We start from the raw sequence: 72089 nt of genomic DNA, 5'->3' as shown, positions 1-72089 counted from the left end.
TAACAAATATGAAAAAATTAACCGTAAATGCATGTAATTTAGATGTTACTTTTCTCTTAATATATATTCATTCTCATATACTAAAATAAATAATCATAGAGCCTTAGAGCTAGGTGGAATATTAAAGAAAATATTTATTAGATACTATATTAATATCCATGCCCTATTATTTCATAAAATTTAAGCAAGATAATTATTATGTCATAAACAATTAATATACCATGTAACTTTATGTTTTTTACTTTCAACTTCAGTTGCTTCCCAGTTTATATCTATAAGAGCTCCATACGCGTGCTCTGTGTATCCTAAATTTGAAAAAGAAGAAAACGTAATGTATTTTCATATTAAATGACTTTTTTTCTCATGGGAAGATAGCTTATCCAATAGTAGAAATCTTATATGATTAAATCGTAGAGAAAAATAGGGATACATTTCTAAACAAATTACTTGTTAGAAGTTTTTACCTATCATTGATTGATTGAGTTAAAAAAATGGCAAAGTTAAAATACTATCATTATGTCTACTTGGCAGATAAGAAAGCTAAGTCTCAAAGACAGAAAGTAATATGCCCAAGATCATACAGGAAGTGACAGGTCTCTCTTGTTGCTGTTAGGTGCCATCCAGTTGGTTCCAACTCATAGTGACCCAGTGAACAACAGAATGAAACACTGTTCAGTCCTTTGCCATCCTCACAGTCATTGCTATGCTTGAGCCCATTGTTGCAGCCAGTCTATCAGTCCATCTTGTGGAGAGTTGTCCTCTCTTTTGCTGACTCTCTACCAAGAATGATGTCCTTTTCCAGGGACTGGTCCCTCCTGATAACTTGTCCAAAGTAAGGGAGACCAAGTTTCTCCATTCTCAGTTCTAAAGAGTATTCTGGCTGTACTTCTTCCAAGACAGATTTGTTTGTTCTTCTAGCAGTCCATGGTATATTCAATATTCTTCGCCAACACATAATTCAAAAGCAGCAGTTCTTCTTTGGTCTTCATTGTTCATTGTCCAGCTTTCGCATGCATATGAAGCGATTGAAAATACCATGGCTTGGGGCAGGTGCACCTTAATCCTCAAAGTGACATTTTTGCTTTTTAAAACTTTCCAAAAGGTCTTTTGCAGCAGATTTGCCCTATGCAATATGTTGTTTGATTTCTTGACTGCTGCTTGGGTGTTGATTGTGGACTCAAGTAAAATGAAATCCTTGACAACTACAATATTTTCTCTATTATGATGTTGCTTATTGGTCCAGTTGTGAGGATTTTTGTTTTCGTTATGTTGAGGTACAGTTCATACTGAAGGCTGTGGTCTTTGATCTTTATTAATAAGTGCTTCAAGCCCTCTTCACTTTCAGCAAGCAAGGTTGTGTGATCATATCGCAGATTGTTAATGTGTCTTCCTTTAATCCTGATGCTGCGTTCTTCATATAGATCAGTGTCTCCAACTCTGTTAATATCTTAAATAAACACCTTTCTTAAAGTTGCAGCATTTTGCAGACTGGCTGAAACCTTGTTTTCTATCTCACTGAGAAATTGAAGAAATTAGAATAGAACTTCAATAGACTCTTACTAATGCACTAAATAGCAAAAACTCTACTTAAGGATACCTCTCCAGTAATCCTTACTCTCTGTTCCACATCCCCAGTTTCTACTGGTTCATTTTCATTAGCACAGGACAACAAAAACAACAAAACATTCTTTTGACCATACATCCCTGGCCAAAATTATGTCCCATTTCCTTCTTCCCTTTGAAATAATACTACTCAAAAAAATCGCTATACCTGTTTCCAATTATCTTCACTCCATTCTCTCTTAAACCTATACCAATCAGACTTTCACCACCATTACACCTTAAAACCTGCTCTTCTCAATCTCACCCATGACCTGATTTGTTCCTATTTCTAATGGAAAATGTCTCATTTTACGCATCTTACTTGACTGAGCAGCAGCATTTGAGACAACTGATCACTTCCTTCTCCTAGATAAAATTACTTCATTTAAATACCATAATACAGCACAATCTTAGTGTTTTTCCTGTCTCACTGGTCACTGTGTCTCTATTCAGAACTATGTCCTAAACTCCATTCTCCGTCTAACTGCTGATTTTACGTTTTCACTCGAATTTCTAATAACGATTTTCTAAACTCAACCCTGGATTTTCCTCCACTGCAGATCTGCTCTGTCCGCCACCTTCTGTATCTTAGTTGATATTAACCCATCCTTTCTGTTGCTCGGGGCAGAATTTTTCATTTTATCCTTCATTTCCCTCAAACCATGTCACCAGTCATTCATGAATTTCTCTTAACTCTATGTTAAACTTGTGTAAAGAATGTAGATAACCTCCTTGTATATGTAGAATATCCAAAGAATCAATAGACAAGTTATTAGAATCCTAGCAAATTCACTTGATATGAAGTCAATATAAAAAAAGAAATCAATGGTATTTTTATATACCAACAAATCAATAGAAAATGAAATTTAAAAATTGATACCATACATAAAAAAATCCATTGCCATCAAGTCGATTTCAACTCCTAGCGACCCTATAGGGCAGAACAGAATTGCCCAATATAGTTTCCAAGGAGCGCCTGGTGGATTCAAACTGCTGACCTTTTGGTTAGCAGCCATAGCTCTTAACTACTATGCCACAGGGTTTCCAATACCATACATAATAATATAAAAAAAATACATCAAACACTCGTGAATAAATCTGATGATAGAGATGCAAGTACCTTTCACTGAAAATTACAGAATATTATCTAGAGGAAGAAAAGGAAATATAAATAAATTGAAATATATGCCATATTCATAGACTGGAAAATGACCATTCTCCCCAAATTGATCTATTACCAATTACCATTTGGCGTTGAGTCAATTATGACTCATGATGACCCCATGTGTGTGTCAGGGTAGAACTGGGCTCCATAGGGTTTTCAGTGGCTGATTTTTCAGAAGTAGATGGCCATGACTTTATTTTGAGGTGCCTCTGGGTGGTCTGGAACCTCCAACCTTTTGATTAGCACCCAAGTGTGTTAGCCATTTGCACTTTATAGAATTCCGATCCAAAGCGCAGCGTTAATATGTGTGTGTGTGTGTGTAAATTGACAAGGCGATTCTAACATTTATGTGGAAATACAAAAGGGCAAAATATAGCCAAGATAGTCCTGATGAAAGACAGTGAAGCTGGAGGACTTTTGCTAACTAATATCAAGATTTATTTTAAAGCTATAGTGTTTAAGACCATGTGGTATTGGTGGAAGGATAGACAAATAGACAAATGGAACAGAATAGAGTTTTCACTGACAGACTCACACACAGCCACCTGATTTATGACAGAAGTGGCACTCTACTGCACAGTAGTTTTGTCAATAAATAGTTTGGCCAATTGGCTATCCAAATGGGGTACAAAAGAGAATTTTGACATGTACTCAACTTCATACTCAAAAATCCATTCAGATGGATTGTAAATCTAAATGGAAAGATATAAAAATAAAGTTTTGTAAGAAGAGAATATCTCCTTGTGCTTGGAGTAGGCAAACTTTTTCTTAAGCAGGACAAAAATAGTGCCCGCTATAAAGGGAAAAAATTATAAAGCTAAGCTTATTGTTTGTAAAAAGATATCACTAAGAGAGTGAAAGAAGAAGCTGCAGTATGGGGCAGATTTTCCTATCTCCTCCCTTGCTCCTCAACCCCTAAGCACCCAGAGCAATCCTTCAAAATGTAGGTTAGATAATTTTACTCCTCTGCTCCAAACCCTGCATAGACTTTCTGTTTCACTCAGACTTAAAGCCAAAGTCATTACGTTGGCGTTTGTTGGCCCCCACCCAAACGCCAACCTCATCTCCAAATTCTGTTCTCCCTCCTTCACTGTGGTTCAGCTATCTTGCCTTTTTGCTGTCTCTTGAATATACCAGAGACGCTTTTTTAATTAGGGCATTTTTATTAACTTTCCTGTACTTGGAATGCTCCTTATCATTTGACTAATTCCCTCACCTCCTTCACGTCTTTCCTATAGGCTTCTCCATGAGGTTCACTGTGAACACCCTTTCTAGTCTGGGAACCTGCCCTGACTCCCACATCAAGGACACCCATTCCGCTTACCGTGTTCTGTTTTTTCTTTTTCCATTGCACTTATCACATACTAACACACTAAAAAAAAAAAACTAAATACTTTAAATATTTATAATGTTTATTGCTATCGTCTATCTCCTTTTGGAAACCCTGGTGGCATAGTGGTTAAGTGCTACGGCTGCTAACCAAGAGGTCGGCAGTTCGAATCCACCAGGCGCTCCTTGGAAACTCTTATCGGGCAGTTCTACTCTGTCCTACAGGGTCGCTATGAGTTGGAATCGACTCAATGGCAGTGGGTTTTTTGGTTATCTCCTCTTACTAGAAAGAAATTTTCCAAAGGTAGAAAAATTTGTTTTGTTCATTGATATATCTTGATTATTCTTAGATCAGAGTCTGGCATACAGTTGTTGTTGCTAGCTGCCATCCAGTTGGCCATTGAGTTGGTCCCTGACTCATGGCAATCCCATGCATAACAGGATCAGACTATTGTGATTCACAAAGTTTCCATTAGCTGATTTTTTTGGAAGTAGGTCACCAAGCCTTTTTTCCTAGTCTGTCTTAGTCTGGGAGCTCTGTTGAAACCTTTTCAGCATCATAGCAACATGCAAGCCCCCACTGACAGATGGTACGTTGGCCAGACACTCAAAGAATATTTGTATAGTGAATGAATGAATTCATAGTTTAACACATAGTTACAAAGAATGTAGTACATAAACATTTTAGGCACCGTGGATGATATGAAAATGTATAGGGCACATTAGAATTTATAAATTTGGCTTTGATTATAATTTATCCCACTACCGTTCTTTACAAACAAGGACCATGTATTATTTTGTTGTCTTTAGCACAAAGCCTGAAAACACGTGAATAAATTAACAAAGAGCCTTTCAGTGTTCACAACTACATTTTGTCTGATCTGAAAATTTTGCTCAAAATAATGAACATTCATTTTTTATAAATGCTCAGTAATCTTTTTTCCTAACAGTTGCAATTATTTAGAAACATTAAAAAATGAGGATTTTTTATCTGTGGAAATGAGAGTTTCAAAATGAGAGTTTATGGGACTTGCTCACAGTTGTTTGAGTAGGAAGCAGCAAAGCTAAGGCTGAACATAGGTTCTCTAGCTCCAATTTCACCCCGTTGTTTCTGGAAGCATGTTTTTGCCTCTTTGCATCTCAAGGTTAGGTGAGTGATAATTTAAGAAATAAGGCAAAGAATAAGGTAGAAACCCGTAGAGGGAAGCCAAAAATTTCACATTTGTTGGTGATAAAATAAAAGTTGGGCAATACAGATTTCTGTGAGAACAAAATTGGCCCATTTCTGAGCTTTGCTTATGACTGGATGGTAAGTCTAATGGTAGATTCTGCGACAAGGCCTTCATGGCTAAACTTATAGCATGACCAAAAGCAATTTAGATCACACTGTCTGTGAGCAGGCTCATTTTCCAGACGAAAAAGTGGGTAGAATTAATACCCAATTATCCCTCCCATAGCAAAAGCATCTCATTAGATAAACATGTCACTCTCCCTGAGGTGGATGAGTAAAATATAGAGAGAGAGGGGCCACTTTTTTTTTTTAAATAATTTTTATTGTGCTTTAAGTGAAAGTTTACAAATCAAGTCAGTCTCTCACACAAAAACCCATATACACCTAGCTACACACTCCCAGTTACTCTCCTCCTAATGAGACAGCCCGTTCTCTCCCTCCACTCTCTCTTTTTGTGTCCGTTTTGCCAGCTTCTAACCCCTTCTACCCTCTCATCTGCCCTCCCGGTAGGAGATGCCAACACAGTCTCAAGCGTCCACCTGATCCAAGAAGCTCACTCCTCACCAGCATCCCTCTCCAACCCATTGTCCAGTCCAATCCATGTCTGAAAAGTTGGCTTCGGGAATGGTTCCCGTCCTGGGCCAGCAGAAGGTCTGGGGGCCATGAACACCAGGGTCCTTCCAGTCTCAGTCAGACCATTAAGTCTGGCTTTATGAGAATTTGCTCTCCTGCTCCCTCAGGGGTTCTCTGTTGTGTTCCCTGTCAGGGCAGTCATCGGTTGTAGCCGGCCACCATCTAGTTCTACTGGTCTCAGGCCGATGTGGTCTCTGGTTCATGTGGCTGTTTCTGTCTCTTGGGCTCATAATCACCTTGTGTCCTTGGTGTTCTTCATTCTCCTTTGATCCAGGTGGGTTGAGACCAATTGATGCATCTTAGATGGCTGCTTGCTAGCGTTTAAGACCCCAGATGCCACTCTTCAAAGTGGGATGCAGAATGTTTTCGTAATAGATTTTATTATGGCAATTGACTTAGGTGTCCCCTGAAACCATTGTCCCCAGACCCCTGCCCCTGCCATGCTGGCCTTTGAGGCATTCAGTTTATTCAGGAAACTGCTTTTGGTTTAGTCCAACTGTGCTGACCTTGAGAGGAGCCATTTTTGAATATCTATTCTGTCAAAGAAAACATCAGGAGTGTCTTAGTTTCCTAGCTTTGTCATAACACAAATACCCCAAAGTTGGTGACTTTAAAGAACAGAAATTTATTTTCTCACAGTTCTGGGGGCTGGAAGTCCAAATCAGGGTCTTAGACATGTTGGTTTTTTCTGGGGACTTTGAGAGAGAAATATTCCATACCTCTCTTCCAGTTTCTGGTGGCTGCCAGCAATATTTGGCGTTCCTTTGCTTTTAGGTGCATCTTTTCATGGCACTTCCCCCCATGCGTGTCTCCCTACCCCCATGTCTGTTCTTCCCTTTTATAAGACATAGGTCAGAGGGATTGGGACTAGGAGCCACCCTATGACTTAACTGATAATATCTTCAAAGAAAGACCCCATTTCTTCAAACGTGGTCGTGGTCACAGATACAAGGATTAGAACTTCAGCATATCTTTTTAGGGGACACAATTCAATATATAACAACGAGAAGGAAAGAAAGTATTATCTTAACTTGCCATTCCTGTTTTTGTATTCAATTCGCTTTACCTGGCTATCTTGAATTTTACTGTGTCTAGGTAGTGTTCAGGAGCCCTGGTGGTGAAATGATTAAGAGCTTGGCTGCTAACCTAAAGGTCAACAGTTTGAATCCACCGCCACTCTTTGGAAATCCTATGGGGCAGTCCTACTCTGTCCTATAGGGTTGCTGTGAGTCAGAATCTTGACTCTGGGCAGTGTTTTGTTCTGTTGTACACAGGATCACTATGAGTCAGAACTGACTTAACAGCACCTAGCAACAAGGGCAAGGTAGCTCATACAACATATTTTGTATTTAATTTATGGTTTCCTTATGGAAGATTGATCATGTTTTAGAATGCTGCTGTTGATATGTTGTTCAATCAGTGATAACACTGTTCAAGAGACTTAGTAATATATTTATGGCATGTCTCATAGTAGTATAGAAATCAAGAAAACCATTTTTTATTGTCATAAAACGTGTATAACTCTAAAATTCACCATTTCAACCATTTTTAAGTGTATGATTCAGTAACAAGACACTGTTTTAAACAGAGTTTTATTTTAGTCTGGGGGTTGGTATAAGGTTGATATTGGACTTTGCAAACCTTTTTTGTTGATCAGAATATTTTACAATATGTTGCAAAACTCAGTGATGATAGAAAAGTGACTAAAACTGTACTTGTACAATAAACTTTGCTTTATTTCCTGGATGATAAACAAAGGGTCTGACAGGGTGTATTACAATCTTACAAGTATTGCATGCCCTGGCTATATGCCTTTAAATTGGACTAACCCAGTAATATAACTCACAACACTAGCTAGTCGTGGAATCTTTTAGTTCAGCTCTCCAGGTCTCTCTTATGTTACCCATTATATTCTGGTATTTACATGGCTCTGTACCTTCTGGCCTTCTCTCTCTTTGCTTGCCTTATATTTACCCTTTGGATTAGATGATGAAATTTGCTTCTCTTGGGTATACTTGGTATTAACCCTCTGTATTGTCCCAATTCTGGTCACTGCTCATCACTGTGATCACATCACCTGATCCTTCTTCCAGCTTCTGAGACTGCTTCTCCTCCACCACTGCTATTTTGATATCTTCCTTCCTGGTTGAGACCACTCGATCAGTCACCTGCCATAGAGAGGCTGAACACAGTGATTGAGCAAAGTAGGAGCTCACCAAATATCTTTTGAATAGATGAGCAACCTTGGAGGATGATGTTGACTTTCTCAGGCAACAAGATTTGTTTCATAGAAGAGTAAACATAGTTTTGTTAATTTCTGAAATTAGATTGATGTTTTTCTGAAAATATATTGAATATCTTTCTAAATATATATTGAAGCTAGTCCATATACTTTTGCTGGTATAATATTAGTGAATATCATGCATGTTTTATAACCTTATAAATAGCTACATTGACATTCCAGGAGTATTTAACAATGTCAGCGGTTGAAAAGGGAGAATGCTGGCCAGCTTCTTACCAGCTCAGAAGAGAGTGTATGGTAGATTGTTGCTTCTGTCAGTATTGCCATAATGCTCCTCAAGATGGTGTATCTCTTATCGTGGCTACATGGTTCCATAAAATTATATGCTATACTTACAAGCATTCATGTAAAAATATTTTCCTCTTCACATTCCCTTTCTCTACTTTATCATATACTTCAGTATACCCTCTACTTCTGGATTTGAAATCAGAGGACCCAATTTAGAATCTTGCCTCTGTCATTTACTGTGGGAACTTAAGCAAATCTCTGAACTTTTAAACACTGTGGTCTCTTCATCTATAAAATGGGAATGATAATATCTTACTAGCACAATTTATGTGAGGGTTAAGTGAGATAACGTAAGTGAAGAAGTGACGTTAAACAGGTCTGGCACAGAGTAAGTTTTCAGTAAATAATAGATAGAACTAATACATTCAGGAGATGGCATATGATCAAGAGCAGATGGTATAGCAGGAAGAAGTCCAAGCTCCACTGAAGGCATTGGCAAAAAACAAGGCTCCAGGAACTGACAGAATACCAGTTGAGATGTTTCAACAAATGGATGAAACAGTGGAAGCACTCATTCATCTATGCCAAGAAATTTGGAAGATAGCCATCTGGCCAACCAACTGGAAGATATCCGTATTTGTGCCTATTCCAAAAAAAGGTGATCTAACAGAATGCAGAAATTATCGAACAATATCATTAATATCACACACAAGTAAAATTTTTTGAAGATAATTCAAAAGCGGCTGCAGCAGTACATCGACTAGGAACTGACAGAAATTCAAGATGAATTTAGTAGAGGATGTGGAATGAGAGATATCATGGCTGAAAGCAGAGTGTACCAGAAAGAAATTTACCTGTATTTTATCGACTATGCAACGGTATTTGACTGTGTGGATCGCAACAAATTATGGATAACATTGCAAAGAATAGGAATTCCAGAACATTTAATTGTGCTCATGAGGAACCTGTACATAGACCAAGAGGCAGTCATTTGAACAGAACAAGGGGATACTGCATGGTTTAAAATCAGGAAAAGTGTGTGTCAGGGTTGTATCTTTTTACCATACTTACTCTGTATGCTGAGGAAATAATGCCAGAAGATGGACTATATAAAGAAGAAGGTAGCATCAGGATTACACCTCAACATAAAGAAAACAAGAATCCTCACAACTGGACCAATAAGCAACATCATGATAAACAGAGAAAATATTGAAGTGAAGGATTTCATTTTACTTGGATCCACAATCAACACCCATGGAAGGAGCAGTCGAGAAATAAAACTACATAGTGTTTTGGGCAAATCTTCTGCGAAAGACTTCTTTAAAGTGCTGAAAAGCAAAGATGTCACTTTGAGGGCTAAGGTGCGCCTGACCCAAGCCATGATATTTTCAGTCACCTCATTTGCATGCAAAAGCTGGACAATGAATAATGAAGACCAAAGAAGAATTGGTGCCTTTGAATTACGTGTTGGTGAAGAGCACTGGCCTGCCAGAAGAACGAACAAATCTGTCTTGGAGGAAATACAGCCAAAATGCTCCTTAGAAATGAGGATGGTGAGACCGCGTCTCACTTACTTTGGGCAAGTTATCAAGAGGGACCAGTCCTTGGAGAAGGACATCATGCTTGGTAGAGTAGAGGGTCAGCGAAAAAGAGGAAGACCTTCAAGGAGATGGATTGACACAGTGGCTGCAACAGTGGTCTCAAACATAGCAAAGATTGTGAGGATAGCACAAGACCAGGCAGTGTTTCGTTTTGTTGCACATAGGGTCGCTATGAGCCAAAACCAAGTCAATGATACCTAACAACATGACTAATACCTTTCCAGCATCATTACATCATTCATTCTAGTGAGCTGAATGGTGGCCTCCAAAAAGATATGCCCGTGTCCTAATCTCTGGAACGTGTGACTATTATCTTATATGGCAAAGAGTGAATATTACCTTATATGGCAAAAGATGTGATTAAATTAAAGACCTTGAGAAGAGGAGTTTATTCAGGATTATCTGGGTGGGCCCTAAATGTAATCAGAGAGAGGCAGAGGGAGTTTTAAGACAGAGGAGAAGATACTCAGAGAAGATGATGTGATCACAGAGGCAAAGACTGGAGTTATGCAGCCACAAGGCAAGAAATGAAGTCACCAGAAGCTGGAAGTGGCAAGGAACGGATTCTTCTCTAGAGCCTTCAGAGCCAGCATGGCCCTAATGACAAATTTATTTTGAACTTCTGGCCTCCAGAAGTGTAAGATTACAAATTTCTGTTTTAAACCACCTAGTTTGTTACTATTACCTGGATAATTTGTTACAGCAGCCTTGGAAAACTAATGCATATAAAAAAAAAATTTTTTTTTTTTTTTTTTTACCACCTCTAAAATGCCCATATACCAGCTAGTTCTAGACTTGAAATGAGTGGGCCTATTTTAGTATCCTGTCTTGACTCTTGCACTTACTTTATCATCTTAGGAAGTCTATTTCCTTCTCTATACCCTAAATCAAGACCAAAGCTCTCAGGTTGATTCTCATTCATGGTGACCCCATGTGTTACAGAATAGAACTGATCCATAAGATTTTCTTGGATGTAATCTTCACAGAAACAGATCACCAGGCCTTTCTTCCATGGCACAGCTGAGTGGGTTTGAACTGCTAATCTTTAGGTTAGGAGTCCAGTGTGAACCATTTGTGCCATCCAGGGACCCTTTCCTCCTCTATAAAACAGTAATAATGCCTTCACTTCTGCCTTTCCTCTTCCTCAAAGAAAAAAAAAAGGCATTGCTGTCAAGTCTATATCAACTCATAGTGACCCTATAGGATGGAGTAGAAGTGCTCCATAGGGTTTCCAAGGCTGTAAATCTTTACGGAAGCAGACTGCCACATATTTCTCTGGAGGAGTGGCTGATGGATCCCAACTGCCCAACTTTCAGTTAGCAGCTGAGCACTTAACCACTGTGCCACCAAGGCTCCTAGTATTAAAGTTAGGGTCTTGTTATTGTTGCAGGAAAAAATTTGTTTCTTTTTCCCCTCTTTTTGCTCTCATCGCCTGTGTCTTCTCTCTGAAGTTCTATTCCTCCAGACTGCTGAACTTCAGTTATACAAGAGCAGTGATTCTCAAACTATAGGATCTCAGGATTCCTTTGCAGTCTTAAAAATTATTGAAGACTCCAAAAAGTTTTTGTTTATGAAGGTTATATCTGTGGATCTTTTTATCATATTAGAAATGAAAACTGAGACATTTAAAAATACTAATTTTTATATAAAAAGCAATGAAAACTCATACATGAAACAGATTTTGTGAAAAATAACTCTATTTTCCAAAACAACAAAGATACAGTGAGAAGAGTGGCACTGATTCATGTTTTGTTCATCTCTGTAATGTCTGGCTTAATAGAAGACAGTTAAGTTCTCTCAGGATCCCTGGGTAGCACAAATGGTTAAGAGCTCGGCTACTAACTGAAAGGTTGGCCGTTCAAATCCATCCAGAGGCACTTTGGAAAAAATGCTTGACAACCTACTTCCTAAAGCTCGCAGTCATTGAAAACCCTATAGAGCACAGTTCTGCTCTACAACACATGGGATCACCTTAAGTAGGAAGCAGCTCATGGCAATTTTTTTTTAAGCTTCTCTTTTCTGTATCTGCATTCAATCTGCTACTGTTACGTTGTTTTGGTTGAAGTGCTTGAAGAAAATCTGGCTTCACACAGATGTGTAGTTAGTAGCTTTTTCAGATAATTTGGATAATCTTTTTGGATATTATACCAAAATATTTATTTAATTTGTATAAAAGAAGCAATGAAAACTCATACATAATATAGTTTTTATGAAAACTACCTCTGTTTTCCAAAACAACAAAGACACAGTGAGAAGAGGTTGGTATAAACACCAAAACTTATGTTTGTTGCAGTTTGCTAAAAATTAGTTGAGATGTGAGATATGAAACCATGTTAATGAAATTTTTATACTCTAACCTGATCTGTCTCTCAAGGAATATTTATAAAAGGATTGCCACTTCTTGTTTTTTAAGTTTTAATATTTTAGTTTGAATCTCATCTAAGTTGTTTTCTAAAATGTTGAAACACTGCTCAAATCTCTGGACTTGATTTCATAATTTTTATTTTTTTATTGTTATTTTTTAATTTCATAATTTTTAGAAAAATCCACTTAAAATTTATTATTTGTGTGTGCTAGCTCTTAAAGGGCTTTGCTTTTTTTTTTTAAAATAATTTTTATTGTGCTTTAAGTGAAAGTATACAAATCAAGTCAGTCTCTCACATACAAACTTATATACACCTTACTACATACTCCCATTTACTCTCCCCGTAATGAGTCAGCCCGCTCCCTCCTTCCAGTCTCTCCTTTCGCGAGTTTTGCCAGTTTCTAACCCTCTCTACCCTCCTATCTCCCCTCCAGACAGGAGATGCCAACACAGTCTCAAGTGTCCACCTGATGCAAGTAGCTCACTCCTCCTCAGCATCTCTCTCCAACCCAGTGTCCATACCATTCCATGTCTGATGAATTGTCTTCAGGAATGGTTCCTATCCTGGGCCAACAGAAGGTTTGGAGACCATGACCGCCGGGATTCTTCTAGTCTCAGTCAGACCATTAAATCTGGTCTTTTTATGAGAATTTGGAGTCTGCATCCCACTGTTCTCCTGCTCCCTCAGGGGTTCTCAGCTGTGCTTCCTGTCAGGGCAGTCATCGGTTGTGGCTGGGCACCATCTAGTTCTTCTGGTCTCAGGATGACGTAAGTCTCCAGTTCTTGTGGCCCTTCTGTCTCTTGGGCTCATAATTATCTTGTGACCTTGGTGTTCTTCATTCTCCTTTGATCCAGGTGGGTTGAGACCAATTGATGCATCTTAGATGGCCGCTTATTAGCATTTAAGACCCCGGACGTCACACTTCAAAGTGGGATGCAGAATGTTTTCTTAATGGAATTTATTTTGCCAGTTGACTTAGGTGTCCCCTGAAGCCATAGCCCCCAAACCCCTGCCCTTGCTCCGCTGACCTTTGAAGCATTCAGTTTATCCCGGAAACTTCTTTGCTTTTGGTCCAGCCCAGTTGAGCTGACCTTCCCTGTATTGAGTATTGTTCTTCCCTTCACCTAAAGTAGTTCTTATCTACTATCTAATCAGTAAATAACCCTCTCCCACCCTCCCTCCCTCTCCCCTCTCGTAACCACAAAAGAATGTGTTCTTCTCAGTTTAAACTGTTTCTCAAGATCTTATAATAGTGGTCTTATACAATATTTGTCCTTTTGCATCTGAATAATTTCACTCAGCATAATGCCTTCCAGGTTCCTCCATGTTATGAAATGTTTCACAGATTCATCACTGTTCTTTATCAATGCATAATATTCCATTGTGTGAATATACCATAATTTATTTATCCATTCATCCCGTTGACGGACACCTTGGTTGCTTCCAGCTTTTTGCTATTGTAAACAGTGCATCAATAAACATGGGCGTGCATACATCTGTTCGTGTAAAGGCTCTTATTTCTCTAGGATGTATTCCGAGGAGTGGGATTTCTGGGTTGTATGGTAGTTCTATTTCTAACTTTTTAAGGAAACGCCAGATAGATTTCCAAAGTGGTTGTACCGTTTTACATTCCCACCAGCAGTGTATAAGAGTTCCAGTCTCTCCTCAGCTTCTCCAGCATTTCTTATTTTGTGTTTTTTGGATTAATGCCAGCCTTGTTGGAGTGAGATGGAATCTCATTGTACTTTTAATTTGCGTTTCTCTAATTTTTTAATGGCTAATGATCGAGAGCATTTTCTTATGTATCTGTTAGCCGCCTGAATATCTTCTTTAGTGAAGTGTGTGTTCATATCCTTTGCCCTATTTTTAATTGGGTTGTTTGTCTTTTTGTGGTTGAGTTTTAACAGAATCACATAGATTTTAGAGATCAGGCGCTGGTCGGAGATGTCATAGCTGAAAATTTTTTCCCAATCTGTAGGTGGTCTTTTTATTCTTTTGGTGAAGTCTTTAGATGAGCGTAAGTGTTTGATTTTTAGGAGCTCCCAGTTATGAGTCGGAATCGACTCGATAGCAGTGGGTAGTGGTACCCAGTTATCTGGTTTCTCTTCGTCATTTTTAGTAATGTTTTGTATTCTGTTCATGCCGTGTATTAGGGCTCCTTAAGTTGTCTCTATTTTTTTTCCCATTATCTTTATCGTTTTAGTCTTTATGGTTAGGTCTTTGATCCACTTGGAGTTAGTTTTTGTGCGTGGCGTGAGGTATGGGTCCTGTTTCAATCTTTTGCAAATGGATATCCAGTTACGCCGGCACCATTTGTTAAAAAGACTATCTTTTCCCCAATTAACTGACACTAGGCCTTTGTCAAATATCAGCCGCTCATATGTAGATGGATTTATATCTGGGTTCTCAATTCTGTTCCATTGGTCTGTGTGCCTGTTGTTGTACCAGTACCAGGCTGTTTTGACTACTGTGGCTGTACAATAGGTTCTAAGATCAGGTAGAGTGAGGCCTCCCACTTTGTTCTTCTTTTTCAGTAATGCTTTACTTATCCAGGGCTTCTTTCCCTTCCATATGAAGTTGGTGATTTGTTTCTCCATCACATTAAAAAATGTCATTGGAATTTGGATCGGAAGTGCATTGTATGTATAGATGGCTTTTGGTAGAATAGACATTTTTACTATGTTAAGTCTTCCTATCCATGAGCAAGGTATGTTTTTCCACTTATGTAAGCCCTTTTTAGTTTCTTGCAGTAGTACTTTGTAGTTTTCTTTGTATAGGTCTTTTACATCTTTGGTAAGATTTATTCCTAAGTATTTTATCTTCTTGGGGGCTACTGTGAATGGTATTGATTTGGTGAGTTCCTCTTCGGTGTTCTTTTTGTTGATGTAGATGTTTATCTTGTAACCTGAAACTCTGCCGAACTCTTTTATTAGTTTCAGTAGTTTTCTGGAGGATTCCTTAGGGTTTTCTGTGTATAAGATCATGTCATCTGCAAATAGAGATAATTTTATTTCTTCCTTGCCAATACAGATGCCCTTTATTTCTTTGTCTAGCCTAATTGCTCTGGCTAGGACTTCTAGCACAATGTTGAATAAGAGCGGTGATAAAGGGCATCCTTGTCTGGTTCCAGTTCTCAAGGGAAATGCTTTTAGGCTCTCTCCATTTAGAATGATGTTGGCTGTTGTCTTTGTATAGATGCCCTTTATTATGTTGAGGAATTTTCCTTCTATTCCTATTTTGCTGAGAGTTTTTATCATGAATGGGTGTTGGACTTTGCCAAATGCCTTTTCTGCATCAATTGATAAGATCATGTGGTTTTTGTCTTTTGTTTTATTTATATGGTGGATTACATTAACAGTTTTTCTAATGTTGAACCAACCTTGCATACCTGGTATAAATCCCAGTTGGTCGTGGTGGATTATTTTTTTTGATATATTGTTGAATTCTATTGGCTAGAATTTTGTTGAGGATTTTTGCATCTATGTTCATGAGGGATATAGGACTGTAATTTTCTTTTTTTTGGTGTCTTTACCTGGTTTTGGTATCAGGGATATGCTGGCTTCATAGAATGAGTTCGGTGGTATTCCATCATTTTCTATGGTTTGAAATACCTTTAGTAGTACTGACGTTAACTTTTCTCTGCAGTGAAGCCGTCCGGGCCAGGGTTTTTTTTGGGGGGGGAGTTTTTTGATTACCTTTTCAATGTCTTTTTTTGTTACGGGTCTATTTAGTTGTTCTACTTCTGATTGAGTTAATTTAGGTAGGTAGTGTTTTTCTAGGAATTCATCCATTTCTTCTAGTTTTGCAGATTTGTTAGAGTACAATTTTTTGTAATAATCTGATATGATTCTTTTAATTTCAGTTGGGTCTGTTGTGATATGGCCCATCTCATTTCTTATTCTGGTTAGTTCTTTCCTTTCCTGTATTTCTTTAGTCAGTCTGGCCAATGGTTTATCAATTTCGTTAATTTTTTCAAAGAATCAGCTTTTGGCTTAGTTAATTCTTTCAATTGTTTTTCTGTTCTCTAATTCATTTAGTTCAGGTTTAATTTTTATTATTTGTTTTCTTCTGGTGCCTGATGGCATCTTTTGTTGCTCGCTTCCTATTTGTTCAAATTGTAGGGACAGTTCTCTGATTTTGGCTCTTTTTTATGTATGTGTGCATTTATTGATATAAATTGACCTCTGAGCACTGCTTTTGCTGTGTCCCAGAGGTTTTGATAGGAAATGTTTTCATTCTCATTGCATTCTATGAATTTCTTTATTCCCTCCTTTATGTCTTCTATAACCCAGTCTTTTTTGAGCAGGGTATTGTTCAGTTTCCAAGTATTTGATTTCTTTTCCCTGATTTTTCTCTTACTGATTTCTACTTTTATGGCCTTGTGGTCTGAGAAGATGCTTTGTAATATTTCAATGTTTTGGATTCTGCAAAGGTTTGTTTTATGACCTAATATGTGATCTATTCTAGAGAGTGTTCCATGTGCACTGGAAAAAAAAGTATACTTTGCAGCTGTTGGGTGGAGTGTTCTGTATGAGTCTATGAGGTCAAGTTGGTTGATTGTAGCAATTAGGTCTTCCATGTCTCTATTGAGCTTCTTACTGGAAGTCCTATCCTTCTCTGAAAGTGGTGTGTTGAAGTCTCCTACTATAATTGTGGAGGTGTCTATCTCACTTTTCAGTTCTGTTAGTTTGTTTTATGTATCTTGCAGCCCTGTCATTGGGTGCATAAATATTTAATATGGTTATATCTTCCTGGTCAATTGTCCCTTTGTAGTGTCCTTCTTTATCCTTTGTTGTGGATTTAACTTTAAAGTCTGTGTTGTCAGAAATTAATATTGCCACTCCTGCTCATTTTTGATTGTTTGCTTGATATATTTTTTTCCATCCTTTGAGTTTTAGTTTGTTTGTGTGTCTAAGTCTAAGCTGTGTCTCTTGTAGGCAGCATATAGACAGATCGTGTTTCTTTATCCAGCCTGAGACTCTCTGTCTCTTTATGGGTGCATTTAGTCCATTTACATTCAGCGTAATTATAGGCAAGTATAAGTTTAGTGCTGCCATTTTGATGCCTTTTTGTATGTGTTGTTGACATTTTCATTTTTCCACTTTCTTTTTTGTGCTGAGACGTTTTTCTTTGTAAATTGTGTGTTCCTCATTTTCATAGAAGTTGAATTTATGTTTGCTTAGTCGTTATGTTTTTCTTGGTTTTTATTTTGAATTATGGAATTGTTAGACCTCTTTGTGGTTACCTTAACATTTACCCCTATTTTTCTAAGTAAAAACCTAACTTGTATCATCCTATATCACCTTGTTTTCCTCTCCATATGGAAGATCTGTGCCTCCTGTATTTAGTCCCTCTTTTTGATTATTGTGATCTTTTACGTAATGACTTCAATGATTCCCTGTTTTGAGCATTTTTTTCTTTTTAAAATTAATCTTAATTTGTTTTTGTGATTTCCCTATTTGAGTTGATATCAGGATGTTCTGTTCTGTGACCTTGTGTTGTGCTGGTATCTGATATTACTGATTTTCTGACCAAACAATTTCCTTTAGTATTTCTTGTAGCTTTGGTTTGGTTTTTGCAAATTCTCTAAGCTTGTGTTTATCTGTAAATGTTTTAATTTCACCTTCATTTTTGAGAGAGAGTTTTGCTGGATATATGATCCTTAGCTGGCAGTTTTTCTCCTTCAGTGCTCTATATATGTTATCCTATTGCCTTCTTGCCTGCATGGTTTCTGCTGAGTAGTCTGGACTTATTCTTATTGATTCTCCTTTGTAGGCGACTTCTCTTTTATCCCTGGCTGCTTTTAAAATTTTCTCTTTATCTTTGGTTTTGGCATTTTTGATGATAATATGCCTTGGTGATTTTCTTTTTGGATCAATCTTATATGGGGTTCGATGAGCATCTTGGATAGATATCGTTTTGTCTTTCATGATGCCTGGGAAGTTTTCTGCCAACAGATCTTCCACTATTCTGTCTGTATTTTCTGTTATCCCTCCCTGTTCTGGAACTCCAGTAACACGCAAGTTATTCTTCTTGATACAGTCCTACTTGATTCTTAGGGTTTCTCCATTTTTATAAATTCTTTTATCTGTTTTTTCTTCAACTATATTGGTATAAATTGCCTAATCCTCCAACTCCCCCACTCTACATTCCAATTGCTCGATTCTGCTCCTCTGACTTCCTATTGAGTTGTCTAATTCTATAATTTTACTGTTAATTTTTTGGATTTCTGAATGCTGTCTCTCTGTGGATTCTTGGTGCTTAATAATTTTTCCACTATGTTCTTGAATAATCTTTTTTATTTCTTCAACTGCTTTATCAGTGTGTTCCTTATTTTTTTCTGTAGATTGCCTTATTTCATTTCTGAGGTCATCCCTTATGTCTTGAAGCATTCTATAAATTAGTTTTTTATATTCTGCATCTTGTAATTCCAGGATTGTATCTTCATTTGGGAAAGATTTTGATTCTTTAATTTGGGGAGTTGTAGAAGCAATCATGGTCTGCTTCTTTATGTGGTTTGATATTGACTGTGGTCTCCGAGCCATCTATAAGATATTGTAATGATTTATATTTGCTCACTGAGTCTATCTTGTTTTGTTTTCTTTCAATATACATAGATGGGCTACTAGATTGTGCTGTCTTGATTGTTGTAGCCTTTGAATCACTTATGTCCTATTACCAGCTGGTTTGGGCTATCACCAGATATATAAGCCTAAGAGTCCATTCACTATTCTTGAATAGAATCAGCTTACGTGTTCTGATTTTGGGTCACCAAGTGTGTGGTGTGGACTGTCACCTATTAACTTACAGGAGTAGTGGTGATAGTTGTGTGCACCAGATTCTAGTAGCAGCAGGGGGTCACACTCTGGGGGGGACAGGATGGTGACATCCTTCCCCCACGTGCCAGTGAGATAGGTGTTTCCCTATTCCGAAAGCACTTTGGTGGGTGGGCTGTGCAGCTGTACCTTAGGCACCCAGTGCATGTACCTCTAAAGATTGTTAGGTGTCAGTATCCTCAGACCCCTTTGGCAGGTGGCTAGGTGTTTTGGGTGGAGCTTTAGCCCTCAGTTCCCCGTTGTGGATCAGTGAGGGCTCTGTTTAATAGGTAGAGATAGTAGACCTGGAAAACTTGTCTTTCCTGTGATCCACTAAAACAGTTACAGTCAGATTTCTATCAGAATTGCCTTTGCATTATAATAGCCACCTTGTTGCCTGTAGGGATGAAAGCCAAAGACTGTGGATCTCATATTCTTGGCTGGAGCTGGTTCTGTATTTTTATTCCAATTTAGGGAAGTCAGGGAAGGATTTTTCATCCCTGGGTTTTTAGTAGCTGCTTCTCTCAGGCCAGGAGAATTGGTTAGGAAAAGAAAAAATAAAAAGAATAATGGCAGAGCACTTCACTCCCTGGCCCAGGAAATTCCAATGTTAATGAAGCTGTCTGGGGCAGGGAGGGGAGGGATCAGATAGATAGGAGAGAGTAGCACCCAGCAATATAGACAAAGTTACTTATCTTGCTTGGTGATGACTGTTTTATCTGAGATTCCCGAGGGGCGAGGGGCATGTAGCCTGTGTGCGCTGGCTGGGTCAAGATTGCCCCCGAGGGTCAGGCCCGTGTCCTGTGCTTGTGGTGTCTCAGAATCCATGGTCAGCTCCTCCGCTCCCAGTCCATAGCCCAGCACCACGGTTCCCCGGCTAGGATGCTGCACTGCACTCCAGGCTCCAAGACCAGTCGCTGCCTCCCCGTGACTTCTCCTCCTGTCAACCGGGTCCTTGCGCTGCCAGCATGTGCTGGCTGGGCTTCCCCCACGGTCACTTTAGAGGGCTAGGGCTGTGTCCAGTGCTTGCACCATCTCAGGAAGCCATGCTCAGCTACCCTGCACCCAGTCCAAAGCCCAGCGCCAATGTTTTCTGATTGGGACACTGGCTCCAGTCTCCGAAAACAGTCGCTGCTTCCCTGTGGTTGCTTGTTCTCTTGTTAGCCGTGTCAGTGTGCAGTCTGCTTGCCCTGGCTGAGTCTTTACCGAGGTTACCCCAGAGGACTAGGGGTTAGGGCTGTGTCCCGTGCCTGCCCCACCTCAGCAGGCTGCAATCAGCCCCGCCACTTGGCACCAGGGTACCACCAGGGCTCAAGGCTGTGGTGCTGGACGCCGGTTCCAGAGGCGGTCACTGCTTCAGGGTGCAGCTTTTTGCTCCCCTGTAACTCAGGTCAACTCTTTAGATCTGTGTTTGGTGGTAAGGGTTCGTAGTCATGTATGTGATCGATTCACTTGTTTTTCCGAGTCTTTGTTGCAAGAGGGATCCGAGGTAGCTTCTACCTAGTCAGCCATCTTGGCCCCCGCTTTGCTTTTTTGGTAGTAATTTTATGTACGTAAATGAAGCAAATATGGGCAGCTGCAGAATAAAATAAAGATCGATCAATGGTTTTTGTCCTGGTGCCCTACTATGGTACATTTCTGCCCTTTCTAACTATAAAAGAAAATATTTTCCAAGCAAAATATTGGCTTTAGCTCTGAGAATCAAAATATTGATTTCCAAAAGAAATGTTTCCTTCAATAGTAAATGTTTAGCTCAAAAATTGAAGCCAAAATACACATTTCCTTTAAGGACATTCATATAATACATCAGACATTAATCGAAATAATTTATTGTGTTTCCACACACTGCTTTTGATGATGTCTCCTTCTCTGTAAACATTTGTACAAAATGCCTCGACAAGTAACTTATTAAAAAAAAGAAACCTCTTTAAAGTCCCTTTCTTTTCAAAACTGAGTTTTGATTATTTTTACTAGGAACTGTGGATGATATGTTTTCCTTTTCTGAATGACAGAAATAGTGATGTCACTCTCTACTTGAAAGTCATATAGCTGTGCCTGAGGACCAGTGCTGATGTGGCCACCACCTGTGTGAAGGTTCCTGGGCAACAATACCTCACCCTCCCTTACTCTCACAGAACAGGTCATCTGGACTTTTCCTCATTGCAGTTTATGATTATTTATTTGCATAATCAGTTAATATTTGCCTCCCTCACTGTACTCCTGTTGTGTAGACTAAAAGTATTTTTAAGAATCACCTTTGAAGGTCTGAGTGATTCTTTCAGGTGTGGCAGGTAGACGTAGTCACCAACACTCCCTACTTCCTCTTTTTGTTCAATTTGCTCATAGTTCATTTTCTGGGTTGGCAACAGAACCCTCTGGGGTGCCGACTCAGGTGCTGCTGAAGATCTCTTTGGCTCTGGTGGACCAGATGAGACGACATAGTTTTCTTCTCTATAAAGGGCTTTCTTTCCCATGCCATGGCCGTGTGGGGCTCACCTAATAAGAGAGCCGACCACATACCTGAGGGTTCCGGAGCAGGGGCCATAGTATATACCTCAGGGGCAGACAAGGCCCAGCTTGTGGCCACATCTTTAGGCCCTGCCACATGCCTGCATTTGGATTTTAAAGTGCAGGCCTAAGGACTTGACTCAGAAATGCAATAAAAGCTGCAACAGTGCCTAAAAACTCTGAGCCATCCGTGTAAGGTAAGTCAAATGAGCCAAAAGGGTCTTTGTCCCTCCCACCTGGATTGGAAAATCTACATAACCAACACACTGAAGTTCCCAGCCCTGGGTTAGAAAATTTTGATTCCCCATGCTGTTTTTGCTCCCCCCACCCTTAAATACTTCTCAAGATTCCCTGCTTATTTAGCATGATGTTGGGGTTTTGAGGGATCAATAAGTAATATCCTGTTTCCCCATCCTAACTCTGGAATCAACCCAGAGACAGATGTAAGATATCAATAGAAGAAAATTGCTGTAGTTGTTGTTAGGTGCCCTTGCGTCGGCCATAGCGACCCTAGGTACAACAGAACGAAACACTGCCTTGTCCTGCACCATCCTCACAATCGTTGTTATGCTTGAGCCCATTGTTGCAGCCACTGTGTCAGTCCAGCTTGTTGATGGCCTTCCTCTTTTTTGTTGACCCTGTACTTTACTAAGCATGATGAAAATTATCATTTAATGTATCACTGTGTTAAAAAGAAAGCTAATTTCTGGAATTAGAATGTTCCAGACATAAGCCTTTTTAATTGACTTATTAGCCTCTGAATTCCGTATGTTCATTGAGTGGTATTTCTGCTTTAACTCAAAAGCAACTTATTCTTTGTGTAGTAAGAACCTCCACTAATTGTTATTTGTTCACTAATAAATATACTACTTTTACCTAGGTGAAATCACAATTTGGATTTCTTAAGATTGATGGCAAAGTAGATGGACGCCCCCAAATTAGACAGGGTTACCCATTTTGCCACTGGAACTGGACAAGCAGATTTCTTTCTCCATCACAGAGCGATGACCGCAATTCATGCCTTCAAGCCTCAAGGTGTCACTGACAGAGGAATGGCTTATGTTGAACTTGCCAAGTTAATTATCCCAAACTTTCAACAAGGTGAGTCATTCCCCATCTATACGGACAGACGTCAGAAAGGTTACTCCAGAGGATATACCTTCACAAGGAAACCTGAACCCAGGTAAATGGAGCTCCTCTCCCAATAACTACATTCTTAGTGTAACTATAAATAAGTGAAAGATACTTCGAGCCCCCAAAAGTCTCAAGTCTGAGGTAGTTGGCATAGAAGCAGCTAACCGAAGATTGAGCATTCCTCAGAGTAAAGTAACACGATCACATCTAGTCTCAGTCCTGAACAAAAAATCATAATTGATACTGTTATACAGATAATCTATTAGTTAGTGAAAAGTTTCCAATTTAGATAACAGAAGGTTTGGTTAGAAAGGTCAAATCAAATTTCCTGTCCATTTGACTTTCGTGTTCTTTTTCTCTAGTTTGAATTACAAAAAAGGAAACTGGAACAACCAGTTGTTAGCATTCCTAGTAGTACTAAAGACTGTTCCTGCTGGATTGTCTGGATGCTAGATATTTTATTTTATTACTTGTTGCCATATGTCTTGTATTTTTTTATGTTCTATAAAGAACAATTTGAGAATTAAGTCATACAACAAAAGGAAAAGGATCTCTAATTAGATTTGCAATCAAATATATTTTAAAATATAATTTAGTACATAAGAAAGTGTATTGATTTATATTTCTTAATAACTGAATGTGACTTCTGAATTCATTATATCAAGTGAGAGAAAAAATTATATTATTGTAAATATAAGTCACTGCACTAAGAAGAAGAAATACTGTGAAATTCCAAAATTAATTTTGGTTATATCAGATATATGCATTTTTCCTTACTGGACAGAATGGATAATATATGAATATATCATTGTATTTCTAGAGTGGATTTCAGAGAGATCAGAAAAATCAGTTTTGTAGATGGCTGGTATAGACAGGTCTTTGGAGGAGTTCTTCAAAATGTAATAAAGAAATGTCATCTTATCTGGAGAGAAGTGGGCTCCTGAGAAGGCTTTTTTTTTTTTTTTTTAAATATAAGGGGAATAACAGAATGTTTGTATGGTGATGAGAATAACCCGGTAGAGAATTTTGCTGGGCCCCTGCTTAATTCATAGGGTCAATGTGTAATCAAATAAGAAAAAAGGAATATAAGCTGGTTTTAAGTCACAGAATGCATGCAAAGAAGACTTATGAATTTAGTGCACATTCTTCTTGATCATTCATCCTTGACTAAAGCTGTACTAAAAGATTTCTGAGTGGTGTTCAGTCAAAAACGGCTTCACTCTTCGCTGGCAAGGTAAAAAAAAAGCTGTCAGGTAACCATTGGTCTTCAGGTTTCTTTCAAACTGAGGGTTATTATAGTTGAGGGTGAAGATGTTTTTACGTACATCATTTCTGTCTCTTCTTTCCCCACTCACTCTCCCACCACTGGATATTTTGTTTCTAGAGCGGGAAATAAAAAATTATGCTGATAATGTTACTACATTGTGAAAATAGTCACTGAATTGAGCCATCATGAAACTCTAGCAGCCTTAGAGGAAAAGGGAGAGCCTCAGCAGGAGGTATGCCAACAGTCATTTGGGGGGGGGATGGAATATGAGATGAGCCCTGCAGGCTGAGAACAACAGATTAACTTGGGTTTGGAGCCAGCCATGTGCAATGATCTGGCAGAAGAGGGATCCAGGTTCAAAGCCTGGATAAGGGCAAAACCTAGGTTAGTGTTATTCAGTGTACATTGTGACAGAATACAGTGATGGGGGGGTGTTGTCTTAGTTGTCTAGGGCTGCCATAACAGAACTACCACAAGTGGATGGCTTTAGCAAACAGAAAATTATTTTTTCACATTTTAGGAGGCTATAAATCTGAATTCAAGGTGCCGACTCTGGGGAAGGCTTCCTCTCTCTGCCTGCTCAGGAGGAAGGTCTTTGTCTCTTCTGAGCCTCTGCTCCTGGGAAATCCTCATGTGGCTTGGCATCTCTCTTTCCCACCTCTGCTTCTTAGCTGCCTTGTTTAAACTCTTTTGTATCTTAAAAGAGATTGACTAAAGATACATCCTACGCTAATTCTGCCGTATTAGCATAACAAAGACAGTCCATTCCCAAATAGGGTTATAACCATAGGTACAGAGTTTAGGCATTACAGCACATGTTTTGGGGGGGACACAATTCAATCCATAACAGGTATGTTACGAGATGAGATTTCAGACGTATGCAGAGGCCAAATTATTAGGGATTTATATCTGTCTACCACCAGCCTGTCAGTTTGTCACACCGTGGTGGTTTGCACATTGTTGTGATGCTAGAAGTTACGCCACCAGTATTTCAAATACCAGCAAGGTCATCCAAGGTCACTCAAGTACAATTTTAGCAGAACAGCCAGACTAAGATAGACTAGTGATCTACTTCCAAAAATTAGCCAACAAAATCTTATCATTGGGATAAGAGCATATCACCAAGAGGGTTCAATTGTTGGAGGCAGACATCATATACGGTGAAGCAGAGGGCCAGTGAAGGCAAGGGAGACCCGAGGTAGGATGGGTTGGCGCAATAGCTGCAGTAATGGACTCAAGCATGCCAGTGATCACGAGGATGACACAGGACAGGGCAGCGTTTCATTTTATTGTTTTTAAGGAGTCAACCTGATGGCAGCTGTCTGTATATCATCTATCTATCTATCTATCTATCTATCTATCTATCTATCTATCTATCTATCTATCTATCTATCTATCTATCTATCTATCTATCTATCTATCTATCTATCTATCTATCTATCTATCATCTGTCTATCTCTGAGGGCTATGGTTAAAAATACTAGATTTTATTCTATGTTTGATGCTGAATAGTTAGGGGGCATATGTTTTTAAAAGATCATTTGGGTTGCTGTGTGAAAATGGATTGTAGCAAGCAAGAGTGGAAGCTGATAGGAGGCTGTTGAGGTAGTTTAGGAAATGGTGGTTTCATGGACTTGGGAGGAAATAAAACAGATGGATTTGTGTTGTATTTTGGAGGTAAAGTTCCAGGTATGAAATTATAGTTGGTTTAGCAGTTTTCTGCAGCTTGCATATCATCTGACTTTGGATGAATTTTTTAACCTTTCCTACCTTTCTTCTCATCTGCAAAACGGGAATTATGGGAAGATTTAAAATAACACCTCTAAAAATAAGATTTATACCACAATGTCTGGCATGTAGTAGGCACTCAATAAATACCAGTACCAGTTGCCATTGAATTGATTCCTACTCATAGTGACCCCATGTGTGTCAGAATAGAACTGTGCTCCATAGGGTTTTCAGTTGCTGATTTCTCAGAAATAGATTACCAGGCCTTTCTTCTAAGGTGCCACTGGATGGACTCGAACCTCCAACCTTTCAATTAGTAGCTGAGCTTGTTAACTGTTTGCACCACCCAGGGTCTCCACTCAATGAAGAATACCTGCCATTCTTATCATGTTATTATAGTTTCATAATTGACCTTGCTATGTCCAGTTCTCTCCCCACATCAAACATATCTGTCTACCACCACTAGAGCTATCTTTATAAGGCACAGATCATATCATTCCTTTGATTAATAAAACCCTTAATTCCCTCTGATCAGTCTCACTTCATGGAACATGTCAGGGACTTCCATCTATCTTTGCATCCTCATCTCTTACATCAGTCTTCCTTCATACACTATAGGTTCTGGACTAATTCTACTCAAACTTTAATGTGCCGCTGGCTCTGGTTCAGTCGGTGTGGGAGAGGCCTGGGATCCCACAGCATCACTAGAGGAGTGCAGGGGGTGTGGATCACACAAGGTGACACTGTCAGAGTGTGTGATGCCAAAAATGACTGCCTATAAAATTTTTGTGCAGTGTTTCAACTGAAATTTATTTTTTATAAAAATATTCCTGCAGTTATAACAGGAAATTTTTTTTTTTTTGTAAGCCCAGTTTACGTGTATCAACATATCTACAAGGCTAAAGCTCTATGCTAATTTACTTTTTGAACCTTCTAATGCACTCTGGTGAGGTAGTACTGAAGAGCTCGGCTATAACCAAAAGGTTGGGGTTTTGAATCCTACAGCCGCTCCTTGGAAATCCTGCGGGGCAGTTCTGCTCTGTCCTGTAGGATCACTATGATTTTGAACCAACTCAAAGGCAAGGGGTTTGGTTTTCTGGAAGGCACTCTGGTCAGAGCTGTCATTATCACCCAATTACAATGACGCTTCAAATCACGTGGTTTCATCTGCAGGCACTGTAAACTCTCTATTGTTTTCTTTGCTGCCACTGCTTTTACAGTCATTGATTTTGTCAAGTTTTCTGAAGTTTTAGCCACAATATTGTGGTAATTAGCATGGGGGAGTGACACCATGAGTTACCACACTGGGTGACACCAACCCTAGTGGTACCACGGCAGAGGTTGCTGTTTCTGTCTGCTGGTCTTTAGACCACACCTTAGAAGCATTACACTAGCTCCTTAAAGTCCCTGCTAGGTTCTCTAATGTGCCTGTAACTGTGGCTCTTCTCATCAGTCTGATCTCACTGTCTACATTGTCCTTTCCTCATTTTTTTGCTCATTGTCAACGTCTGTTAGCTCAAATGTCACTTTGTCTATGAAACTTTCCTCAAACATGGTTTTTACTTCCTAGCCTTGCTTCCCAAATATTTACCTTCTTTCTTCTCCACAGCATTTTGTGAACAGCTTTTATTGTGGCACGTATCAATTTGCACTACAGCTGGTCTTTAGATTGTTCATCTTCCTTGTTGGACAGTACTCCTTGAGGGCAAGCATTGTGTCTTATTACTCTTTGTTTCTTCAGTGATTTCCACAGCTTCTGCCAAATAGGACACCAAGTAGATCCTCAATAAGTAGTTCTTGAATAAATGAAGCTGTGATGTGTACTTCTGAAAAGGAGTGGATCACTCTGTAAAGCAAATATTACTTCAAGTAAATAAAGTTTTTTTTTTTTTTCTTTTTAGCTTTAACCATCAATTTTTGCATTTCTTTGTACAAGGCACTCTTATTATTTTTTTTCCATGGTACTAGCTGGTCACCTAAAGCAATTATGCAGTTATACATCCATTCACAAGTCAATTTATTGAGCTTATTGATTCCTAACATAGCAATATTTCTCCAGATTGAAAAGCCTCAGACTTTCTCTTAGCTAATGCCATGCTAAAATTTATAAAGATTATATACTCTGTGAATAATGGTTTCTTTCAATCATGCTACCAGAGGTTAAAAAAAAAAAAACAGAGGTTAACATGATTAAAAAGTTTTGCCTGAAGCAGGCAAGGAAGGAGAAAAAGAATGAGAATATAGCTGCCTTTTTAAAATATTTAAGTAATAAGAATATGTATGTTGCTTAACTTGTGTTTTAATATCTATACCAAATTAAAATTTAAAAAAACCTTATTTTAAGCCTTTATTAAATCATATTTGTCTAATGGAGAAATTTAAGAATCTCATTGCATGTGAAGTTTCTTCGCAATGCTCACGTCCTGCTACTTCCTTTTCTCAGGGATCATTTAGCTTTTATGAAATTGTCTAAATGGGAGAAATCAGATTATTTTTTCCTGGATTTCAGTCAGGAAACTCTCTTTGAAGTCAATTAGAACGCCTTACTTACGTTTTAACGTAAATCAAGAGGCTGTTCTAAAATGGCCTTAGCTAGGGATGCATATGACTCTCGGTGGGCTGGACCGCTCCATTCTCAGCGCTGATAAATTGTGGTTATCCTTGTGCGCAACTCTTGGTGTTGCTGATTCCAGTTAAGTAGACTTTCCAATTTTAATTTACATAGCATTAACACTTTCCCCTGAGAAGTGACAGTTTTATGGAGACATTTCCTTGTCTGTTCCCATGCAATTAAAAAAAAAAAAAAACCACAGGGCTTTCATTTGCACTTCTAAAAGTGATGGGCTGTGTTTTTGTGCCATTTTCATTTGCACTGTTCCTGATCTTGCCATCACTAATTAAAAAGGGAACTTAGGGTAACATAAAAACAATGCTCTTTGGCTAGAGAAGTTTATTTATTTATTTAGTCTGATTTTAAAGGAGTGAGGACTACAAGGCCTCTTGGACAAAAGATAATATGCTGTGTATGGTTGGCTAGCAAGAGGCCTCATAACCTATTATTGTATTTTTATCTAAATAACACACACCTTCTGCATTTGTGGAAACCCTGGTGGCGTAGTGGTTAATTGCTACAGCTGCTAACCAAGAGGTTGGCAGTTCAAATCCGCCAGGTGCTCCTTGGAAACTCTATGGGGCAGTTCTACTCTGTCCTACAGGGTCGCTATGAGTCGGAATTGATGGCGGTGGGTTTTGGTTTTTTTGGTTGTCTGCATTTGTTTGTCAGCCATGTCCCCCACCCTCACCCCCCCGCCCCCATAGAGGCACCTCACAAACAGCCCAATATCAATCTTCTTCTACATGATACTGTTGAAAAAAAAAAATTAACATAGCGTGCTTACAAAAATATCTCATGGGGGCGGGGTCATGGGTGGCAAACAAATACAGAAGGTGCACATTCTTTGTGTAAAAATATGGTATGTTTGACAGTTCCTTCCTTTGTGCAATTTTCTTCTAGTTTAGCTTCTCTATCTACCACTATTTCTCTCTGTCCTGCTAGTTCAGCACAGTGAGGACACCCTTAAAGCCATCGCTTTGGAGGAAGGGGGCATTTTAATTAGCTATAGAATAGGAACATGATTTTAGTATATATTTTAGGAATATGATTTAGTATATATTTTAGTATATGAGTCGGAATCGACTTGACAGCAGTGGGTTTGGTTTTTTTTTTGTTTATATGGAGTGGAAATAGTTTGTTACGTCTAGTTGAGAAAGAATTGTGAGCAGAAGTTCAGCTATAGTGAGAATGTCAGGAATATTCTGAGGGCAGTGCAGTAGCCATCCTTGTTCGAGAGTAACAGACCATTGAAAAAGGAAACTTAAGACTAGCTTGTTGAGAAGCTTAAATTTGGAGCAAGTTGTTTCAGCTTTATTCTGTACATATTGGTAAGTCATTGAAAGAGCTCTTTGGAAGACAGGTGTCCATTCCATGTTAAATTTGGTACAGTTATATGCAACAAGTGAAGAAAGGAAGAAAGATGCAATAGATGACATAGAATCTTGGCAGACTGACCTATATGTATAAATTGGCCCATGGCTAGCTCAGGATGTAAATGAACAATCAGAGTAACAAGTTTCAATTTTTTTTTTTTTTTTCTGCTGGGGAATAGCAATAAAGAATATTAAATATCTATTTTGGAAGTAAGGGAGGCACAATGCATGTGACAGTATCTTCTTCTGAAATTGTCCCCACATTACCAAAGGGGGACAAGTTTGGGGTTCAGTAAACAGGTGAAGAAAAAGAGGTTATCAGGATTGAAGCAAGGGCTAGGCTGTCCCAGTTACTTGATGAGGTTCAGGACAGGATCCCAGAACTAAAATTTTGGTATTAGGTAATGTGGGATAGGGTGAATGTTAGAGCTGGGGTTTTAGGCAATGTGGCCTGGCAGAAATAAAGTCAGAAACTCAGTCTGATGAGTTAGGTCAACAGGACATGGCTACACGATCTTCTTCCAGGTTTATTCCTAGTTCACTGGATCCTGGGCTTGGTTGGTGTCAGACTTTAGGCTCGAGGTACTCTAGCTATCAGTGTAGATCATAAGATTTGGAGAGGCCAGTGTGCCAGTGGCATTGAGATTGCAAGCTGCTGTGGGGCTAAGCCTGCAGTAGTGGATTGATTCAGCTTTGGGACAGAAGCAGAGAAGAAGAACCAGGGCATAGCGGAACTTTCAAATAACGATTGCCCCCCTCTTACGAATTCTTTAGTGGTCTTTATGATGACGTTCAAATGTAGTAGGCTGCTATTTAAGTCCCTACACAATATTAACCAAATGACTCTGTACTGTATTATCTCTTATGACTGACTCCATGGACCTTCTATTGCAAGCAAGTTGAATTACACATGATCCTCACATACCTCATGGTTTACAGTTTTTCCTTCTTACAATTCTTCTTCCTGGAACACCTTTTCTTACTACTTTTTACCTCTCAAAATTCTGTAAGATTTGGGACAACCACTCACATCTTTTTTGTTTATTTCATCATGAAGTAACCTCTTTCCCATTATCAGACTTATACCAAAAAAACCCAAAAAACAAAAAACCCAAACTTGTTGCTATCCAGTCAATTCTGACTCACAGCGACCCTATAGGACAGAGTAGAACTGCCCCATAGGGTTTCCAGTGAGTGGCTGGTGAATTCGAACTCCTGATCTTTTGGTTAGCAGCTGAGCTCTTAACCGCTACACCACCAGAGCTCCATCAGACTTATGCTTATCCATAAAACATTTCGTAGTCCTACCATCCTAAGATAATTCTTCTTGGTTCACATTTATTCAATAAGATCTTTATTGAGAGCCTGTTATATGCCAGGCATATTGTTAGGTGCTAGGGAAGACTCCATCCTTTGTAGCAAGCTCCAGTCTCTAAATTTCCAAAACGTGTCACTGGAACACAGCAATTCTAAATGTTGATGTACCCAATAACAGAACATCCAGATACATGAAGCAAAAACTGACAGGATTTTAAGGAGAAATAGATAAATCCATAATTATAATTGGAGATTTCAACTGCCTGCTCTCAATGTTAATAAAATAAGAAAACAGAAAATTAGGAAGGTCATAGAAGATTTGAACAACACATTCAATCAACTTGGCCTAATTAATATTTGTAGAATAGAGCTAACAACACTAGTGTACATATTCTTCTTTATTGTACAAAGAATATTTATCAAGATGGATCATATGTTGAGCCGTAAAACAAGTCTTGGTAAAATAAAAAGATTCAAATCACATGAACTTTATTCTCCGATCACAAATGAATTGAATTAGGTTTCAGTAACAGAAGGATACCTGTTTAAGGAGTTGTGCATGGGTGCCAAGTTGACTAGAAGTGGACTGTGGTGGTGAGTTCTAATGTGTCAACCTGGCTATGCTATGGTGCCCAGTTGTTTGATCAAACACTAGTCTAGTTGTCACTATGAAGGTATTTACATATGATTAGCATTTAAATCAGTTGACCTTAATTAAACCAGTTCACCCTTTAAAATGTGGGTGGGCCACATTTAATCAGTTGAAGGCTTTAAGAGCAAAAACTGAGGATTCTCCAGAAAGAAGGATTCTGCCTCCAGACTGTAACATAGACATCCTGTTGGAGCTTCCAGCCTGCTGTCCCACCCACTGATTTCAGACACAAGATTGTCAGATTTTCCAACTTGTTGCCTGACCTACGGATTTGGACTTGCCAACACCCACAATTATATGAGCCAATTTCTTAAAATAAATCTCTCTTTCTCTCTCTGTAAGATATATATATATATATATGTATATATATAAAACTTCCTGATTTTGTTTCTTGAGAAGCCTGACTAATATACCAGCGCAATAACAGGAGAAAAAGAAATAAAGAACTGTCTTTATTCACAGATGGCAAGCTTGTCTCTTTAGAAAATCCCATGGAATCTACAAAAAAACTGCTAAAACTAATAGATGAGTTTTGCAAGGTTGAAGGATACAAAATCAATATACAAGAAAAGTTATATGCTAACAATGAACAATTGGAAATTGAAATAAAAAATACCATTTGTAATAGAATTTAAAAAATAAAGAAATAAAGAATAAACTTGACAAAAGATGTGTAAGACCTGAACACTGAAAACTACAAAATACTTTTGAGATAAATAATAATAAAATAAAAAATCTAAAGAAAATGAACCTTCACAGAGCAGAAGACTCAATATTGTTAATATTGTACTTCTCCCCAAATTTAACACAATCCCAATCAAGATAACAACTAGAATTTTTTGTAAAAGTTCACCAGTGGTTCTAAAATTTATATGGAAATGGAAAGATCTTACAATAGTTAAAATAACTTTGAAAAAGAAGAAAAAGACCTAACTGTCTGATTTCAGTGCTTATTACATAGCTGTGTTAATCAAGGCAGTGAGGCATTGTTCTAAAGACAGACAAATAGATCAGTGGAGCATACTAGATACCTAGACGTAGACTCATATGTATGTTCTAGCTTATTTTTTAGAAAGTGCCAAGTCAATTCAATAGGAAAAGAGAATAATTATTTCAACAAATGATGCTGAAACAATAAATGCCTATATGCAAAAAGTGAACTTCAATGCTTAAAAAAATGAAAAAACTAACTCAAAATGGATGATAGACTTGATTGTTCAATCTAAAACTATAACACTTCTTGAGGAAAACATAAGAGAAAATCTTTGTGACCTTGTGTTTGGAAAAGATTTCTCAAATATGACACAAAAAGCAAAAACTATAAAAGAAAAATTCAAAAAATTAAATTTCATCAAAATTAAAATTTTGCTTTTAAAAGGAAGTTGCTAAGAAAACAAAGGGTAGCCACAAATTAGAGGAAAGCATTTGTCAAATATATACCTGATGAAGGAGATGTATCTTGAATACATAAAGAATTCTTAAGATTCAATAAGAGGACAACTCCATTTAATAAAAATTGACGAATATTTCAACAAACACTTCATCAAAGAAGATTATACGGCTAGAAAGTAAGCACATGCAAAGATACTCAACATTGTTAGTCATTAGGGAAACTGAAAATCAAAACCATAATGAGATCCCACAACATACCCTCTAGAGGAGCTAGAATTAAAAGGAATAACAATGCTGAGGGTTGGCAAGGATGTGGAACAATTGTAACTCTCATACACTGCTAGTGGGAATGTAAAATGGTGTAATGACTTTGGAAAACAGTTTGTCATCTCTAAAAAAGTTAAACCTGCCATCTATCCCAGTCATTCCATGGCTACGTATATACACAGGAGAAATGAAAGCGTATGTTCACCCATAGACTTACACATGAATGTTCATAACAACTTTGCTTATAATAGCCCCAAACTAGAAACAACCCAAACGTCCATCAACAGATGAACGGATAAACAAGTTGTAGCGTAACCATTCAATGGAACACTACTCAACAATAAAAAGGAACGGTGATACACACAGGAATAAATTTCAAGATAATTTTGCTGAGTGAAAAAATACAGCCAAAAAGTACATTCTATATTATTTCATTCCTGTAAATTTCTAGAAGTTGCCAACTGGCCTATTGTGACAGAAAGCCGTTGCCTGGATCAGTGTTGGGGGAGAGTCTGTGTGGAGGGCTGGGAGAAAGGGATTACCTAGGAGCGGAGGAAACTTGTAGGGCTGATGAGTACTATCATCAGCTTGATTATGATGATGGTTTCATGTGTGCATTCAAATGTAAGATTTCATTAAATTGCATGCTTTAAATACTCACAGTTTATTGTATCTCATGCCTCCAAAAACCTGCTTCAAAATGTTATTGAATTGTATTTGATTTTTTGTTTCGATTATAAAATTGAGGAAAGAGAGGTCCCTGTTTTGTTCAGAGGTATGCTTCAAAGATTAAAAAAATTCTGACACATAAATAAATATTTAACTGTTGGAAGAATAAATGACTAAAGAATAAGCTGTTTTAGGAAGAAGTAAGTTAGCTGCTCAATGATAGTCTTACTCGTTAGTTAACTATTCATGCTGGCATTATTTTACATTCTTAGTTAGATTGTAATTGCCTAATTAAATTAAAAGTGCTCTTTTAATTTACCCGTAAGGGCTTGGCGTGTAATAAGAGCTCAGCAAAAGCTTGATTTTTAGATATTTCGTATAAGGGGAGTACTACAATATTTGCTCTTTTGTTACTGATGTCTTTCACTCAGCGTGATGTTTTCATGATTTACCTGTGAAGAGTGTTGAAGTGCAAATGTTTTATTACACACGTATCTATCACAATAAAGAAAACCTGACCTTTACTGTGGGCTATGAGTGACTACATCCCTCCTTTAAATTGCCTGTTTCTGCTTATAATTAACTTTAGGTCTTTGCCAATTATTGGCTGTTTTATTAATATTTAAGTCCTGTGTGAAGTTTCCTTTCACTTAATTGGAATTTTAATGAAAGGTTATGCACTTATTCTACAAGAGAGGCTGAGACCCTATGTAATTACTGATAGTTTGTATTTGCAGTTTGTTGTTACTGGTAGTTTTTTCCTTTAATGAAAACAATATGCCATTTCATAACCTTCAAAAACATTTAAATGGAGATCACGTAAGTTTGATCACTAATTTTGAATTTGATTTTATTATTACCTAATATTAGTTATCGTAAATAGTATGACAGATTTCAAATATTTCTTTAAAATAAATTGAAAGAACAGTTACTTTTTGTTCATGGCTTTAGCTTTTTAAGCCTCACATTCTTCATCTTAAGTGCTTTTTTAAACTGTAAAGCCTTATATAAACATTATTGTTTTTTATTATTTTTAAAATGTTTGCTGGAAACATTTCGGGGTACATATTTGTTGAGAAGATGTCAGTGTGTGTATGGGTTATGTATACATTAATCAGCTGCCTTCATGTTAGGTGAAGTATGATTTAAGGTGTCTTTCATTCACATGCCCACAGCTGATAGACGTATTTAGACTGGAGCAAGACACTGCCAGAATGGAATGGGAAGAGCAAGTAAGCGCAAGCAAAGTTTGGAAATGAAATATAAAGTGGCAGCCACAGGGTAGAGAGGAAATTTAGTGCCTGTCTCCCAGTGCCATTGCGCCACTGTGTCGTTGATTCCATCGTGTTGTGTTTTGTAAGCTTTCCATCTTTTATTGTTTCTGTTTTCTATTTTTTCACTTCTAATTCTCCCTTTGCCTCATCCTTTCTTTTTTGCCATCTATTATTACTATATTCAACCTACTCAGTGTTACTTAGAAATTTTCTCCTCAATGTGTCAAACAAACAAACAAACAAACAAAACCTTTCACATGCAAGGTGTAGTCTGGTTTACTATTATTTTTTACAATATAGATACAAGCCCTTTCCAATTGGTCATGTTTTGCTATAGGTTCGTATTGTGAACCTTAATTTTTCAGAATACATATAGCACCATGCATTTGTTACTAACATCATTTTTTGATAGATACTGAGTCCAGTTTGGGAGCCCCTGGGTGGTGCAAACAGTTATTGCGGTGAACTGCTAATTGAAAGGTTGACAGTTGTATTCCACCCAGAGTTGCTTCAGAGAAAGACCTGGCAATCTACTTCCAGAAAATCAACCATTGAAAACCTGATGCACATAGGGTTGCCACTGAGTAGCAATAAACTCAACAGCAACTGGTCGGTTAGTTAGAGTCCGATTTCCTCAGTAGTCGAGGCCTCATGGAGTGACTGTTATGTTTAGGAAATTTCTTTAAATTCTGTTTATGATGATCTCTCCTTGAGAGATTGGAAGAGGAGAATGGACTTCAAGTCTTGTTATGAGCTACAAATACTGTGATAAGATAGCAAAATTAATGACCTTATATTGGTCAGTGGGACCTGAGAGTAAGAACCCTCTACTCTCTGGTACCTTTGCCTCTTTAAGCAATATGATGAAGATGGGCCAAAAATGATTGGTTCTAATGAGAAGGTTATTGGAATGCGTAACCTCCTGTTCATAAAGCTTCCTCACTTCACACCTTTCTCATCATTTTCACATTCCCAATCCCATAATAAGCTGCATAGATCCTTCTTTGGGGAGAGAGGAAAAGCAAGACTATTAATGGCATTTGAACCTTAAAATGTGAGGTTTTTAATCCTCTTAATTGCCTCCTTCAGACCCCTGCAATGCTGCAATGTGTAACTGGAACGATTCCATTGGCATCAATGTGCTTCTAATGTCTTGGTGCTGCGGATGCTGCCTGAGATAATCATCAGTCATGCGTATTATTTCTTTTAGTGCTCACAACAACCATGTGCAATAGGTTATTCCCTTTTTACAGATGATGAAATCAGTACACAAAGGGGGAAAGTAGCTTGTATACAGCCACATAGTTGAGAAAGACAAAATATGACCTCTGCCATTTGGCTCTGAAGCCCTCATGTTCTTAACCGCCGTGCTCTTGTAGCTATAGCCATACCCCATTTTCTTCATTCAGATTTGAGTAAATGAGCCAAGCTCCATTTTTCAAAAGATCCGAAATGGCAAAGATGGGGAAAGTGAAGGACTTGAGGGCTACCTGTCTTACCATACCCCAGTCACACAAAGAGACAATCAAATATTCTAAGGCAAAAGGAAACAGAATATGACCTGGTGATATTCACTCTAGTCAAAGAATGAGATTGTTATAGAGTTGTTTTCACTGTCATAAAAGGTACTAAGCAGAAAAACTGAAAGGGAAGGAATGTAGGCCAGATCAATGACAGGGTTTGAAGTACCCACCGTGCTTCTTCCAGTAGAGTTTTGTTAAATGTAATTGTTTTAGCATCAGCAAAAAGTGATAAATAACTAGTTGAAAATAAAGCGTCTCCTAGTCAGTGTGTTTCACCTCTTCACTGATGGCGTGTTAGCACCCACACAGAGACTGAAGTCCACTTTGTTTTCTATCTTCAGAACAGTTGTACCCTGTCCTCTGAAACAGCAATGATTGGAGTTTTTCTTAGGGCTCTGACACTGTTTGACTTTGTTTAACTTGTCTTTTCCTTATTTGTTTTACCTAATCCTTGCATTCCAGGCTGCTCCATCAGCAAGTATATTACTTCGCAGAAATCAGGGATCCTCATCTGATGTGGAGATTCATAATGCTCTTCAACCTCTTGTTTTGTCTAACTTGCTTGCTTCACTCAAATATTCTAAATAGCAGTATTCTAGGAGTTTTTATGTCAGGTGTTTAGACATACAATAGAATTCCAAGAAGTAAATGAAAATTTTATCTGCGTCTTGTAATTCCTACCTCTAGACCAGTTCCCAGGGTCTGATATGACACAGGTGGGCCTTAAAGAGCTGGCCTATTTCCAAGACATCTATTATACAAACATTCATGGGGAAATTGGTTTCAGTGCCAGTTATGGTCCGTATGGGTGATTATGTCTAACTGACATCAAGAATGTCCCTTCCTGCATTTCCATTTAAATGGTCCATAAATACATGACAGACTGGTCATGCATTTGAGTGTATATAACATGGATTGATGTGGTTATATCTTTTAGAGTGAAAGAGAAGGTTTTTTTTTTTATGGAACCATTTTAATATTTTTAAATGATGAGACATGTCAGAAAGCACTGAGTCAAAGGTATGAACAATTTAAAAGTCTATGTTTCTAAAAGAAATGCAATAAGGAAAGCAACATACATATCAGATAAGCCGTAAGTATGTACCTATACCAAAATAGCTTTACAGATTCTTTGACATTGATAAAGCATTAATGGTAAGCATTTATTATTATTATTATTATTATATAGTAAAGTAACACTGATGTTCCTGAGTAGTTAGCTTTCCCTCCCTCTCCACCCTCCCTCCCCCCATACATTTTCCGTCAATTCATGGAGGCCTCTTTTTTGTTAATGCCTTCAGTGCAGCTTGGACATCTTTCTTCAGTACCATCAGTTCTTGATCATATGCTACCTCCTGAATGGGTGAACATTGACCAGTTCTTTTTGGGATAGTGACTCTGTGTATTCCTTCCATCCTCTTGTGATGCTTTCTTCATTCAATTTTTGCCCATAGAATCCTTTAATACTGCAACTTGAGGCTTGGCTTTTTCTTCAGTTCTTCCGGCTTGAGAAATGGTGAGCTTGTTCTTCCGTTTTGGTTTTCTAACTCCAGATCTTCACACATTTCATTATAATACTTTACTTTGTTCTCTCAAGCCTGACCCAAGCCATGGTATTTTTAATCACCTTATATGCATGCAGAAGCTGGACAATGAATAAGGAAGAGCATAGAAGAACTGATGCATTTGAATTTTGGTGTTGGCAAGGAATTTTGAATATCCCATAGACTGCCAGAAAAATGAACAAATCTGTCTTGGAAGAAGTACAGTCATTATGTTCCTTAGAAGTGAGGATGGCGACATGCTTTGGACATGTTATCAGTAGGGACAGTCCCTGGAGAAGGGCATCATGCTTGGTAGAGGGTCAGTGAAAAAGAGGAAGACCCTCAATGAGATGAAATGACACAGTGACTGCAACAATGGGCTCAAACGTAGCAACAATTGTGAGGATGGTGCAGGACTGGGCAGTGTTTTATTCTGTTGTACATACAGTCACCAACTCAATGGCACATAACAACAACAAATATATGTATATAAAAATGTAATACCCTAAACTTTTTTCTCAAGGATTGTGAGGGACACACCATTCTGCCTAATTATTTTTGTAGATTCTTCGTTTGGGATAGATTATTTCTGGTCTTCTCTCAATTTCTGCCACTGTAAACTTCTCAGTCCCCCTTTGCTGTTTTCCTAAATTCTGTCCCCTCTCTGCCCCAATTCTCAATTAAATGTGGGACACAGCCTTGGTTATTTAGTCCTCAGAGTTTGCCTGCAACATGTTATCAATGTGACAATTTTGGGTGTGATGTTCAATATACGGAGATTAAAGCATAGGAAGAACAAAAAATCAGCTTAAATCAACAGAGTAGTTCTTAAAAATCCCCTGGCTCTGCAGTCCACTAGGAATTTCTCATTGGCTATCTTTCTTTTTAGTTGTCACTTCTAAATATCTTTTTCTCCCTCGATCAAATCCTCCATTCATCTCTAGTAATTCAAGTAACAGGTTACGGTATTTCAGTTGTCCCTTGTCCATCAGTAAAAACGGTGGCTGGTTTTTCCTAAGCAAAAGAAAAAAATCAGGTTTTTTTCTTTTTTGGCCACATTAACTGATGAGTCCAAGGAAACATAGAATTCTTCTAGCAAGCAAACAAACTCAAGCACTGGGATGTTTCACTTATTTCTTCATGTATTAGGATACTGATCAGTTTTGTGGAGCTCATCATATGCTGACACTGGGGCTGATATCTAGGGGATAGCCTTGGTTGTTCTGACTGTTGACAGCAGTACCCATTCTGATTGATGGATGTCTGTGCCTAAACCAAAACAACCAAACCCGTTGTCGCAGAGTTGATTCCAACTCACAGGGACCCTATAGGGCAGAGGAGAACTGCCCCATAGAGTTTCCAAGGCTGCAATCTTTATTGAAGTTGACTGCCACATCTTTCTCCCATTGAGAGGCTAGTGAATACTTTGAATATCACTTCCAGCTAAATCTATTTTTCTTATTTAAAACAAAGATACTTACTAATGTAGTAATATTTTTAGACTTCTGTAGTTACTGCAATTTTTTTTCAGTTGATCCATTTTAAGTTGCTTTTCTTACTTCTGATCAAAGATTGATAATCAATGTATATCTTAAAGAAATACTAAGTGTATGCCATGAAAAAGTGTCCAGTAAAGCATACAATTTTTTTTCCCCCAATCTTCCTACCCCCAAATCTCGTTGCAAATTTATGTGATTTTCCTGGTGGCATATGGATAAGAATTTGGTATTAAAAAATATTTTAATGTTAGAAAACATTTCACTATTTCTTTGTTTTCTACATTTGGAATTTTTAGTAAGTAAAGAAAAACAAAAATGCAGTTCAAAGCTGATCTTAGTCATCACTGTTATGGAAACTGAAAAACTAAAATTTCAATGTAGATAATATATTCAGATTTAATATTTTCTTAGATTAATTTTTAACTGACCACCTCTGATTTAAGTATAAGCTTTCAAAAATGAGCACACCAATACCTTCATCACATATGTCATACTAATCTGATTTCTAGGATATTTACTTCAAGAATATGTGCTTGACTTGGTGTTTATAACCTCATAAATTTTGAACCTAATTTTCAGAAATCAGTCTCTAAAAATAAAAAAGGTGTTGTCTGCTAGATACAAACTTTGAGAAGCAAGGAATTTTCTTTTTTTTTCCTTAGGTAAGTGGAATAGGATGAACTCAGTTTCATGGAAACTTAATAAGCCCTAAGACGCAACCACAAACAAATTGATGATTTCGTTACAACTGATAAAGATGCTGGTGCTGGTTCCCGTGTTGGTGGAGGTGCTGAGATCTTCACTATGGTAAGAGAAGCAATAGGAGGGCCACCGTTTGCTTTTAAAAGCTATTAACCCTTTAAAGTGGACTCTTAATACTTTTTCAAATTCCATTTTTAAAAGTTCCGGTGGGCAGTGGAGAAATTCCAAGATGCATATAGAAACCAGAGTTGTAGCCCATACCTTCCAGCTCTTAAGGTTCTAATATATACATTTTTTCACATTTTAACATCTCTGGACTCAGGCTGCATCTTGTAGTCCTGATGTATTGTCATTTCCTGTCCATGAGTGTCAGCAGCGTGGCATAAAATTCCAGAGATTGATACTACTTCAGCAGCACTTCTGGCTGCATAGACGACAGTGTTGTGTGGGAAAATATGGTCAACCAGGACTCTTAAGTTGAAAATATTTTGGACGTTTGGACTTGGAATGTGGATAAATTTTAAGAATACCTTAACCAACTTGCTTTGCTTGTATTTTCATTGTTACATAGGTTCAGAAATCATATAATATATAAACCTATACCTCAGTAAATATTAAAAAAGCTCTTTCAATAAATATGAAGTAAAAGCTCTGCATTATGGAAACATTGTGGTATAACTTGTTTAGCATTTTTCCTCTCTCCATACATAAAACTATGAGATTCTTACAATCAATATGGCACTATGATTCTCAGAAGGACATGGACTGAGATTATAGACTCCTTGAATGTTCATTTTAAAGGAATTTTTGTTGTTGCTATGTTTTTTAAAGCAGGTCAAAGGAGGAATTAAAGCATTTCCCGGAGAGATTAAAAAATAAATTTGAAAAGGATTTAAAATTTCCTTTCATTTTTATAAATAACATTCTTTTCGAGACGTACTTCTAAATACATCCTTTAACAGCAAACTTCAAAGTCTCACTTTGTACCATCAGTAAAGGACTTTGTCTTGTTTATTATAGACAATCATTCTTGAGGGTTTTGAAGTTTATTCTGGAAGAGGATTTAGCACTCTGCAAGTTTATATTTAAGATTGCAATATTGACTGATTCTCTTTCCTAAGATGTAGTAGACATACTAGAAGGCCTTCCACACTCACTATTTTTTAGAGTGTTTGCTATTACTGTATCTGATGGCTATTATTTTTTAAAAATCCCTCTGATCCCCTTTCTGAAGAGGAAGCCAACATTATCTCTAAATCCCTTTCCTGTCTCTGTATAATCTATGATTTCATATTGCTAAGCAAATGCAGCGACACCTCATTTTTCCAGCCTTGCCCAAGAGTGATTTCTCCTGCACCAGTAAAAACTTCTAGATAATTGAAACATAGCCATTTAAATGCAAACCTAAAAAGTATTACCTATTTATCGTAGAAATATTTCTACAGCATACTTTTCTGTTATTCTTAAATAGAGAATACTGAAAATCAAGCCTTAAAGGTTGTTTTATTATGTAGGGATCTCAAGAGAGAAACTGCTTTATTTGTTCATCTCCCCTCCATACACGGTGTTTAGTAGGATAAGATGAGGCAGTTGGGGGAAGGAGACTATGCAGGAAACTAAACTTTAGTCTTTTCTTGAGGACGTAACTCATTATTCTGGATACCCATGACAGCAGAGACTGTGCTGTGGTTGCCAGTGCTGAATGCCCATGGACAGCAGCCTCTTCATCCAGGGTTCCTTTACCATTCCAGGTCACACAGAACTCTCAGGTGTACATTTTTATCTTTCCTCAGGGGAGGTTCCCATATCCTCACCCCACTATTTGACTAAGAGTTCCAACACATCCTGACCAATAACTGAATTAAGCATGACCTCACTCTGCTTCTCCTCCTGGCCTTCTTATTTCTAGTCATGGCACAGTTACTCACTTAGCATCCACGTTCAAAATCTTGGCATAATTGATTTTCTCCATTTCCTCTCTCCCATCTAAGCCTGTCAGGTGTACCTGGGAACATCTCTGCTCTCACCAGCCTTTCAAGAAAATTTTGTTATCACCTTTATTTCGAGCATTTCAGTTTGTCATATCGTTGTTCTATAGGCCTCCAGTCCCTGCAGTTCCCAGTGTATTTGACACAGAACTGAACTGATAGATTACTCTTCTCAAACCTATCTGTGGCTTTGCCAATTCCGTGTTCCATGATCTCTTGTGGTTCCCTGTTTTTTCTTTCTTCTTTTAATAAATAAGTGGTAATTGCCAGCAGAGGCTAAGGCATAATTTCATAATTGCTTCATGATGAATCTTTTGGGTCGTATTTAGATGAAAAGATATGAAATTATGTTGCTATTAAGCACCACATTTCTTTCCCAATTGCGGTAATCTGCTGGACACATTTATAGGGAATCAGGATTAAAGGTATCAAATGTGTCAATACTCCATTTCCAGGATCAATTATTACACTGAGAAATCTTCTATGCAAGTCTCCTGAAGCCACCCAAGAGATGCTTTGATTTTTCAAAACCTATCTAGAACTATTTCAAAGTGATAGCTGTAAATTTCTTCAATAACTTTAGATGCCATCGAATCCTTTTAAAGTTCTTGATCCATTTTATTGTGTTATTCACTCCTACTTTCATTTGTTTGTCACAATTTTAATTGAGATACTGCTATGTGCAAGGATCCTTGGTGGTGCAATGGTTAAGCTCTCAGCTGCTAACAGAAAGGTTGACAGTTCAAACTCACCCAGTGGCTCATGGGAGAAAGACCTGGCAATGTTATAAATTTAAACAAAAAACTGGTTGCTGTCGAGTCAATTCCAACTCACAGTGATCCTATAAGACAGAATAGAACTGCCCCATAGGGCTTCCAAGGAGGGGCTGGTGGATTCAAACTGCTGACTTTTTGGTTAACAGCCATACCTCTTAACCACTGTGCCACCAGGGCTCCTCATAAAGATTGCTGTTGTTGTTGTTAGGTGTCGTCAAGTCAGTTCGGACTCCTAAGGACCCTATAGTACAGAGTAGATCTGGCCCATAGGGTTTCCAAGGAGTGGCTGATGGATTTGAACTGTTCACTTTTTGGTTAGCAGCCTACAAAACCCTATTGTGTGGTTTTACTTTGTCACATGGGGTTGCCATGATCAAAAATCAACTCATTGGCACCTAACAACAATACTACTACGTGCAGCTTATTTGCCAGGTGTTATACGCATGGTGGTGCACAAAAACAGAGGTGGTTTTTGACTTCGTGAAGCTTGTAGGCTAGTCTTCCTCACCTATTTGGAGTTGCAATGTATATATTTTCCTTGTATATCTTATTTTTAGAACTTGAAAATCATTTTCTTGCCTGAAGAAAAATAAATTCTATTGTCAGTTAGAAAAATTGCTCTCTTCCCCAAGCAGTAGGATCCTTCCTTTCCTGCCTTTTTCTTTTCTCATTGCTTCATATATGATGGGAAGGCATTTTATATGGTCCTAAGTATTTTTCACAAGTCTTCACTCATTTTGAATGCAACATTTTTTACACTGATTTGAAACATACAGTATATATAGCTGTATGTGTTTTAAATTTATAGTATTTTATTTTTCCATTTAATTAAATATATTCTGAAAACGTAATATTTAATGTTTGTTTGATGGTCTATCTTTTTTTAACCATCTACTATTTTGGGCTATTTGGTTTGAGTACAGATTTTTTTTTTTTGGCTTGTTCTGCCATTTTAAATAATGCCTCTGTGAACATCCTGGTACATAATTCTTTGCCTGAATTTCTGATTATTTCCTTATGCTGTACTCCAAAGTCCAAATACTGTCCATTTCTTGTGCCCAGGGATTAAGCAGACGGGCTGTTTTTCCAATCCATGTCAGTGAATGTATTTTTCCCTCAATGATCTCTAGAACTTTTGTGTTGACTGACAAGCTGAAGTGTTGCTCATTTGTGCTGCGAGTCCTTCCATAATTCCCACCCAACTTGTACCTTGGCAGCAGTCTAGGACATCTGCAAGCACAAGAGAAGGAGGGTAAGGGTCTAGACACCTGGTTGGGTGATGATGTCATGAGGGTAAACTTAGTCCTCCATCCTGTATGTGTGTGTGTGTGCGTGTGTGTGTGTGGTGGGGATGTCGCTGCTGAAAACAATCAGCTTATGATTCCCTGTAGGTTGGAAAATGTCAATACAGAGACTTTAAAATTTTTTTTATTGTGCTTTAAGTGAAAGTTTACAAATCAAGTCAGTCTTTCATACAAAAATTTATATACATCTTGCTATATACTCCTAATTACTCTCCCCCTAATGAGATACCACACTCCTTCCCTCCACTCTCTTTTTTTGTGTCCATTCAGCCAGCTTCTGACCCCCCCACTCTCTCATCTCCTCTTCAGACAGGAGATGCAAACATAGTCTCATGTGTCTACTTGATCCAAGAAGCTCATTCTTCACCAGTATCTTTTTCTATCCCATAGTCCAGTCCAATCCCTGTCTGAAGAGTTGGTTTTGGGAATTGTTCCTGTCTTGGGCTAGCAGAAGGTTTGGGGACCATGGCCTCTGGGGTCCTTCTAGTCTCAGTCAGACCATTAAGTCTTGTCTTTTTATGAGAATTTGAAGTCTGTATCCCACTGCTCTCCAGCTCCCTGAGGTTCTCTCTGTTGTGTTCCCTGTCAGGGCAGTCATCGGTTGTAGATGGCCACTGTCTAGTTCTTCTGGTCTCAACCTGATGTAGTCTCTGGTTTATGTGGTCCTTTCTGTCTCTTGGGCTCATAATTTCATTGTGTCTTTGGCGTTCTTCATTCTCCTTTGGTCCAGGTGGGTTGAGACCCATCGATGCATCTTACATAGCTGCTTGCTAGTGTTTAAGACCCCAGATGCTATTCTCCAAAGTGGGATGCAGAATGTTTTCTTAATAGATTTCATTATGCCAGTTGACTTAGATGTCTCCTGACACCATGGTCCCCAAACCCCCGCTCCTGCTACGCTGGCCTTCGAAGCCTTTGGTTTATTCAGGAAACTTCTTTGCTTTTGGTTTAGTCCAGTTGTGTTGACCTCTCCTGTATTGTGTGTTGTCTTTCCCTTCACCTAAAATAGTTCTTATCAACTATCTAGTAAGTGAAAACCACTCTCCCTCCCTCCCTCCCTCCCCCCTCTTGTAACCATCAAAGAATATTTTCTTCTCAGTTTAAACTATTTCTTAAGTTCTTATAATAGTGGTCTTATACAATATTTGTCCTTTTGCAACTGACTAATTTCACTCAGCATAATGCCTTCCAGATTCCTCCGTGTTATGAAATGTTTCACGGTTTCATCATTGTTCTTTATTGATGTGTAGTGTTCCATCATGTGGATATACCATAATTTATTTAGCCATTCATCCGTGGATGGGCACCTTGGTTGCTTCCACCTTTTTGCTATTGTAAACAGTGCTGCAGTAAACATGGGTGTGCATATATCTGTTCGTGTAAAGGCTCTTATTTCTCTAGTGTATATTCCAAGGAGTGGGATTGCTGGATCGTATGGTAGTTCTATTTCTGTTTTTAAAGAAGCACCAAATTGATTTCCAAAGTGGTTGTACCATTTTACATTCCCATTAGCAGTGTATACGTGTTCCAGTCTCTCCACAACCTCTCCAACATTTATTATTTTGTGCTTTTTGGATAAATGCCAGCCTTGTTGGAGTGAGATAGAATCTCATTGTAGTTTTGATTTGCATTTCTGTAATGGCTAACAATCGTGAGGATTTCCTCATGTATCTTTTAGCCACCTGAATGTCTTCTTTAGTGAAGTGCCAATACACAGACTTTTTTAACCACCACTTAGTATTAGCTTAAAAAACAAAAACTTGAAACCACAAGTACAAAAGCTTAACCAACCATAGTAAAGTATTTTCACTCATTTTGTTTGCATTTCTTTAATGTTCCTACTTCTTTCTTGTTTCTTCTGGCTTTTATTTAGAGATAACTAGTAAACTGTATCAACTATATATGCCCTTTCAGCTTGAATCTTTCATTATAGTTTCTAAGCTGTAGATCAAGTTTGGAGAGAAGTGATTGAAGATGATCATTTCAAAGAGGGTCCTTCTGAAAGGCATTTATCCAGTCATTTATATGGGTGCCACCTCCAAGCCTTGCTAATTAAAAAAAAAATTGAATAATAGAATATTCCTTTTAGATCCTCTTTTTGGTTGACTCTTGCTGTTCAGTTATGATATTATGACTTTTTTTTTCACTACTGCGAAATTACCAGAATTAGTATTTCAGTATTGTCTGTTTTATGACCAAGGAGTTTTAAGTTACTTAGTATATTCCAGTGGCTTGTACAAAGGGATTCCTTGTATGGAACGTGTTTCCGATACTTTATGGCACTGGGGTTTTCTATGTCTGTGCTGACTGCTCTGCCTCAGTAGGCATGCTATTTTAAAGGAATTGTTGGATCTGATTCATACTGGGAAATACTTGTCTGATGTGGCCACTGTGTGTTGCTGGGATACATGAGCTGAGAAATCTGTTGGGCTGTAAGTTTTCCTCTGGAATGTTTGGTGAACCCTCAGGTGCTGTCAAATGTAAAGGATAGGGCTGCTTTCAGGAAAACAAAAGTTTTATTACATTTTCTCAAGTAATAAGGATATCCAGAGAAAATAAAAAACAAAGCTCTAAAAGTTACACACGTGCTGTGTGCCAGTGAGAGAAATGGTTGACCAAGCAGAAAAGGATCCCCAGTGGGTCCAGGTAGCCTACGTTTATTTCCTTACGCTGCTTATGGATCTTTCAAACCCTCTAAGCCGCAACAAACAAATATATGCTTCTGGGATTAGTGCTTTTTCCATCATGAACCCATCTTCTATTTTCAAATATATATAGTGGGCTGTACAGATAGGAAATGAAACTTGGCTGGCAGCAGATGAAACTTCAGATGCTTAACTAAGCTACATCATTGTTATCATTAGTCATCTTATTTAAGACTTAAAAACTGGAGGCAAAAGTGGCCAAATATCCCTAGGGTTCACGGCAATTTTGTGAGTAATTTTCTTTTGGTCTGATTCCTGAAGACCTAAGGGTTCATACCAAAGAGATATTCCTAAATTCTTGGGTATTTTTATTGGGTAAAAAAAGTCTGAATAGACTTAAGATAAAGTATCATGGTACCATGATTCTCTACTGCATTTATGTTCATCTGGAGTGACAAAGTGTTGGAATTATCAGGGGTAGAGCTGAAGGCAGCTAGTACGTAACCACAGTTGATAATATTGTACCCAGAAGAATACATTCCCAGCTTTGTGTTCTCTATATCTCTATCCCAGAAGCAGAAATGTCATGGCATAGACACTGGCAACATTCAGGGCTCTGCCTCTTCCCACTTGCCCCCAAGAAATGTATTGAAAGGAGCTTCTTGGACCCAAGAGGGAAACTTGAGAGTTAAAAACTGTTACTCTCAATTTTAAGACGTTGTATCAGAATCATTTATTTATAGCAGGATCCTCTGAGAATGAATACCAATATTTATTAAAACTCGATGGCTAAAAGTGGACTTAAACAACCTGAAAACTTTAGGAGTTTTTGTGTGTTTAATTTGTTTGTTTTTTCTATGACTTTTAAAGTAGGAGGTGAAATTCAGCTTTAGCATTGGAGGGGCCACTTTGGAAAACCACATAAAAGATTGTTTTAAGGGAGCTGGATCACCAGAGAAATAATTCGAGAACTGTTTGCTCAGACTAGGATATTACATGTTCTGTTTAATATAGTAAAATGGGTGTGGCGTTAGTAACATTGTTTATGCAAAGTTATTATTTTCAGAATTTTTTCCTTCTGAATCTGAATTTAATTTGCCTAAACACTTCCTAAATCTGAATTTAAGCTGCTTCAGACTGAAGAGCTTTGTCTATTTATTAATTTTTTTTTGAGGGGGGAATGTGTATATTGTTTCACTCCAGTTTGCTTTCGTTGAAATGTAAGACTGATCAACCCAGTCTTTTATTTCAGGCCAGAAATAAGACTATGAAAAAAGAATGGACTGGGCTTGGCACAGGAGAATCGGACTTGAACTGTTGATATCACAGGCCTGGCAATCTGCTTCCAAAAGGTCACAGCCTTGAAAACCCTATGGAGAAGTTCTACTCTGCACACATGGGTTACTATGAGTCAGAGTCAACTCAACGGCAACTAACAACAACAGTCCAACAGATGAGATTATTTTAGGCTGAATAAACCAGATTTAGGGAAATGTCATATACTGCAACTCCCTAAGCACACTTTATGTGTGTCACTCACCCTGCCGCAGGGCGTTGAATAAGATATGAACTGGGAGAATTGGGGTATTTCCCTCTCATTGGAGTCCCAAAGGGTGAATGGAGCCTGGACTCTGGGTGGACTGAAATGAACAAATAAGGCGGCCTTTGGTGGGAGATGCTCGTGCTTTGTGAAGGCAAACTCAGAACCAAGCCAGGCGTTCAGATAGTAGGGAGCTCCTGTGAGAAAACCCCGTGTTATGGAGAGAGAAACGTCTGGAACCAGAGGTGAGAAGCCATAACTAAGACATATTTATTGGACTACATAACACTTCCCTGGGGATTCCCAGAAATACAAAGGCTAAAAAACTGTTACTAGATATGGACTTAATACATTTCCACAGAATGGGCTGTCAGACAGAGAGTGGGACTTTTGTGAACAGAAATATTAACCAATGAGAGTTTAAAGAAAAATTAACCAATGGCAAACTGAGGTATATTTAAGTTACACATGTGACTTGCACTCATCTCATAGTGACCCTACAGAACAGAGTAGAACTGCCCCATAGAGTTTCCAAGGAGCGCCTGGTGGATTCAAACTGCTGACCTTTTGGTTAGCAGCCATAGCACTTAACCACTAAGCCATCAGGAGTTTGTAATATTCTTTTGAGTAGGAGTCACTTTACATTTGAAGTCTAACCTGAAACATTTTCTTTGGTGCCCCAGCGCTATGACACTTTCTGTACAATGCCCATTAACAGCCAGGAAGCAACAAAAAATGGGCAATTCTGTTGACATATGCGTGACCAACAACACTATACAAACCGTTATGGGACACCATTAAGGAGCACCATTCATGTCCCTATTAGCATTATGAGGCAGACCCTGGGAAGTACACCTTGTCTAGGTGCCCTTGTTTTAGGTATAGAAAAACGGGGGAAAATTATTGAAGAAACCATTTCAGAAATGGAATCTGGAGCCATGTATGGAGAGTAAAAGGAACATGCACCCAGGATCACATTTCAAGATTCAGTAGACAGTTTTGGAGGGTCTATAAGAGCAGTAACAGATGCTCACATAGTGAAGCAATGTTTCAAATGTTTAGTCCTGAGGCCAAAGCTAAGCTTGAAACTAGATGGAGTAGCTAGGCATCAGACAAGAGAGCCTCCAAGGAGAGAGGTGGAATCTGTACTAGGAAACAGCAAGGGCATCTACGTGCTATTGAAAGGAGCGGGCTCAAAGTAGGCAAGGATGGCTTGAGAAATGTGGCAGAGAATGTACTACTTTCTCCGTTTGCTTTTTTTGATGCAGTAATGGCTCCACGGTAAGAGAAGTAGGCCACTTTCTTAAAAATTTATTTTGATGCAGGCATTTTGACTGGGGAAATTTCACACAACGGTTTTAATGAAGCCATGTCAAAATGATTCTATTAAAATATGAAAATATCAGCTTTTTATTATCAAAAGGTATCCCTTTCACTTATTCTACCCATAGTTTATGCCTTACTTACAGAAAAAATTCACTTCTTTTAAACTTTTAATAACTATGTTTTACTTGTATTTTTAATCTTAATAGGTTTTTAAATTATAGAGGCAAAAGGAGGCAATTTTTTTAAATGGTACAAAATTGTATAACGAAATGTATGAAGTAAGGAAGTGAAATTCTTTGGTCCCCTCTATTCCCACATTCAGGAGTTAACCACCCTTAACAGTTTATTTGAACCATCCCAAGAATAGTCAGAGGAAATTTCTTGGACAGCGGTGAAAAATAAAGTTCTAGTTAAATTCTCAGAGGTAACCTACTAGTCAAGTCTATAGGAAGATGTTCTGTTCAACTGTATAAAAAATTAAACTTAGGATAAAATGTTGGCTGATGCACTGAGGTAATACACACTGTGCTGCAAAGTGGAGTTAGAAAATTTTTGTTACACAATTTTTAAAGGAAGTGTCAAAAAACAATTTTACTATTTTTAAATTCCTTACCTCCACCAGAGTATTAAAAGGTTAGGAGAATTGAAGATGAATACTTCTGTAGAGAAGTATTTGGATGGTATAACTCTCCTGACCCATGGTGGGCAGGGTGGAGAAGTTTACCCCTCTTATAGTCAGTCAAGACAGAAGGGCCTTGAAAAGACCACTGGAAATGTTGGACACGTGCTGGGCAGAGTGAACTGGGGTCTGACCTCCACCTGAGAAATCCAGTGGGTAAGGGACCAACTTTGATAAATTTGATAAAGAAATCCTAGATGATTCGGACTTAGTAAACCCAGTGGTTTTCCTCAAGTGGTATAAAAAATAATTTCATAAGGAATAATACCATCATTCATTGTTTATAAATTAGAAAAGTTCATTTCAAAAGAAATTTTGATATGTGAGACCTAATACTCTTAGTTTTGTTTGAAAATGTAATACTTCGTTCTACAGTAAGGAGAAATAAAAATGTATACACACGAATACACCCATGTAATTTTACACACAATGCCTTTTTGTATCACATAACTTCTTTTCCATGAAATTTGCAAATCTAGTTTAAAGAGACAATTTGTCAAAATCACATTATAGAGATTGGAAGTATACATTTAAGATTGGTGAATTTTCCTGTATGTAATTTATACCTTCATGAATCTGATTAAAACTTGCATTATCTGAAAAAATTGATTAAAACTTACTGAACAGAATAGGATAATATAAGTTCATGGAGTATAATTCAGAAGTGCCATGGTAAACGGGTGGCTGTGATATTCATATATAACAACCTTGATAACCAAGTTACAAAATATAACGTTGTCTCTGCTTTTGGCTCTACAACAGTCATTTATGTTTGCTGTCTTTCATGTTTACTTTCCCACTGATTTGACATCAAGTCCTGGCCCATTACATGTAGAAACTGAGTGATTACTTTTTGAAATATAGGTTCTATGCTTGCCAGATGGATTTGGAAGTTCTCCCAGTAATGCTTTTATTGTCATAATCCACTTCACAATTCCATCATGAATGAGGGCATTAGGGAATGACATCATTTTCAATACCTCCCAGATTCTTAAATATTCTAAAATATAATAGCCCTTGATTTTTGTTTCTCTTACATGATCAATAAGCAGGGCATAAATTCCTAAATCACACACATATAGGCACGCACAGGCAATGTAACTTGAAATCGTGATTTATGTAACCGGAGGAATTTCTAAGCACTTACTTGGCTGTGGGTGGTCATGGAGTGCTAAAGGCTTTAGGAAATAGTATGGGGGGTCTAAGAGCCAGGCCACAGGAGGAGGACACCAACAGTCGGTAGATAAATTCAGACGGGACATAAAAGAGCACTTAGGAGTTTTTCCTGCTTTTTTTCCTCCTGTATGAAATCGACTCGACGGCACTGGGTTTTTTTTTTTATGAAAAGTTGCTGCTGTCTTTAAAAAGAGGAATTGTGTAGTGAGAGCACAAAGTTCCCCTTTATTCATTCATTCATACCACCACACACTCAACAAGTAAACAAGTACTTGTGATATATATAAGATGTGTAACACATAGTATGTGTACTGGGGTTATAGATGTGAAGTAGTTAGATATGGCCTCTGCCCCTAAGAGCTTAAATTCTAGTTGGAGAGATGGTCGATCATTAACCAATTACAGGGAGAATTTTTCAGCATTATGAAAAAAAAAAGTATATGTTTCTATAAAAGCTTACAGCAAAAGGTCATATGCTGAGCTAGAAGGTTCTGAAAATCCCCCTTGGGCTTAACTTTGCGGGATAATTATGAATCAACTACATGAGGAAGGGAGTCCTGGTGGTGCAGTGGTTAAGCAATCGGCTGTTCACCAAAAGGTCGGCAGTTCTAATTCACCAGCTGCTCCTTGGAAACCCTGGGGGCAGTTCTCCTCTGTCCTATAGGGTTGCTATGAGTTGGAATCGACTCAACGGCAACAGGTTTATATGAGGAAGTGTGGTGTGTGGAGGAAAATGTTCTAGGAAGAAGACCATCCCGTGCAAAGTTCTGAAGACAGAAAAGAACACTACTGTACTCGCAACTTGACAGGACAGGATTCTGAAGCTGGTAAGGAAAAGGCAGCTCTCTCTTTCACTAAAAATATTCACTTCTACCAGAAAAATACATTTGGATAAAAGTTTCTCCTTCTTTAAAATCAAATATCTTCTGAAAGGATGACATCAATCACATCTTAACATGATTTATACAACATAAAAATATAATTTGGTTCTTAAGCAATGGTTTTGGAGAGGAAGGTGACGGCCACATGTGGAACAACCCTGCTTATATACTCAAAGCTAGCAGATTGGAACTATGATGGATACCACTTACAAATTCTAGCCCAGTGCTATGGTAATGCTAGATAATTGAACAGCGTTCGACAAATAGTTACAGGGTGCTTGTTACGTCCCAGCCACTAGCTGGCTTTAGAAGTCTTGGCCTGTCTTTTTGCAGTGCCCATATGGGTAATGACAGCAATAGTCGGAGAGACACAAATGAATAGGACTGACGAAGATTTGACCTCTGAACTTTCTATTTCCTGCTGGGTGGCCCTCACTTTCCAGGTGTTTACCAGAGATTGTTGCAAATAGGGGTAATTACAGACACAGCTGCTCTGAGCTGTCCTCAATGAGATTCCTATAGTATATAACAGGAGGTTTTCTTATGCAGAGAAATAACTTGTTTAACAGGGCCTACTAAGGATGGAAATTAAAACAATACCCAATATTGTTTTTAAAGCCATAGGCTGTTTTTAGAGCTCCATAAACCTTTTGCATTTTTGGGTGGTAGCACGAGCGTACAGACTTATTTTTACTGTTTTGATTGGGGGTGTTTGCATCATAGAACATCTGAAGAAATTGCTGAATTATACATTTGGTAGGTTGTATTACTGTTCACAATTATGCATGGTACTCCTTCCTTACAAGTGGTTTATACATCCCAGTCCGTTGCCATGAAGATTGCCTGCTTGCTGTTGTGGGGAGTATACATTTTCCCCCCTTCCTCAATGATCATGGATTTAACAAGGTAATTTTCGCTGGCCAGGGGAATGTGAACAGATACGACTATATGACTAAAGGAAATTCTAAGGTTTGGCTCAGCATCTTGCTTTTTGTCTCAGCCCCAGGAACGAGTGTGTCGCACATAAGGGCGGCAGCTTCATCCTTTACCTCAGAGTAGGGAGACACGTGGAGCCAGACCAAGCAGAGCCACTGTGGCTGCATCATCCAGTAACTGCCCACATGAAACATGAACCGGACTTAAATGCTTGTTTTGGTAAGCCCGTGAGATTTTAGTGTTGTCTGTTACACAGCAAAGCTGAGAATTTCAGAAATTAGTACCTAAAAATGGAGTGTTAACATAATAAAAAATATTAAAATATGTGACATTGACCTTTTGGAGTTAGACAGCTGGCAGTGAGGAAATTATTATCGGAGACTAGAAAACTGGTGACCCACCTTGTACAGCAACAAAACACTTGATAAAACTGTCACTGAGGTAACGTGGAAGGCAAGCGTGTACATAATGTAATTAACGCTTTCTGAGAGAAGGATTTGAAACAAACTATTACTAATATGGGTTGATTATTAGAAGCTATGTTTGATTAAAGTAATAGAAGAAAGAGAAGAAGCTAAAAAAAAAAAAAGAAGTGGCTTGTTTAATATCGGGGATGAAAACAAAATGAGAGAGTTGAGGAATTCCAGGACTTGATGGTGGACAGTTCAAACAATTTCTCATCCCTAACTGGTTAAAAGATAAATGTTTTGAGTAATAAAGGCAAACTAAGACTGCATTTAGGGAAAAGGCCAAATTAATGGCATATCCACAAAGCCTTCAGATTGAACTAAAATGTCACTCAGTAAATCCTTTCAGCGGGACAAAATGGCTTGGAAAACAAACAACAGCAACAAAAAAAACAACTGAAGGAGTGACCTCATGAAGCCTGATGACCTTAAGCACTGGTACTTAGAAAGGCAGATCTGTAAAAGCACGATGCGTGTGTCTGTCACTATACAGAGCAGAATATAATCATATATGTATTTATACTTATTTATGGAAACCTTGGTGGCGTAGTGGTTAAGAGCTATGGCTGCTTACCCAAAGGTTGGCAGTTAGAAACCACCAGGTGCTCCTTGGAAACTCTATGGGGGCAGTTCTACTCTGTCCTCTGGGGTTGCTATGAGTCAGAATCGACTCAATGGCAACAGGTTTTTTTTTTTTAATATTTATTTATATAAAGTTTTTCAGGGTTGTTATGCCAAAAGTGTTTCCAGCCTAAAATACAAAAGTATGTATGACTTTTTATGGCTTAAAATGAACTGTGGGCCTCCAACTTTCTTTGGTCAAGAAGCAGGTCAAAAAGTTGCTCAGCCCCAAGAAGGATATGTTTTCCAATTTCCTTTATCAGATGTGGTCATGGGGGGTGTGATGGTTAATGTTATGTGTCAACTTGGCTAGGCCATGATTCTCAGTGGTTTGGCAGGCATTATGTAATCATCCTCCATTTTGTGATCTGGTGTGAATAGCCAATCAATTACAAGGGAAATTCCCTTGGAGGAGTAGCCTGCATCTAATATATAAGGATGTTTTGGCAAAGCTCAAGTTTTCTCCTGCTCCAGCATTCATCCCATCATCCTTTCACCTCTGGTTCTTGAGATGTGAGAAGTCTTCAGCCCATTGACTGACCTGCAGATTTTGGGTCTGGTAGTCCCTGCAACCACATGAGTCAGTAGAAGTCTTCAGCCTGTTGCCTGTCCCACAGATTTGGGACTTGCCAGCGTCCACAATTACATGAGCCATTTCCTTGAAGTAAATCTCTCTGTGTATACTTATATATACACTTCACTGGTTTTGCTCCTTTCGAGCACCTAGCCTAAAAGACAGAGGGTAAAAGAAGACTGGAAGAGGTTAGAACTGAGAATCCTGGAGAAAGAATTTTTGGGTGGAGTCTCTGGATTGGCAAATGGGTAATGCACTCAACTGCTAACTGAAAGTTTGAAGGTTTGAGTTTTCCACCCAGAGGCACCTTGGAAGAAAGGCCTGGCAACCTACTTCCAAAAAAATCAGTCACTGAAAATTCTGTAGATTATACAACTCAAAGAATGTAATCAATGTCAGTGAATTATACATGTAGAAATGGCTGAATTGGTGTATGTTTTGCTGTATATATTCTCAACAACAACTACAAAATAAAATTTACAAAAAAAAAAAATGATACCGAGATCCCAGGAAATACTGATGGGGCACTGACCACATCAGCTATGATGGATTAGTGTTCTTGTTATTGTTCTACTTTTGTAAAAACAAACAAGCTCTGCAATCATAGAGAAAAAATGTAAACAACATTGCTGAACAATGTGGGTAGAAATTGTTGAACGGGAACCTATTTTGCTGTATACGTTTTCACCAAAAATATAATAAAATATTATTATACAAAAAAACCCTAGAGTATAGCTGTACTTCTGATGCACATGGGGTAACCACGAATTGGAATTGAGTCAACAGTCACTGGTTACGTTTCAGGTACCCTTAAGTTGCAGACTTCAAAGGCTCCTAATCAAAGTAGTATTCCTGGTTGCGAACACCTTAGTTTTTGCCCAGTGGGACTGTAGAACTGGTATGGGTCAGTAACTACTCTGTGCTTTCCATATTTTCCACACTTAGATGAAAATGTTGATGTTGTTATGTTGGGTGTATACGGACAAGATAACTTGTCAACTTAGTTCATATGTGTGCACACGAAAAGGAGCTAATCTTGGATTTTATGAAGGGACAATCATGAACTTCAAGACTAATGTCTTGATTGATTGAGACTTTTAGGATGTCTTGAGAATGTGAGTGAATTTTTTGTGCAAAATTGTTCAAAGTGAATATTTGTGACCAAGAAAGTATTCTGAGGTAGATTGTATTATGGTTCACAGTTAATTATCCACTTCCTCCTTTCAAGTGCCCACTGCTGTGTGACTTGCATGCCTCCCACAGGAAGAATAAATGTCTGTTCCCCATGTACTTTGGTACTTTGTCCTTAGCTGTGTGACTTGCTTTGGCCGCTGGATTTTAGTGCATATGCCACATCTAAGCAGAAGTTTTAAATACAACTGTGTTTTTCAGACTAGGTCTCTTGCTTTTCTCCTCTGCCAAGGGAATGGGCCTGTCTCATAAAAGTTTGCTTCTTAATCCTGGACACAAGAACAAGAAGACACATGGAACAGAGATAGCCAGAGCCAAGCAGTGGTGCATCAGTTACAGCTGACTCTCAGCCACTGACATGTAAAATGAGCACTTAAAATGCATTAACCAAAATCCACTGCTGTTGAGTTGACCCCGACTCACACCAACCCCGCAGGATTTCTAAGGCTGTAAACCTCCACAGAAGCAGACTGCCACATCTTTCTCTTGGGGAGCTGTTGGTGGTTTCAAACCAGTGACCTTTCACTTAGCAGTAAATTGCTTTAACAACTGCGCCACCAGGGCTTCTTTCAAATTCACTAGGAAATCAGTAATAGTCTGTATGGAATCGACTTGGCAGCAATGGGTTGTGTGTGTATGTGTGTGTGTTTTAATACATAGAATATCATTTTAAAGAGGCAAAATACAATTTTATAGTTGGAATGACTATCCTCAACACCTTGGCTGATGTTAAACATCAAAATGCCTCAGGCTGTTTAACACCTCCTCGAGCCAGCCCTCATTGACCCATAGTGACAGGTACAAGAACTCCTTTTTTATTTTTTAAATTTTTATTTTGTTGCTATTGCTAAGAATATACACAGCAAAACGTACACCAATTCAACAGTTTCTACATGTACAGTTTAGTGACACTAATTACATTCTTCCACTTGTGCAACCATCCTCACCCTCTTTTTCTGAGTTGTTCCTCCTCCATTAACATAAATTCGCAGCCCTCTAAGGTTCCTATCTACCCTTTCAAGTTGTTGTCAATTTGATCCCATCTAGATAGTTCTTAAAAGAGCATAATATGGAGGTAGAGCCAAGATGGTGGAATAGACAGACGGTTCCGGCAAGCCCTCTTTACAACAAAGACCTGAAAAAACAAGTGAAACAAGTGTATTTATGATAAGCTAGGAGCCATGAGCATCAAAGGCAAGCTTAGAAAATGAACAGAGGAGCAGGGGAAGGAAGAGATGGTTCAGAAGCAGAGAGGAGTTACCGGATCTGAATTGCCAGGAGCCCTCAGGCACCATTCCTGGGAGCGGTGGCGGAGGGCTGGTACTAGCGTTTGGCTGCAGTTTCCTCAGGGAGAAGCAGCCAGCCACACAGCCTACTCACACCTCCAAAACCAGAGAAGAACGGCGCTCTCGGCAAAAGCTAAGTACTTGTGTATATTTTACCACATCCCCCCACCCCCAAGCTGGCTTCAGTGGCTGAATCCCCTGGGCCTGAGACAGGCACTGTTGAGTGCCTAGAGCCATCCTCCTGGCCTTGGAGAAGGAAAAAATTTGCAACTGGGGCAAAAGATAATTTGCCAGCTTCACTAACCGGGGCAGCTCAGGACAGAAGCGGTTCCTGTCCAGGCATAAATGGTCCATGGACTTTGAGCACCTTTCCCCTCTGCATGGACATGTGTGGGCCTATTTCAGGAGAATAGGCCCTTGTTGGTAGACTCCAACCATTTCAGCTGCGTGGTAGAGAGGTGGATGTTTGATATTTGACATTGCTTTGCCTATTAAACAGGGTCCTCACCTACTTGCATCAGGGGCCTAAGGACTGGTAGCTCCACTCAGGTCACCCAGCCACCCGCGACAGGGGTCCAAGGATAACTGGTACTTCCCAGTCCTTACAAACAAAAGCATTGGGTGCAGAATCCAACCACCTGCACGCTCTAGGGAACAGGGACACACTTTCCTCAGAGACACTTGGGGGTTGGTTCTCAGCCCCCTGCTTTGTTCAGAGCATGACCCCCTGCTGCAATCAAATAATGGTACATACACCAATCACCCCTGTCCCTCTAAGACGGTAGGACAGAGCCTGTACCACACACTTGATATCAGCTACCTGGAAACCTAAGCCAAATTCATACAAGAAAAGTGAATGGGCTCCTAGACTGATATACCTGATAACACCTCTAGCCAGCTGGGGACAGGACATCACAGCTCCAAAGGAGAAAATAATCAAGCTATCTCACTCAAGCAACACATTTGGGCATATCAAAACAAAACAAAGAAAGAAGCTATGACACAGAAAGCAAACGAACGAATACAATAACATAGATGGCTCAGAGACAACAGTCAGTATCAAGTCACATAAAGAAACAGAACATGATCACCTCAAAAAGCTCTCAAAACAAAGAATCCAGGGATCTTCTAGATGGAAGTGCATTCCTGGAATTATCAGATGCAGAATACAAAAGTTTAATATACATAACTGTTCAAGACATCAGGAAGGAAATGAGGCAATACACAGAACAAGCCAAGGAACACACAGATAAAGCAACTGAAGAAATAGATTATTCAGAAACATAATGAAAAAATTTAAAAAGCTGGAAAAATCCATAGACAGCAATCAGAAATTCAGAAGATTAACAATAAAATTACAGAAGTAGACAACTCAATAGAAAGAGGAGAAGAATTGAGCAAGTGGAAGCCAGAATTTCTGAACTTGAAGATAAGTCACTTGGCACTAATATATTTGAAGAAAAATCAGATAAAAGAATTAAAAAAAATGAGGAAACCTTAAGAATCATGTGGGACTCTATCAAGAGAAGTAACCTACGAGTGATTGGAGTACCAGAACAAGGAGAGATGACAGAAAATACAGAGAGAATTGTGGAAGATTTGGTGGCAGCAAACTTCCCTGATATTGTGAAAGATGAGAAGATATCTATCCAAGATGCTTATCGAACTCCACATAAGGGAGATGTTAAAAGAAAGTCACCAAGACATATTATACTCAAACTTACCAAAACCAAAGATAAAGAGGGAATTTTAAGAGCAGCTAGGGATAAATGAAAAGTCACCTACAAAGGAGAGCTAATAAGAATAAGCTCAGACTACTCGGCAGAAACTATGCAGGCAAGAAGGCAGTGGGATGACTTATTTAAAAAATTGAAGGAAAAAGATCACCAGCCCAGAATCATATATCCAGCAAAACTGTCTCTTAAATATGAAAGTGAAATTAGGACATTTCCAGATAAACAGAAGTTTAGGGAATTCATAAAAACCAAACCAAAACTACAAGAAATACTAAAGGGAGTTCTTTGGTTAGAGAATCAATAATATCAGGTATCAACCCAGGACTAGAACGCTGGGCAGAGCAATCAGAAGTCAACCCAGACAGGGAAATCAAAAAACAAAGCAAGATTAAAAAAAAAAAAAAAGCTCAAAATAGGTTAACAGCACTGTTATATAAAAGAAGACAACATTAATAAAGAGGGACTAAGAAATGTAATCATAGATCTTCCATATGGAGAGGAAGATATGGCGATACAAAGAAAAAAAGTTAGGTTTAAATTTAGAAAAATAGGGGTAAATAATAAGATAATCACAAAGGAGACAAACTATCCAACTCATCAAAATAAAAGAAAAAAATAGAGACCTCAGCAGAAACAAAATCAACAACAAATATAATCTAAATGAATATAATATAAAGATAATCTACTCAGCACATAAAATTAAGTGGGAAAAAGAAACTGTCGACAACACACAAAAAAAGACATCAAAATGATAACACTAAATTCATACCTAACAATAATTACACTGAATGGAAATGGACTAAATGCACCAATAAAGAGACAGAGAGTGGCAGAATGGATTAAAAAACAAGATCCATCTATATTGTGCCTACAAGAGTCACACCTTAGAGACAGAAAGAAACTAAAATTCAAAGGTTGGAAAAAAATTTATCAAGCAAACAACAATCAAAAAAGAGCAGGAGTGGCAATATAAATTTCTAACAAAATAGACTTTAAAGATAAATCTATCATAAAGGATAAGGAAGTAAACTATATAATGATTAAAGGGACAATATACCAAGAAGATATAACTGTATTAAATATTTATGCACCCAGTGACAGGGCTGCAAGATACATAAAACAAACACTATCAGCATTGAAAAGTGAGATAGGCAGCTCCACAATAATAGTAGGAGACTTCAACACAGCACTTTTGGTGAAGGACAGGACATCCAGAAGAAGTTCAATAAAGACATGTAAGATCTTAATGCCACAAACAACCGACTTGACCTCATAGACATATACAGAACACTCCACCTAACAGCAGCCAAGTATACTTTCTTTTCTAGTTCACATGGACCATTCTGTAGAATACACTACATGTTAGGTGATAAAGCAAGCCTCAGCAGAACCCCAAACATTGAAATATTACAAAGTGTCTTCTCTGACCATAAGGCCATAAAAGTGGAAAAGCAGGGAAAAGAAATCAAACACTTGGAAACTGAACAATACCTTGCTCCAAAAAAGACTGGATTATAGAAGACATTAAGGATGGAATAAAGAAATTCATAGAGTCCAATGAGAATGAAAACACTTCCTATCAAAACCTTTGGGACACAGCAAAAGCAGTACTCAGAGGTCAATTGATATCAATAAATGCACACATCCAAAAAGAAGAAAGGGCCAAAATCAAAGAATTTTCCCTACAACTTGAACAAATAGAGAGCAACAAAAGAAACCCTCAGACACCAGAAAAAAACAAATAATAAAAATTAGAGCAGAACTAAATGAAATAGAAAACAGAAAAACAATTGAAAGAATTAACAAGACCAAAAGCTTGTTCTTTGAAAAAATTGATAAACCATTGGCCAAACAAACAAAAGAAAAACAGGAGAGGAAGCAAATAACCCAAATAAGGAATGAGAGGGGCGATATTACAACAGACCCAACTGAAAATAAAAGAATCATATCAGATTACTATGATAAATTGTACTCTACAAATTTGAAAACCTCGAAGAAATGGGTGATTTCCTAGAAACACGCTACCCATCTAAACTAACACAGAGGTAGAAGAACTAAACAGACCCTTAACAAAAGAAGGGATTGAAAAGGTAATCAAAAAACTCCCCCCACCCCCACAAAAAAAAGCCCTGGCCCAGACGGCTTCACTGCAGAGTTCTACCAAACTTTCAGAGAAGAGTTAACACCACTACTACTAAAGGTATTTCAGAGCATAGAAAAGGACGGAATACTCCGAATTTCATTCTGTGAAGCCACCATATCCCTGATACCAGGTAAAGACACCACACACACAAAAAAAGAAAATTACAGACCTGTATCCTTCATGAACTTAGACGCAGAAATCCTCAACAAAACTTTTGCCAATAGAATTCAACAATATATCAAAAAAATAATTCACCATGACCAAGTGGGATTCATACCAGGTATGCAGGGATGGTTCAAAATTAGAAAAACAATTAATGTAATCCATCGCATAAACAAAAGGCAAGAATCACTTGATTGTATCAATTGATGCAGAAAAGGCATTTGACAAAGTTCAATGCCATTCACGATAAAAACTCCCAGCAAAATAGGAGTAGAAGGAAAATTCCTCAACATGATAAAGGGCATTTATCCAAAGCCAACAGCCAACGTCATCCTAAATGCAGAGAGCCAGAAAGCATTCTTGTTGGGAGCGGGAACCAGACAAGGATGCTCTTTATCACCACTCTTATTCAACATTGGGCTGGAAGTCCTAGCCAGAGCAATTAGGGTCGATAAAGAAATAAAGGTCATCCAGATTGGCAAGGAAGAAGTAAAATTATCTCTATTTGCAGACGACATGATCTTATACACAGAAAAGCCTAAGGAATCCTCAAGAAAACTACTGAAACTAATAGAAGAGTTCAGCAGAGTATCAGCATACAAGACAAACATACAAAATCAGTTGGATTCCTCTACACCAACAAAAAGAACAACAAAGAGGAAATCAAATCAGTACCATTAACAGTAGCCTCCAAGAAGATAAAAAACTTAGGAAAAAAGCTTACCAGAGATGTAAAAGACTTATACAAAAAAAAAAATCTACAATACAGTTCTGCAAGAAATGAAAAGAGAGCTACATAAGTGGAAAAACATACCTTGCTCATGGTTAGGAAGACTTAGCATTATTAAAATGTCTATTTTACCAAAAGCGATCTATAGATTTAATGCAATTCCGATCCAAATTCCAATGACATTCTTTAGATGGAGAAACCAATCACCAACTTCATATGGAAGGGAAAGAGGCCCCGGATACGTAGCGCGTTACTGAAAAAGAAGAACAAAGTGGGAGGCCTTACTCGACCTGATTTTAGAGCCTATTATACCACCACAGTAGTCAAAAGAGCCTGGTACTGGCACAACAACAGATACGTAGAACAATGGAACGGAATTGAAAATCCAGACATAAATCCATCCACATAGGAGCAGTTGATATTTGACAAAGACCCGAAGTCAGTTAAATGGGGAAAAGACAGTCTTTTTAACAAACAGTGCTAGCATTACCGGATATCTATCTGCAAAAAGATGAAACAAGACCCATACCTCACACCGTGCACAAAAACTAACTCAAAATGGATCAAAGACCTAAATATAAAATCTAAAATGATACAAGATCATGGAAGAAAAACTAGAGACAACATTAGGAGCCCTAATACATGGCATAAACAGTATACAAAACATTATAAAGAATGCAGAAGAAAAACTAGATAACTGGGAGCTCCTAAAAATCAAACACCTATGCTCATTCAAAGACTTCACCAAAAGAGTAAAAAGAATACCTACAGACTGGGAAAAGCTTTTAGCTAAGACATTTCCGATCATTGCCTGATCTCTACATGATACTGGAAAAGCTCAACTACAAAAAGACAAATAAGCCAGTTAAAAAATGAGCAAAAGATATGAACAGCTACTTCTCTAAAGAAGACATTTAGGTAGCTAACAGATACATGAGGAAATGCTCACGATCATTAGCCATTACAGAAATACAAATCAAAACTATAATGAGATTTCATCTCACTCCAACATGTCTGGCATTAATCCAAAAAACAGAAAACAATAAATGTTGGAAAGGCTGTGGAGAGACTGGAACACTTATACACTGCTGGTGGGAATGTAAAATGGTACAACCATTTTGGAAATCGATTTGGCGCTTCTTTAAAAACATAGAAATAGAACTACCATACAATCCAGCTTTCCCACTCCTTGGAATATACACTAGAGAAATAAGAGCCTTTACACCAACAGATATATGCACATCCATATTCATTGCAGCACTGTTTACAATAGCCAAAAGATGGAAGCAACCAAGGTGCCCATCGATGGATAAATGGATAAACAAATTATGGGATATTCACACAATGGAATACTAGGCATCAATAAAGAACAGTGATGAATCTGTGAAACATTTCATAACATGGAGGAATCTGAAAGGCATTATGCAGAGTGAAATTAGTTGCAAAAGGACAAATATTGTGTAAGACCAGTATTACAAGAACTTGAGAAATAGCTTAAACTGAGAAGGAAATATTCTTTGATGGTTACGAGAGTGGGAGGGAGGTAGGGTGGGAGAGGGCTATTCACTAATTAGATAGTATATAAGAACTAGTTTAGGTGATGGGAAAGACAACACACAATACAGATGAGGTCAGCACAACTGGACTTAACCAAAAGCAAAGAAGTTTCCAGAATAAACTGAATGCTTCTGAGGCCAGCGTAGCAGGGGCAGGGGTTTGGGGACCATGGTTTCAGGGGACATCTAAGTCAATTGGCATAATAAAATCTATTAAACATTCTGCATCCCACTTCGGAGAGTGGCGTCTGGGGTCTTAAACACCAGCAAGTGGCCATCTAAGATCCATCAATTGGTCTCAACCCACCTGGAACAAAGAAGAATGAAGAACACCAAAGACACAACATAATTATGAGCCCAAGAGACAGAAAGGGCCACATAAACCAGAGACTACATCAGCCTGAAACCAGAAGAGCTAGATGGTGCCCGGCTACAACTGATGACTGCCCTGACAGGGAAGCAACAGAGAGCCCCTAAGGGAGCAGAACAGCAGCGAGATGCAGACCCCAAATTCTCATAAAAAGACCAGACTTAATGGTCTGACTGAGACTAGAAGGACCCTGGTGGTCATGGCCCCCAGACCTTCTGTTAGTCCAAGACAGGAACCATTCCCAAAGCCAACTCTTCAGACAGGGATTAGACTGGACAATGGGTTGGAAAGGGATGCTGGTGAGAAGGGAGCATCTTGGATCAGTTGGACACTTGAGACTGTGTTGGCATCTCCTCCCTGGAGGGGAGATGAGAGAGTAGAAGGGGTTAGAAGCTGGTGAAATGGACATGAAAAGAGAGAGTGGAAAGAGGGAGTGGGATGTCTTATTAGGGGGAGAGCAATTTGGAGTATGTAGCAAGGTGTATATAAGTTTTTGTATGAGAGACTGACTTGATTTTTAAACTTTCACTTAAAAGCACAATAAAAAAAATAGCATAAAGCATAAGGCAAACATTTTTTGCTAGTTAAGCTAAACTGTTGTTTGGTTTTAAGACGTCAGGGGATATTTTTTGTTTAATGTTTAAAGATTATCTCAGGGCAATATATCAGAGGTTAATCCAGCCTCCGTGGCTCCAGGCAGTCTGGAGTCCATGAGAATTTGAAATTCTGTTCTGCATTTTCACTCTTGATCAAGATTTTTCCACAGAATCTTTAATCAAAATGTTCAGCAATGGTAGCCAGACACCACCCAGTTCTTCTGGTCTCATGGCAAAGGAGTCAGTTGTTCATGGAGACAATTAGCCACACATTCCATATCCTCCTTTTATTCCTAATGCTTCTTTTTCCCCTGTGGCTCTGTGTGAATGAAGACAGATTGTTGTGTCTTGGATGGCCGTTTGCAAGCTTTTAAGATCCCAGATGCTACACAATGAACTAGGAGATAGTACAGAAGCACTAAACATGTTATTAGGGCAATTAACTGGAATGTTCCATGAAACCACCACCCAAAACCTCCAAACCAAACAAACAAATTCACGAGGTTTTTGTCATACTTTTTTTTTTTGGCAAACTTTTGCCAATTCAGCTTTTTATAGGTGTACAACTTATTGACAGCAATTTGTCGCTGGTGAAAGCCACCTAGAATTTCTGCAAATTGCTTTTGTAGAATCTTTTGCTTCCTGAAATCTCTGAGCTATCTGCTCAGGAGATATACCAGAAAAATAAAAGATATTAATGTGGGATACAGCCATATAGTGAATAGTCAATGAGGCTATAAATGACATATTTATTTGGAGTTGGCAAAAAAAAAAGAGTGACAGCTAATCACTTGTCATTTTATCCTTTTGCCTTGTGTTTTCACAAAGCAGGTAGCTTCTATTTTTATTTTCTTTCTTATTTCTAAAGTGTATTTTGTAATATCCACTAAGTTGCAACTTTCAGAAACCTGTCACATTCTCTCAAAAATTCTTATTTGGTTTCTGGTTAACTCCTCATTTGTGTTCCAACCTAACATAATATTTGCCAGAAAGAAAGAATTTATAACACAGGTCTTTAAAACAAAGAAAAGAATAAAACCTTGCTTTATTTGGGGAAATGACATTATTATTCTAGAAAGGAAACTTTTTAAATACTCGAAGTGACTTAAATAAAGTTGTCATGAAAAATTTACGAATAATTTATTAACTTGAGGGAGCAGATACCATGTTTTTCAGTATTTCATGGAAGCAAATATTTTCATGGTCACAAAAATCTGTTTCTAAAAGGGTGTATATATATATTATATATTATTTTTTATTATACTTATATGTTATATGTAATATGTATCTTCATATATATAATTGCGTTAAATATAATTTTTTTCCAGGAGCTTGGTAAAAAACTCAACCATATTCAGAGGCTGTGTATAATGAAATTTTTACTGTTTCTCTCTTAGATGAACATCTTTGTAATATTTGATCACATCTGTGCTTATCAGAGGTTAAACACTGAAGATGTTAATGCCAAAGTGTTACCACTCATCTTTTGTCATTCTAAGAGAAATACCTAGAGTTTGGAATATTAGTTTCTGGAAACTTTGAGGTCTTTGTGGAAATCTGCTTTTTTAGAATTATAGATGTGTGAATTTAATGCGGTGATAACCTGATCATGAAATCAATTTCATAAAAAAGACTTCTAGGAGTCTTACATAAATTTCATTTATTTGGTAATGGACCACAACTACCACAGCCTCCACCAGACTGAGTCCAGCACAACTAGATGGTGCCCGGCTACCACCACTGACTGCTCTCACCGGGATCACAATACAGAGTCCTGGACAGAGCTGAAGAAAAACGTAGAACAAAATTCTAGCTCACAAAAAAAGACCAGATTTACTGGTCTGACAGAGACTGGAGAAACCCTGAGAGTGTGGACCCCGAAAACCTCTTTAACTCAGTACTGAAGTCACTCCTGAGGTTCACCCTTCAGCCAAAGATTAGACAGGCTCATAAAACAAAACGAGACTAAATGGGCACACCAGCCCATGGGCAAGGGACTAGAGGGCAGGAGAGGACAGGAAAGCTGGTAACAGGAACAAAAGGTTGAGGAGGGGAGAGTGTTGACATGTCATTGGGCTGATAACCAATGTCACAAAATAGTACATGTATTAATTGTTTAATGAGAAACCAATTTGCTCTGTAAATCTTCATCTAAAGTACAATAAAAAAAATTTATTCGTCTGGTATGTTGTAGGTGCCGTCGAGTCGGTTCCGACTCATAGCGACCCTATGCACAACAGAACGTAACACTGCCCAGTCCTGTGCCATCCTTACAATGGTTATGCTTGAGCTCATTGTTGCAGCCACTGTGTCAATCCACCTCACTGAGGGTCTTCCTCTTTTCCGCTGACCCTGTACTCTGCCAAGCATGACGTCCTTTGCCAGGGACTGATCCCTCCTAACAACATGTTCAAAGTATGTAAGACACAGTCTCGCCATCCTTCTAAGGAGCATTCTGGCTGTGCTTCTTCTAATAGAGATTTGTTCATTCTTTTGGCAGTCCATGGTGTATTCAATATTCTTCGCCAACACCACAATTCAAAGGCGTCAACTCTTCTTTGGTCTTCCTTATGCATTGTCTAGCTTTCACATGCACATGATGTGATTGAAAATACCATGGCTTGGGTCAGGCGCACCTTAGTCTTCAGGGTAATATCTTTGCTCTTCAACACTTTGAAGAGGTCCTTTGCAGCAGATTTGCCCAATGCAATGTGTCTTTTGATTTCTTGACTGCTGCTTCCATGGCTCTTGATTGTGGATCTAAGTAAAATGAAATCCTTGACAACTTCAATCTTTTCTCCATTTATCATGATTTTGCTCATTGGTCCAGTTGTGAGGATTTTGTTTTCTTTATGTTGAGGTGTAATCCATACTGAAGGCTGTGGTCTTTGATCTTCATTAGCAAGTGCTTCAAGTCCTCTTCACTTTCAGCAAGAAAGGTTGTGTCATCTGCATAACGCAGGTTGTTAATGAGTCTTCGTCCAATCTTGATGCCCCGTTCTTCTTCATATAGTCCAGCTTCTTGGATTATTTGTTCAGCATACAGATTAAATAGGTATGGTGAAAGACTACAATCCTGACGCACACCTTTCCTGACTTTAAACCAATCAGTATCCCCTTGTTCTGTCTGAACAACTGCCTCTTGATCTATGTAAAGATTCCTCATGAGCACAATTAAGAGTTCTGGAATTCCCATTCTTCGCAGTGTTATCCATAGTTTGTTATGATCCACACAGTCAAATGCCTTTGCATAGTCAATAAAACACAGGTAAACATCCTTCTGGTATTCTCTGCTTTCAGCCAGATTCATCTGACATCAGCAATGATATCCCTGGTTGCACGTCCTCTTCTGAAACCTGCCTGAATTTCTGGCAGCTCCCTGTCGATATACTGCTGCAGCCGTTTTTGAATGGTCTTCAGCAGAGTTTTGCTTGCATGATATTAATGATATTGTTCTATAATTTCCACACTCAGTTGGATCACCTTTCTTGAGAATAGGCATAAATATGGATCTCTTCCAATCAGTCGGCCAAGAAGCTGTCTTCCATATTTCTTGGCATAGACGAGTGAGCACCTCCAGTGCTGCATCTGTTTGTTGAAACATCTCAATTGATATTCTATCAATTCCTGGAGCCTTGTTTTTTGCCAATGCCTTCAGAGCAGCTTGGACTTCTTCCGTCAGTACCATCGGTTCCTGATCATATGCCACCTCTTGAAATGGTTGAATATCGACTAATTCTTTTTGGTATAATGACTCAGTGTATTCCTTCCATCTTCTTTTGATGCTTCCTGAATCATTTAATATTTTCCCCATGGAATCCTTCACTACTGAAACTTGAGGCTTGAATTTTTTCTTCAGTTCTTTCAGCTTGAGAAATGCCGAGCATGTTCTTCCCTTTTGGTTTTCCATCTCCAGCTTTTTGCACATGTCATTATAATACTTTGTCTTCTCGAGAGGCCCTTTGAAATCTTCTGTTCAGTTCTTTTACTTCATCAATTCTTCCTTTTGCTTTAGCTGCTTGATGCTCAAGAGCAAGTTTCAGAGTCTCCTCTGACATTCACCTTGGTCTTTTCTTTCTTTCTTGTCTTTTCAGTGACCTCTTGCTTTCTTCATGGATGATGTCCTTGATGTCATTCCACAACTCGTCTGATCTTCAGTCACTAGTGCTCAATGCATCAAATCTATTCTCGAGATGGTCTCTAAATTCAGGTGGGATATTCCCAAGGTCATATTTTGGCTCTCGTGGACTTGCTCTGATTTTCTTCAGTTTCAGCTTGAACTTGCATATGAGCAATTGATGGTCTGTTCCACAGTCGGCCCCTGGCCTTGTTCTGACTGATGGTATTGAGCTATTCCATCTCCTCTTTCCACAGATGTAGTTAATTTGATTTCTGTGAGTTCCATCTGGCAAGGTCCATGTGTACAGTTGCTGTTTATGTTGGTGAAGAAAGGTATTTGCAATGAAGAAATCGTTGGTCTTGCAAAATTCTATCATTCCATCTGCGGCATTGTTTCTGTCACCAAGGCCATATTTTCCAACTACTGATCCTTCTTCTTTGTTTCCAACTTTCGCATTCCAATCACCAGTAATTATCAATGCATCTTGATTGCATGTTGCATCAATTTCAGACCGCAGCAGCTGATAAAAATCTTCTATTTCTTCATTTTTGGCCCTAGTGGTTGGTGTGTAAATTTGAATAATAGTCATATTAACTGGTCTTCCTTGTAGGCGTATGGATATTATCCTATCACTGGCAGTGTTGTACTTCAGGATAGATCTTGAAACATTCTTTTGGATGATGAATGCAATACCATTCCTTTTCGAGTTGTCATTCCCTGCATAGTAGACTGTATGATTGTCTGATTCAAAATGGCCAATACCAGTCCATTTCAGCTCACTAATGCCTAGGATATCGATGTTCATGCCTCCCATTTCATTTTTGACGATTTCCAATTTTCCTAGATTCATACTTCGTACATTCCAGGTTCCGATTATTAATGGATGTTTGCAGGTGTTTCTTCTCATTTTGAGTCATGCCACATCAGCAAATGAAGGTCCCAAAAGCTTTACTCCATCCACGTCATTAAAGTTGACTCTACTTTGAGGAGACAGCTCTTCTTCCAGTCATGTTTTGAGTGCCTTCCAACCTGGGGGGCTCATCTTCCAGCACTATATCAGACAGTGTTCCACTGCTATTCATAAGGTTTTCACTGGCTAATGCTTTTCAGAAGTAGACTGCCAGATCTTTCTTCCTAGTCTGTCTTAGTCTGCAAGCTTAGCTGAAACCTGTCCTCCATGGGTTACCCTGCTGGTATCTGAATACTGGTGGCATAGCTTCCAGCATCACAGCAACACACAAGCCTCCACAGTGTGACAAACTGACAGACACATGGAGGTATCTGGTATAGAGGCTAAAAAAAATTTTGCAATCTTAGAAGAGAGTCACGTTTACCTTTGGCACTTATTTCACTCAAAATAAAGTGTGAACAGTATAAAACCAAAAACCAAAAACAAAAAAACCTGTTGCCGTTGAGTTGATTCTGACTCATAGTGGCCCTATAGGAGAGTGTTGAACTGTCCCAGGCAGTAGCTGGCAAATTCAAACTGGTGACCTTTTGGTTAGCAGCTGCTTGCTTAACTACCACGTCACCAGGGCTACATGTCTGCACTATATGACATGCCTAATCAAACAAACAAACAAAATATAAGATTTCCAGAGACTTTTCTAGTACAAAATTTTCCCATGAATTCCATGAATTTTCCCACTTCACTGTTTCTCTTAGAAAAATATATCATTTAGAATTAGGTTCACTATGTTGGGCCTTTCTTATATGCCGCTGATGTGTTTTCATATAGAAAATTTAACTACAAAAAAGCCAGGTGCCACCGTGGTCCCAATTACCCATTATCAACAAGCAATGCCTTGTACGGGCCAGAAATTTGAGAAAAATTTCTAAAGATCTTTGAGGCCTTTGCAGAGATCAAGGTCTACAATCAACTGAAAGGCAATGCCCCACACAACGTGCTTAATACATTTAGCAGATTCACAACCTGGTGATGAACTGCTTTTAAGCTTTGGTTTCTGTATACAAGCTTTAATACTAGCTCTATCATTTACCAGCTCTGTGGCCTTGGGAAAGTTTCTTAATTTTTCTAAACTTCCATTTTCTCATCTGAAAAAGTATCATAAGAATATCTAACTTTGAGTTTTTTGGAAAGACTAAATAAGGTAGTGTGTATAATAGCAACTCTTGTGCCTAGTATGTTATTGGAACTCAATAAATAGTATAATTTATTCTCTTTTTCATGTGTCTAGGTCTCATTCATGTGTTTGGTGCTTTTAGTTAGTTATTCAAAATCTTGGAAGAACAATATACTAAAATGTTTACCTTTGAAGATTAATTAGCATGCTGTCCATTAACACATATCCTGAAGTATAAAATGTTAATCAGATAAACATTGTATCTATCTTATTTAGTTACAGAACAAATCTTATATTTTCTTGGCTACTGGAGCTTACCGCTCTTACAGCATGACTGTGTACCAACTCATCTAAATGATAAGAGAAACACTCGGCAGGAGCAAGTGCTGGGAGCATAGCTTAGTGAATGAAGTTAGCCTGGAAAAGAGTGAGGGTTGATAGGAGCTTCGAGTTAACTCCAGGAGAGG

At 38.3% G+C, this 72089-nt stretch overlaps 1 long non-coding RNA gene across 1 annotated transcript; it reads left to right on the top strand.

Annotated features, from left to right (window-relative positions):
• The first annotated feature begins 22080 nt into the window (after positions 1–22080).
• LOC111750796 (uncharacterized) lies at positions 22081–55346 on the top strand. Its single transcript, XR_002785852.2, has 3 exons — positions 22081–22881; positions 40696–40840; positions 48701–55346. It is a non-coding gene; the product is annotated as an uncharacterized LOC111750796 (long non-coding RNA).
• Positions 55347–72089: the final 16743 nt, after the last annotated feature.

The sequence above is a fragment of the Loxodonta africana genome, chromosome 5 (genome assembly GCF_030014295.1).
Source record: "Loxodonta africana isolate mLoxAfr1 chromosome 5, mLoxAfr1.hap2, whole genome shotgun sequence".
Classification (NCBI taxonomy): Eukaryota; Metazoa; Chordata; class Mammalia; order Proboscidea; family Elephantidae; genus Loxodonta; species Loxodonta africana.
Note: the sequence above shows the minus strand (reverse complement) of the source record. Positions and strands in the feature narration are given on the sequence as shown.